This window comes from Uloborus diversus, chromosome 2 (assembly GCF_026930045.1).
Source record: "Uloborus diversus isolate 005 chromosome 2, Udiv.v.3.1, whole genome shotgun sequence".
Classification (NCBI taxonomy): Eukaryota; Metazoa; Arthropoda; class Arachnida; order Araneae; family Uloboridae; genus Uloborus; species Uloborus diversus.
In genome coordinates, this window is record NC_072732.1 from 110878689 (window position 1) to 110950777 (window position 72089).

The following is a 72089-nucleotide window of genomic DNA, read 5'->3' on the forward strand; positions in this document are numbered from 1 at the left end:
AACATGTTCGGATACCTTAATATTAATTGTTAGAGAGCTCTATAAGCTCCCGTTGTATTAGTATATATGGTATAATAATGTTCATACTAATGCCCTTGTCACAACTCCATTGTCGTCTGTTCTAACCATCTAACATCACAGAAGAAACTACGCTCTTTTCATAAATCCCAACTTTTTATTGTTACTGATAATTCATTTTAAATACAAAATATTTCTGAATGCATTAATGAGAACAAGACGAACAATCAAAATCTTGGGCTAGACTTCAACATATCTTTCGTTTCGCGCAGATAATCTCACATTATCGTTTCGTCGGACTTAATTAAAAGAGATTTTTTTGAGAATATATGTTATTGAAAATTATTACAGTACTCTATTTTGAAACATATTATGGATTTATAAACTAAACAACTAAGTGCAATTTTTATTTATTTATTTATTTATTTTCATTGTTGGTTTGATGCTTAACTTTTGTATTATTAAAAGCTTGCCATGACGGAAAAAATGATGAGAATAACTACTTCAGCAACAGTGTGTTCAATTCTAGCCCCTGAAATTTGAGAATTTTCTTGAGTTTTAAATTCATCGTGAGTTTTCTGCCTGATACTGTCTGTATTCCTTTGCTGAGACCTTTCGCTGATTTGCGCGTGCGTCAGGTTTGCTCTGATTTTATCAAAATAGGAAACCAGGGAGGAAAAAGGTACAAAACAACGTGTTCAGTAGTTCATCCAAAGTACCGTCGAAAAAGACAGAAATAGGAAGTGCGAGCGGAAAGTGCTCATACTCAACCTATCGCCTCTTTTTAAAATGGAATCTATTCCAAGTGCTCTAGCCTTTGCTTACGAGAACGGACAGTATTTTGAACTGTGTGAAATAAAAACGAATAAACACATAAAATAAAGAGAGAAGTTACTATTTGTGTAGCCCCATCAGAGACCGATATTCAAGATTTTAATAAGATTTTTCTTCTACAACTGTTAATCTCTATTTGGAGGTTTTATTGAGTTCGTGATTTTTCATTATTTCCTACTAGTGGCACCCGCACGGCTTTGCCCGTAGTTGAAAAAATTAAAGGTATTTTGGTTCCCCTGTATATTTACAAATAATCCTGATGAATTTCTCGCCAATTGGCTTGCCCACGTTACGGTTCCCCATTATGATAACTTGGTAATTTAATAGTCCATCTTACGATAATTTTGCTCCGGAAAATGTTCTTAAAATTGGAATAGAAAAGGAACAAAATCGAATTTTTCGAAAAATCGCTTAAAGGTGCACACCCCCATGCTACAAACTAATTCTTTGCCAAATTTCATGAAAATCAGTTGAACGTTCTAGGTGCTATGCTCGTCACAGAGATCCTGACAGACAGAGAGAGATTCGGAGAGAGAGACTTTCAGTTTTAGTATTAGTAAAGACTTCAACAAGCACTTACCCTGCAAAACAAGCAGCAAAACTGATTTTTGAAATTTTAATAAAATTCATTTATGAAATTGGAATACATTCCAGAACTCGTATGTTATTCCACTAAAACTGTTTCGCTCGAGGGAGGGTAGAATTTTATGAGTAGTTATTGAAGATTTACAAAGTCTTATACTTCTGTGAAACAAAGTTGTTGTCAATCCAGAGGGAAAAAAAAGTTGATTCTGTCTTCGATGTTAGCTGATTAAATGTTTTGAAATTTACAATGAGATCATTTCTCATCTATCTCTTCTAACTAACGATCACCTTTTTTTTTTCAAGTGACAACAGTTATTTTTGATTTCTACACTCAACTATGACGCATATATTAACTAGCTAAAATCTCTAATCACTTCCTCAACTTTTATTTTTGACTATATTTTGTTAAAAATAAAAAAAATTCGTTCTCAATAATGCGTAGCTCATTTATATGTTATCAATGCACATTTAACGCTGTATTTTTAATGACAAAATATTATTTTCAAGTTTTATAAATACTTTTCTTTTGTGAAATGTAAATGCGTAACAGCTTCCGGCGTAAGAATCTGCATAAGAATAAGTAAGAAATAAAGAATAAAACACTTCAAAAGCAGAGATTAAAGAAAAAAAAATATTACTTTAAAAGCCCTTATTTCCACGAGCCAGTCTGATCGCGAAAATATTTTTTTGCAGTTGATTTCTCAACTTACGGTTATGTTCATATGAAATTATCGAAATTTTCAGCTCACAAAATAAACGATATCTCGATTTTTGCGAAAATAAGTGCTTTTCCGGTAGATAAATTATGAACACAAAAACTAACTGAAGAATCTCAAATAATGTTTCTGTGATTTCTTCGTTGCTAGGGAAATAATTAGATTTGGGGGAAAAATTAGTTGGGAACGTATTTAATGGTGTGATCAGGTTTCACAATGCTTCCAAATTAGCTTTCCCGAATTATAGTATCCTCTTCTCCCTACATAGGCTATAAGAGTTGACTACATCACCAGCCTTACAGGGTGTGGACAGAGGGTAAACTGCGCAAAGTTGAAGAATGTAAAATGCCTTCTTCTAAATTTTTATGATTACTGGTTGAAAATAGTTGTCATACTTTTCGTAGTGATGCATACCGATAACAAGAAACTGTGATGTTAGGAGAGTTTTTGTTGATAATAGCCATTGAGTTCCATATTGGATGAATGCGAAACGCAAGAGGACATTTTTAGTGTACCTTTCCGTAGTGGGTTTATGTCACATTAAATGGTGGCATATATATTATTGATAGAGTGTCATAAAATTCAGATTTAAATCAGAAATTTGAAAATCAAACCGATACTTAGTAAATACCTAACTCCAGTCACGGTAAACTGTCCTCTAATGACAAAAAAATCAGTCATTTTACTAAACATTATCTCCTACATGTGGTGTTTCTATTCTTTTGCAATTTAAGACTACTTTTGCTGTTAACTCATTAAACTCACGTTCTAGAGGATGGCAACCATCCTTTCTTTTAAATTAAATGCTTTGAGGTGCTGAAAAGAGAAAAAATGCTCAGAGACGTTATTTTAAAATCATTTTCTTGAAAACCATGTAACTATTTTGTAAATGCCTCCAATGAAATTTAGTAAACTTGTGCTTAATTTTCAGGGTCTTTATAATTTAAATTCTATTTTGAAGTTGACTTAAAAAGGAAACTACAGGATCAAATGATATCGAATTAGACAATGGATTTGCAAAAAGCCATGTTATTTTTCTTAATTAAAAAAAGGAAAAGAATAGTTCAGAAACTCACTACTTGAGAAAGCTGCTTTACATGATTGCCGAATGAAATAAGACATGAAAACATGAGCAAACATCTTTTTAGTTATTTCCAGCCGTTCTTTTATAATCATTTTCAAAGTTACAGCACAATTTCGTGAAATTAAAAGATGTGATACCTTCACAACATTTCAGTAACATTCTTTTTGATATGCCAAGAAGATACAAAGATGCATTAACGTGATTGAACTTGCTTTTGGAAAATGGTGGACGCCCCGTTGATGATGCTGGTTATCTAGTTTCGGAATCACCGATGTCATCATGTCTTATTTCGGAACATACAACACTCTTCTGTTCTATTGGTGAGTTTCTGTGTTACTGTTAATGGTGTCCTACGATTTCTTCCTGTAAACTAGATTTGAAGTTTACTCGTTTGGTCAAGCGATTTTCCTTTTATGGCCATTTCAATGTATAATTTCAATTGCAAAGACCCTACATTTCCCTCAGGAACTGCGTTCGTTTCGATCTTATCTCCACCAGTTACAGTATTCTGATTGTCACTCAATTTGAGCAGCTTTAACTACAATTTCTATCGTATAAATACCATCAAAATCTAATATTGCTCTCGAGTTTTAAAATTCTGCACGGCTACATTCTTTTTATGTGCTAATATTGAACTAATACCTATATTACGGACAATTTCATACAAAAGTGGAAATTAATTTTTCTAACGAATACTATTTAGAGGCACATATTCCGGATGTGTAAGCGCCTAATTTTCTTGCGTAATTTTAATTAGTGACTTTTATATATAAAATTCAAATTCTTATTCGTTGGTGGAAAGGCTTCCCAAGATTGAAATTGACAAATTGATGTTAATGAGAATCCTTTTTCATAGAATGAAAAAGCATCAATTATCAAAGTAAGACATCCGACTATTATGTGGCGACTTGGCAAAGAAAAATAATAAAACGAAATTTCAGTTCTATTTTGTTTCGCAACTGGTCAAAATTAAAGAACTTGAATCGTACAATAGGTAGCGACACGTCCACCATCTTGGAGCAAAATACCGCTTTCTTCCCATGTCTGCTAGAACGAAGTAACGTGTTTTGCTTCTCAATTGTGGATTAGCAGTTAATAAGAAACCACAATCAAGAAGCAAAACACGTTATTTTGTTCTAGCAAACATAGGAAGAAAGCGGTATTTAGCCCCAATATGGCGGATGTGTCGCTAACTATTCTACGGTTAAAGGCTTTAATCAAAATATTCCGAACAATATCTTAGTCGCCGCAATTTGCTATGATTTGAAAAAATTGCCATTATGGCAACTTTAAGAAAAAGTGTATTATTTTAGAATATTATAAATTAAAGAACTCTGATGTTTTTCAGTTAAAGTTTTCTTTTAAGCAGTAGGATGTCTTACGCAATATGAAAATCAAGTTTAAACAGCAATACACAGATGACAATACATTGAAATGAAGTTGAAAAGTACAAAAAATGATTATACCTGTTTGAAAAGAGAATCACAGTTAAGCATTGCACTGAAATATAGATAAATCTGAGTAATACATTCACGTAAATACGATGTTTTTTACACTTTCGAAGACATTAATAACATAAGACAATTCATAAAATGGTTATGAGCAATCTCTGAATTATTTTTAAGTAAAAGTTTCAGGATGACATGCTTGACATTTTCCCACATTGTCTATGAGCATACCTTAAAAGTTTTAAAGGTGAACAGAATTAATGAAATATTTACAACACAGTAGCATTCAGTTCCTATTCTGTGCAATCTTTAAATGGATATATTATGGGTATGTAGATAACAAAAAACGAATAGAAAAAACAGTTTACTGCAGATGAATACTGAAGATATCTCCAATCAATCAATCACATCAAATGAGTCTTTAAATGGATATATTATTGAAATGTAGTCAGTAGATGACAAAACGAATAGAAAAACAGTTAATGTAGATGAATACTGAAGATATCTCCAATCAATTAGTCACTTCATATGAATCTTTAAATGGATATATTATTGAGATGTAGTCGGTAGATGACAAAACGAATAGAAAAAACAGTATACTGTAGATGAATAATGAAGATACATCGACGCAATATTTGAGCCATGAGATAAGAAAAGTAAACTTGTCCGGTTTTAAGAGCAAGTGTGTTGCTTCATTTGAAAATGATTTTTGTTTGTCTTGCATCTTTATAACTGCTATTTACAAAACAAATGAAAAGTTAAAAGATTAACTAGCTTCTGCTGGTGTGTTTATTTTTCCAACTCTGACTAGATCTGTAGATAGTTCTTTGAATCCGACAGTATCGTCAAACAAGTTTAATAACGTATATTTTCAGGTGTATCAATGATTCTTTAATTCTATTCCCAGTGGTTTATTTGAGGATATTTTGCTGAAATTAAATGCGTATATCCAATCTTTTGGCATCCAGAAGTAAAGTTTCATACTGGTTACACAACAAATTACATTAGTTTTATTTAGTTGCTTCAAAGCAATTGCTTACATTTTCCAAAACTTCATACCAATACCTTGCATGAAGCGTCAATATGACGTTAATTCTGCAATTTTATCTATTTTGTTGGTATATAGAACTTGGTGTAATTAATCAGTTATTAACATTACTTGCCTACTTGTAGATTGATATGAAACGTCTTAGATGTAGCAAGGATTTAAGGAAAGGACAGACAAAAAAGTTAACGCTCTTCTTACAGACAAATCAAATTTGCTTGTTAATATTTTAATCAATTAACGTTTTCTTAATTTTTTTTGTATTTTGACGATTACTTGAACTAATCCTTTTTAATGTTCTGGTGTCTAACGCAAACAAAACTTTTCAGATCAGGAACCGTGCTTCAAGTAAGCATTTCTTATTGTTCTGGATGCTTCTTTTTCTCTGTTTGATTCAAAATGTTTTGTTTCTGCAATGGATCTCTAACTTTATGTCCCGTGCTGTGCAATTTAAGTCAGAGGAGAATGCTGTGTTAGATATAATTTGAATCGATCAACAATTCAATTCTCAGATAGCGAGGTCTCTTCTGTACAGGCCTGAGTTTCGGGAAACGTAACAGTCCTGCAAAAAAAAAAAAGAGAGAGAGAGAGAGAGAAGTATTATTTTAAATAGAATAGTTTTGTCATTGAAATGCACTGGCGTCCAAAATTAAGACCACAAACAAGTTTTCCATTAGTACTTAAAACGGCTGTCAGTAACATTGATAAGATTCGTGTGGTATATATTTTGAAGAAAAGGTAGTACGATATTAACATCCAGCTTGGAAAATACGTTTTTACAGCTAAATTGTGTAAAACAAAACTTTAAATTTAACCTTTTAAGCATTTGGAATTTCGCTAGCAGTGCTGTGGATATTGCGTTGAAATTTAGAAAAATAGTTGATTGTAATGAGACGTATTCTTTATAACCATTTTAATAATTCGCTGAAACGTTGAAACATTGACTGGCGTGTAGCTGGAGTGTTTCAAGCGGGGATGGCTCGGTGGTTGCATGTGGCACCGAAAGTTAACCCCAGGCTGTGGAATCCATTATAAGTACAAACAAGTTATACTATCAACAGGAATTCTACAAAGTCCCAAGGAGATGACATCTCGACAGAGAAGCTAGTACCTGGCACTAAGATCCTACTACACAGACGGACAACTGCCGTGTAAAACAAGTTTCATGCAACCAGTAAACAAGTACCGAGCGGTGAAGGCCCCCAGTGTCCAATGGCGTGTGCATCTTGCTGAGTCAATCTTATACGTTTCTGTACAAGAATGATGCTTGTTATCGTCACTGATGACTTGAAATTTCACCATGCAAGTTGACCCTTGGAAAGTTTTCGCATGAAAAGAACGTAGACTTCTCCACCATTTCTAACATAACACAAATTAATTATTTTGTTTGCAAGGGAATCCTTGCCTGGGGAGGAATCTCGTTATTGTCTTTGATTCGAGTTGTGTCAGAATGCCCAAGCGCTTTTGCTTAATTCAAGTTTTACCCTGCATCTGTAGATCATTCCTTTTTTATGACAATTATGTGAGACCACGCCGAGCTCACATACCTCTTGAATTTTTGAAGAAAAGATTCGTTATGTGAATAAATCGACGAAAACTCCCTCATCTCTAAAGAATATGCTTGCATTAGTCTAGGTAGAGTCATTGAACGACGCCTCTCTCAGTCAAGACCATGATAGCGTTACAAAAAACGCGTTTTTAAAAAATGGAATTCACTGCTAATATCATTTCATTATACTTTCATAACATGTCTCGTCGTGCGGCTTGGGTCATAATGCACCATTATTCGACTGTTCTTGGTGTAACCTGTATTTTATTTAAGAAATCAATAATTTTCTTCATTACTATTTTGTTAAATGCTTTCTGCCACATCAATATCTTTCCATAACAAGTTCCGACTCAGTAAACCAAATAATTCTCCGATTATCACAGATTTTGTGTTTGTAGTCTAAATTTTGGGCACCAGTGTATATTTATGCACCTGACAACAAAGTCAAAAATTTTTACAATGAATTTAAGTTTTTCTATTTGGGAGACAAGCGTTATATAGTTAAATTTTAGATTTGTTCTTTTTAAAGTTTTTATAACGTTTTAGTATTTTTTATAGGTTTAAAGTAATTACAACTTGACAGCACTAAGCTATCAAATTGAAGGAAAAAATGCTGTTAACTGTTATTAAATATTCAATATAGGAATATATATATATTTTTTTACTGCGGTACACGCAGGGGCGTGCACAGGGGGAGAAGGAACACCTATTAACCCGGTCCCGAGTCTAAGGGGAACCAATATTTTTAAAACTAGGCATGAAATATAGGGGTAAACATTATGGAGGGGGCCCGAAAAAGTCATTTCTGACGGGCTCCAAAATTTCTGTGCACGTCCTGGGTCCACGTTTCCCAATTCAAGTTTTCTTTTCCAAATGCGTCATCTCTTAATGTTTACTTAGTTCTAAGGAACAACTCTATACGCATCCATCTTCTTCATACGTAACTCATTCCCATAAAAAAGAGATACAGCTACTTTAAAAGAAAAACAATTATTTGATTTTAGTTCATTCCCTAGAACAGGCGGGTTCTCAAACTAATTCAAGTCGAAGGTTAAATAAAGGTTGATCTAACTACCTATATTTCTCTTACTAAATTAATTTTGGATGGATATTTGGTGATTAAAATCGAAACTACGGAAACCCAGCCAAAGAAGATTTGATATCCTGGGTGCTTTACGTTATTCTTCATCTCTCCGTACGTTACCGTAGCAACACAAGCTGCCGTTCCACTCGCTTCGGAAAATCTGCAATATTTTTCACTTGAGCATTTACTGATGTTCAAGGACGTCAATATAAAATAGATTCCGCTGTAATTTTTTAATTACATATTTATTTTTAATTTTCATCAAAACTTCCTTCCAATATTTCTAACACTTAAACAAAACTCTTTTTATAAGTCAGTATATTGTGGCATTTTAGGAAATCTGGTACTTCAATTACAATTGGCAGATTCTTAGAGGATAAGAAACTACAGTCCCTAAAGATAGCTATTCGCTACGGTTATGATTTGAATTTGTTTTTAAATTTTTGATTTTTTTAATGTCCCGTGGTTGTGTAGATGAAGTTTTGTGTCCTGATTGGTAAAAAATGGTTGCTGCAGTTGTGTCTGCAAAAAACTTCCCGTACCCACTCTTCCCCTTATTCCAAAATATATTTTTACTTAAAGGAAAAAGACTACTGTCTTTACGTTTTACTAAAATATTAGTGGCAGCTTGGTTGATTTTTCCTGTTACCTAGTTTTGTTAAAGGGGAGTCAGTACCTTAAATACCTTCAAAAATTTGATTTTTCGATTTTTATATATTTTGAAACTCCATATCAAAACTTTTTAATGATACAAATTTCTTGATCGTGCTCATATTAGAAGTAAGTTAAAAAGTGCTTAAAAAAATATAAACATATGTTGATAAGGTATGATTTTTCCCTTTAAATTGCAATTTCTCAGAAACTAAATTGTGTTAGGCTTTGAAATTTTTATCACCTATTCCATATATTTAGTTGCATATACTGAAGTAAAATTTTTCTCATATTATAAAAATATTTTTATAGAGCTGATTTCGTGAGCCAAAAGGCATTTTTTGAAAAAAATACAGTGACTTACGCTTTAGAATTTTTTAAATAAAAACTAAGCTTACTTTCTGTAAAATTTTACATCAGTATAGAGAAAAGAGTCTACTTAAGGTACAGAAAAAATTTTATTATTTTGTCTTTAACAGACTTTCAAAAAAAGGTACATGAACCTGTGCAAATTAACATTGAAGGTAAAGGGGGTACTGACTCCCCTTAAATATCAGCATCATTCTGATTCTTTTACTCTAAGTTCTGTTTTGAGTAAATTTGGATCATTAGCGCATTGATTATAGGAGTGTTAGGAAAAAGCTTTAGATTTAAAACGAGCTTTAAACTTTTAACACAAGTTTTAAAAATTTTCAAGGAAAAAAAGACAAAGAAAGCTTTGAAACTGTAAACAAAAAAAAAAGGAAAGAAAGAAAAAAAAAATTTACAAAAAATTAATTTGAATTTTGACATCTTGAATTTAAATTATGTTTTTCGCAATCACGAGTGTGTGTATGTAGGCGTGCGTGTTTGTGTGTGGGGGGTATGTGTGTAAGTGTGTAGGCATGTGTGTTTGGGTCTGTGTGCTGGCATAAGTGTGTGGGTAGTTGTGTGTATGAATGTGTATGTGGAGGGGTATGTGTATGTGTGAGTAGGCATATATGTTTGTGTGTAGGTGTATGTGTGTGTATGTGTTTGTGTGTGTATGTGTTTGTGTGTGTGTATATGTGTGTGTGCGTGTATGTATGCGCGTGTGTGTAGGACATGGACGCAACCTGGAGACGGCTTTCGCTATAGGTGCAGCATCGTGAGGAACCCGTCGACGGTGATGGTGCGGAGGGTGGCGGTGGGAAAATAAAATCAGCTAACATCAAAAACAATCAAATGAGAACAATAAGCAATCGTGATTGCTCAAAAACACGCAACAGAAAGACATTCTTAACAAAAATAAACAGCTTTAGTACAAAAGATGTCACAACAATGATGTTTGAAAATATCATATTTTAAAAAGTGTGTTTTACTTCTTAAAAAGCAGTTTGCTGATGGAAGGGCGTTACCTCCTTGCTTCTGGCGATGAGAGCTCTCTGTTGCTCTGGAGTGCCCCTGCCCTCCATGTCTGGATCGGATGGAACATGGTACAAAGCTTGTTGAGCTGCTGTTGGTGCGTACTGGGTGAGAAGAGGTCGTGACGTCGACAAGAGGGTTGTCAGGGCATTGAAGCTGGGACGGCGAGTACTAGGTCGGACACATCGCAGTGGTCCATCCAAATCTGGGTCATATGGACAATCCTGAAAAAGACAGTAATAAAAATCATTTCCAGAATTCTTAACATCAATGAGATTTTCTGTTCTCGACCTTTCCTTTAGGAAATTGGTAACGGGAGACTAACTTTTTGGCCATTCGAACTATTCATAGTTGATACACTTGATAAGAAATAAAGTTGGAATATTTTTGAAGGACTTTCGAAGACTTATTTAATCAATTAATTAATTTATTTTTTATTTAGAAGCTAACCAGCTTCACATACATAGAGGACTGCGTGCCAAGCGCCTTATTTCTGAACTCACACAGGAAAGATTTACAACACAAGAGAAGGAAATGGATGCCTCACTTGCCAAATCGATTAACTCCATAAAAAAAAGGTAGAGAAAAGTATGAAGAAGATGGTGGTATCCAATATCCATATAAATAAATATGACCTCGTGGTACACTTTCTGCCATCACATAATCAGAAATGTACTGAACGAAAATTTTAATATAAATTCACATGCTAAGCATTGATAAAGCACTTTTAAAGCAGAAATAATGTTTTTTTTTTTTTTTTTTTTTTTTTTTTTTTTTTTTTTTTTTTTTTTTTTTTAGCGGAGTTAATCGATTTCGCAACTGAGGCATCCAAATAACCCCCAATGCACCGGCGGGAATCGAACCCAAAACCTCCGGCTTAGAAGACGAAGCTTCTACCACAGGGCCCCTACTTATTTAATTATTTACAAGGAATTTAGAACGATTAAAATAATTTAAGACGCTTCATCGGCACTTTTCACCTTCTGATATTTTAATACTTGATTGTATAGTTTTACAGAATTGTTCTAACTTTGTGAAAAACACCTACAGTGGCTCCCAAAAGTGTTCGTACACCTACGACTTTCAATGAAATAGGCCTCTATCCATTGGTTAGAATTAATATTTCGGAAAAGGTATTTAATTACAAGATCTATGATCAATTTTCAACAAAACTACATGATTTTTTTTTTTTAATATTAAAACTTAATTTTTAAAAAATCAAAAACCAAAAAGTGCCAGAAATTTTATCTCACAAAAGTCTTCGTACACTTAAAAAAATGTCTATATATTATTGAATAATCTAACTTTTTATTAAGTTATTATTTAGTAGAACATCATGCAGCATCAACAACACCTTTTAAACGTCTGGGAATATATTTCATTCTTTTTTCTTTCTCTTTTTTTGCGTAATTTCAGAGTAAGTGTTCAACCACACTTCGAGTATTACTGTTTCTAGCTCTATTTTCGTTTCAAAGCCGTATATTCGTAATCTAGCCTCCAGATATCTTTAAATATGTTACATTAAGTTCAAATCTGGAGATTGAAGGGGTACTTTCTAAACTTTAGGACAATTTTTGAGGCACTAGACGCAAACGTTGAAAACCGTGTGCTTCTTATCGTTATCTTGATAAAAAGACAAAATTGTTTCCGATAACCAAATTTTCGGCTAAAAGTTTAAAATTTGTTTTTTAAATATTTAAATGAACAGCATGATTCATTATTTCATCAAAAAATTTCAAACTACCAAGTCCTAGTGCTGATATGCACCCTCACACAAGAACACATTCACCGTCCTGATTTACTGCTCCAACTAAGTTCTTAAGATTAAGTTCATCATTTTTTCTACTATTTACAATTATACAACAATTTAACCAAAAACGTTAAATTCATTTCTATTTGTAAGTAAGATGTAATTCCAAAACGTTTTGAGCTTATTTATTTTGCGACGAAAAGCGAAAGCTTTGTGTTTTTCGCATGGCCAAGAAAATTTCTGCGGGAAGAGGTCCCATTTAATCCAGCTAATCAGAGAACTTGGCGAACAATTTTAGGTGAAAATTAAATGTAAAAATTTTCATTTAACTCTGCAGAAACTTTTACAGCAATCAAATGCGTATTTTTCATAAATTTTTCAACTGTAAATCTTCGATCACGCTTTGTCAACTTCGCCGGTTGACCTTTTCTTACCTTGTTTTCGGTCCGATTCTTTTCTTTAAAGCATTTTATCAAGGACTTTGCTATAGAATGGAATAAATTAACTAATTTAGAAACATTTGAAACCAATTTACCGATACTGTGAGGAAAATATTCAAATTTCGATTGGTGTTTGTGGTTTTTTACGAATACCAGCCATTTTAAAGTAATAAGCGCATAATAAAGGAATAAATAAACAGAAAATTAAAGCCAAATGACTTTTAAGGGTCAACACAATGCAAAACTAATAAAAAAATGACATATGATAAATTTTAATCATGAATTTATTCGAAAATATTTGAGTATACGAAGACTTTTATGGCGTATCATTTCTCTGTCTCTTCGTTTTTTGACCTATTTCAAAAAGAAGATCCTTCAATATTTTGAAAAAGCTACAGGGTTTTATTTAGAATGACATAGGAATGATGCGAAAAAATATTGGACTTCATATTCGAATTCAGTTTTGCGTTATTTCGATTTTACTAAAAAATTTCAAAGTGTACGAACACTTTTGGGAGCCACTGTATTTTAAGTTTAAAAAAAAAATGTTTATCATTCGAAAAGCTATTTTATTTTAAGTATGAAAGAAATTGTTGGAAAAAAAACGAATTAGGGGTCCGACTTTGATATTGCTTGCTTTCAATTCATTTATGAAAACTAAATACTGAATTCTTTCGAATTGGTTCATTCATGGAAAAGTAAAAGAGAACTATTTACATGGGGAGCATGAGAAAGAGATATATAATAACGTAGTCCATTTCCCCCCTTGTACATGGGCACCCATATGCAAAATTTTAAGGGGGAAATTTCAGATACTTTCCCTATGGTTTAGCAGGACATTTTCCCCATGGAAACTGATTTCAGTACAGATTAGAGATATTAAAATTTGACATTTTTAATATCTTATTCATTAATGGATGAAAAAGAAATGTTTTTACATTCTTGCAAAGAAAAAAGTACCAAAAGCAAGGACGTTCTTCTTTCTAAGGGGGGGGGGGGGCTTGAGCCCTCACTCATCCCCCTATATGGACGCCTTTGATATTGCATTAACTTGGCATTATTCTGAAAGCTTTTTGAAACTCTTTGCCTCAGAAACATTTCCTTTCAAGACCACGATAGCCTCGCACTTAATTCCGGGCCTACTTACTTCCATATCGAGTGCAACGCCTCCTGCGAGCGCCTTTCTTTTCCGGAGCTCCGTGATAAGCTCCACGAACTCCTCCTTAAGCTCTTCCAGCCTGTGCGCCAGCGCGCGCCGATAAGCCGGGGCTGGCGCCTGATCCGGGGCAACGTACCCTGGGAGCTGAGACAACTCCAACTGGCGCGACAGATCGTGCAGCTCCACCTGGACCGCGTGCAGCTTGCCTTGGATCTAAAAAAGCAATTAACGCGGTATTGGATCTCAACCGGGAAGAATTAACTGAACATTGCATCATAGTAATGTCAAGAAATATAAAACTGATTATTGGGCGATTCTAGGAAAAATGTCCCATGCGTAACGCTAAGTTTTTTATTTTTTCCCGCTAACCAAAGCCTTCAAAAAATAATGCTGTTGGGGAATAATACATGCTTTACTATACTATCAAAGCATAACAGTTAATCCCATATTTAATCAACAGTTACTTGAATAAAATGAAAAACTTAGCGTTACGCACGGGAGATTTTTTTGAGAATCGCCTTATTAGCAGTTCTAGACCATAATTTCCCAATGCTAAGTGGTCCGCGGTGCTGTCTAGATAAAACGCTGAAAAAAATGAGATTGAAGGACGAGTAACAATAATATAATTAAAAAAGCATATTTATGAGGAATGAAAAAGTTCTTGCTTAAGTACAAGCAGGAAGCAGCAGCTCTCCCCCCCCCCCCCCACACCCCTCGGAACACTCTCGAAAGTAACTTCCGGGGACTGGTGAGCGATAGCGAGCAGAGGCGGTGGCTCCCTATAATTGAAGCAAACTTAAGCAGGCAGCATTGTGAAGGTCACGCAGATCCTAATCACAGCATTGCAACGCTGCCAGGGTAGGTTTGCCCGAACCATAGTTAATAATTAAAATCTTAATACGCCTTAAAAATGCAACTCATATGAAAAATTAACACACTTAAACCGGGTAACAGTGTTTTGTTCACTAACTTCAAAAGTTCATTTTTATTAGTAAACTTGTTGCAGAAATTTGGTGATAACATTTTTATTCCTAATTGAATTTCAAATAGAATTTTACTTTCATAACTCAAAATAATAACATAAGAAATGGAAACCAGACAAGAGCTCTGGAAAACATACAGAACAATGAATAAATAAAATTTAAAGGAAAAATCATAAAAATATATCAGAAAAAAAAAAGATTAAACTGGGTCAAATAATTTTTTTTGCGTGCGCCGGGGGGGGGGGGGGGCGAGTCCACCAAGTTCGTCGCAATTTTTCCGGATTGGGTCCGCGGAGGTCTGAAGTTTGGGAACCTCTGTTCTACCACCACCACACTAGAGTCAATGCCTGTGGACTGGCAACGAAATATTTTATGACGTCAGCACAGCTTGGCCAGATGATCTTTAAATGTCTCGTTAGTACAACTAAAATCAAGATGGTCTATAAGTGTGTTGTACCACTTTGCAATGGAAATTATAGAAAAGGGCCAAAAGTCTCCACTTTTGCGTTTCCAAAGGAAGCAAATTTGAAGGACGCATGGATAAGAGCTATTCACAGTAAAAATTTTACACCTACAAAGCAATTTAGGGTAAGTAATTCATAATTGTTCCTCAAGTCCTAAAATTAAAGTACTTGTCTATGTTAAATTTACGCATGAAACACCATGTTAGTATAATGCTTGCAGTGATTGTGTGAAAATATTGCAGTCAAGAGCGCCCATATGGGGAAGTGGGGGGAGGGGGAAAGTGGGGGCTCAAGCCCCCATCCCTTAGAGTTTAGAACTTCCTTGCTTTTAGTACTTTTTTCTTTGAAAAAATGTAAAAACATTTCTTCTCCGGCCGAATTAATGAATAAGTTATTAAAAATGTCTAATTTTTAATACATTAAATAATTTTTAATAACTCTAGTCTGCAATAAAATCAGTTTCCAGGGGGAAAATATCCTGCTAAACCATGTGGAAAGTATCGGAGCCCCTTACAATTTTGCATATGGGCACCCTTGATTGCAGTGTAATATTTATATATGCTTTACCTGTATACACTTTCCTACTCCTATAAGTTAACTATGCTGAATATCGGAAATAGTTCTTTGAAGATCAAGGAAATTTCATGTTTTTGTTGGCGTCTCAAATCTGAAATTGCGATAACAATACAATACTAAATGAAACTTGAAAAAGCGTCAAAAATGCCATGCAAAAGGACCTTACAAAGAACAGATCATTTTAAATAATATTTACATCCTCTAGGTTGTTATAATCTATGCACAAAACACAGTTTCAATCTGATTCATGTGAGGAATTTGGTACTTTCCCATTATAGGTACCACGATTGGTGCATTTTGGCGATTATATTTAATTATATTGTTTGACGCCAATTTGGTCAAAGTTGCATAGAAACAGCTTGTTTGACGATACCGTACGTTATTTTGTTTTTTCAGTGGGCTTTTAAACAAAACAAGCTTTTAAACAAGACGAAAAGTTACGTTAAAATTAAAAATAATCCACTAAATTAAGCAGTTAATAAGTAAACTACTTTGCCAAATAGAAAAATAAATCATCAAATAACTTGAAAAGTTAAACAAAAATGATCCTTCAACTGAACAAAACATTAAAAAATTTATTAAAACATAAAATAATTCACAAAATAAAAGAATGAAATATTAAAAATGAACATGTTTTATTATATTGTAAAATTAAAACATGAGGAGCTAACATTGTGGCAACTTAAACAATATTTTTCGGTTTATTCTGATTCAAAAAGTAAACAAGTTGCCAAGCACCAGCAAAACTATTGTAATACCCAGGGACATTTTAAACTTTTCACGAATTAAAAATTGCAATTATATCACTTTCGGGCTTCGTTTTTTAATCAAAAATTAGTATTGTGGAAAATGGTTGGGAAAAGAAATTGGAATGTTTATAACATTACATATGAACGGTTTGTTACTTTTAAATATATTTTAAATTTCATTGAAAGACCTTAGATACGTCTCTGGCAGTAGTTGTAGCTGAGTAGTATCTAGAGTTTTATGGCCGTGGTAGCCTGATCGGTAAGGCATTGGACTCGGGACCGGTGGGCCTCGGGTTCGATCCTCGCTGGTCGAAGACCCACCGTCGTCATTAATGGGGACTGGGCGACGTTAAATATGCTCGTGGTCTCAATGTCCTCCAAGTGAAACGATACCTCTGGGGGTGCTAGTACTAGGTAGCTATTAGCTCCTGGGCTAGTTCAAAATTCTCACTAACTGTTCGATCCGGTGATGGTGCTGCCATCTATCGGTATATAAAATAATAGAGGCAAGGCACATAGTATGTAGTCCTCGACATAAATACAGTTGAAGTCAGTTGTGACTCTTGAATAGAATAGAATCTAGAGTTTTCGACAATGAGCACCCGTTTAACATTAACTCGCTAAATATCGCCAATTCTGATACTGAATTCGACGTTTCATTTTTGGCGCCAATTCCTCTCTCCGGTTCAATTTCAATTTCGGCGCCAATTCTCATTTGGTGGTGTATAGTCAAATTAGCAACAAAGAAGTTACCTTATGGTCGCCAATTTACGACTTCAACGTAGCTGCTTTGAAACTAATATTAATTTTGCACCATTATGATTTAACTACAATTTCTCAATCTCATTCAATTCACTTTTCTAGGTGTGTGAGCTGCATTTTAATGCCAAAGAGATAGGAAGAGAAACAAAGTATTTTAATCCATCTACTGGAGTCTTACTGTCCGCACCTTTGAGTTTTCCTCGCCTAAGGTCAGGTTCAGTACCATCAAAAATACCCGGAGCACCTTCTTATTTATGAAAAGATAAAAAGTATAGAATACGTTTCGAAGACAGAAGAGAAATTCAGGAGAACCGGCAACTTTCTCTTACTATTTCAGAAAGTTTAAAAGTGAAGGAAATTGAAGATGAAAAAGATTTTATATCAACTCTGGATGATCTTTCTATAAAAGTTCAAGTACACTTAAATGAAAATTGGTGTATCTTAAAAAACGATGGCGATATTATCGTTGCTCTTATAAAGAAAACCCCTGCGCCTTCTGTTAATCATTCAATTGTTGTAACCACTGATTTGAAAGTAACTGCATTTAATGGCTGTTCAGAAGTAAAGAAAATCGGAAGACACTTTCTGCCAATGACATGTAAAAGCGTCAAAGTAATTTCTGAATTAATGGAGGATTTAGAGAGACTGGGACTTCAACATATGGATGATGATCATCCCTTTTTGAATCATATTGTATCGTGTGTACATAAGTTGTATGCAACTGCTAATGACGAACAGAGCTACATAGTATCTTTTATAATCAATCAGTTACAAAACCTCTATTTACCTATTACAAGACGAAACTATGAACGACATATTCTTGTGTTTTTCTGTTTATTTTTTTCTGTCTCCCCTCACGCATATAGATTTATGCGGTCCCATGGTTTTTTTATTATGCCTCATCCTTCAATTTTAAACAGTCTATGCAGCACATTTAACCTAAATCCGGCAAAGGAAGTATCTGGGACCCATTTCTTAAGGTATATCAAAGCCAAATTTTCTTCTTTAAAAAAAATGATAAGGATGTATCTTTAATAGTGGATGAAATTCACTTAAAAAGTTACCTGGATTATAAAGGTGATAATGTTGTTGGCATGGCATACGATTCCGCCTGTCTCGCTTCTTCAGCACAAGTGTTTATGATTGATAGTCTTTTCTCACCTTATCAAGATGTTTCTCTTGTTTTACCAGTATCAAAATTTAATGCTGTTTCCCTCCATTTAATTTCAAGAAAGTTAATAATAGCTTTATGCACTATTGGGTTTAATGTCTTGTGTGTTGTCGCTGATAATAATAGCATAAATAGCAAAGCAATGAGCTACTTTAGCGTACCTCAACAGATTCAAATTGTGTATGCTCATCCTAGTCCTGAAAAGTACTTGATAAGTAGCATTGAAATTCAACCTCTGTTTTCTGTAATTGACTGTGTACATATCCTCAAGTGTATCCGTAACAACTGGCTAGCACAAAAGTGTAACAACCAGAGTTTTTATTTCCCCGATTTTGAATGCACAACAGATCCTCCCAAAATGTACAGTGCCTCTTTTGGATCTCTCCGAAAATTTAGAGAGCTGGAAGTGGGAAATTTACTTACATTTTGTAAAAGCCTATCAGTGAAAGCTTTATATCGCACAAGTTTCGAAAAGCAAAATGTAAAATTACCCTTGCAAATATTTAACAATTTTGTTGCTGCTGCTCTTAGGGAATCAGGAGAAAAACATAACCTTCCTAATTATGAAGTTACTGCAAAGTTCATTGATATAATCATAAATTGGTGGAACATCATAAATGTTAAAACCCCATTTAAAGGTAAGAGATTCAATGATCCTCAGAAAGAACCTTTGTATTTTACTGATGATGACGAAAAATGTAAGGTTTCTAAGAAAATTTCTGGATTGGCTAGATCGATGGGAGAAATCTGATAGTACTTATGGCAAATTGTCCAAAGAGACGCATTTTGCTCTGGCTCACTCAACTTATGCTTTGTTAGAACTGAGCTCCCACTGCATTGAAAATTTGAAAAAAAAAAAAAAACTATTTTTTTCCAGGATCTGTACAAAGTGACCCATTGGAGGCTAGATTTAGTAAATATCGCCAATTGGCTGGGGTTCAATACCATATATCAATAAGACAACTTTACGATTCAGAAACTAAACTGAGGTTGCAGAACACAATGAGTTTGTCTTATGTCTCCAATAAGTTTGGCAATATTTTAATTGATGATTTCGATGTTGAATTTCCAGATGAAATGTATATATCTAATATTTCTCATCTTATTGATAATCTTTTACCGCAAGTTTACGTATATGACGATGACATAAAAAATTCTGCCTCTATATTATCTGTTATTTTATACTTAGGTGAGTATTGTGCATTCTCCACTTTAAAAAAGCTCAAATGTGATTCGTGCTCAGACAAACTGACTATCGATGAAAATTTGCCGTTGGATACCTCCCACAATTTGATAAAAAAAGCTTGACAGGGGGGGGGGGACTGACTTATCCTCATCCAGATGTTACAAATGCAGTCTTGTACAATTACATCATAGTACAAAAGCTGGTGTCCTACCCTCTAGAAGAAATATTTCTAAAATGTTTAAATCAAAGGGAATTGGCATGCCAACTCACAATGCTGTCGCTTAGTGAATGTGATTTTGATTTTTTCCCTTGCTCTAGCCAACATTCTTTGCAAGAAGTATTTAAAACTATAGTTAGAAAGTCAACCAATGCTCTATTGAAAAATTATTGTCTTATGAAAAATGTTGTAATTGTTGTGACTAATAAAGCTAAGAAGCGAAAGTTGCAGACCCTTAAGAAATAATTTTATAGAAGCTTTAAAAGCCATTTAATGTAGTTATTTAAGTATTTTAACGGAATTGTTCGAGTTATTTATTTGGCTTGTTGCTTTGGTGGATTATTGTACTTTTTAAACGCCTTTTTTTAGTATTGCTTTACAGCAATTGAAATTCTTAAAGTATTCAAGTATTTTTTAAAATTAATTAAGAAGATATCTTTAGATAAATGACAAAATACTCACAGATCTTGGTGTTTTTCCTACTTACCTACATAAATTTTAAGTATTATACATATGTAAATGTGGGAGGTATTCATTGTGTTATATTTGTAATTGTTCTTTACAATAAATTTTCATTTCCCTTATGGAGGTACATATGTTTTGAGTTGAAAACTTTTATTGGCTAAAGATAAAAAACTTATTCAAAAAAAATTGTAGAAATGATGTCTTATAATGAGGAGCATGAAAAAATATTTTTTTCTCAATGCTATTGTATGGAAAGAAACAATGGTTATGGTTAGTTTTGTTCGATGTTTTAATTTCGAAAACGGCAAAATTTTTAGCTCAAGCAGCAATAACCGAAGATAAAAGTAAAATTCCCTATATAAAAATTCAATGTTGATTAATAATACTACTTCAGTATTGTTGTTTGAACCTATTGAAATGTAACATGCTAAAAAATTAATATTATTTAACGTAATATTTTGTCATAAATGTACAGTTATTACATTATTTTGTATGACACATTAAATGAAAGAAAAAATTAGAATAAGTTTTACACATGCAAATGTAAATGATTTTATGTGTTACATTCCATTCTGAAACAATGGAACTTCCCTTTAATATATGAAGCTTTATTATATGTCATTTTAACTTTTGCTCATATTTTATCACTTTGTAAAAAAAATAGTATAGATTTTTCGATTTTTAATAAACCGTATATTGTATTCTATTCTGTGAAATGGATTTTAATGGACAATCGTTATTTTTTCATTCAACATTATACCAATAAATTTTATCTTACAAGCTCTACAAAAGAGAATAATAATCATGTACAGTTTTAATTTATTACAGTTCTAGGATTTTTTATTACCTTCTGTGGAAGGATTTGCTGTTTAGAACTTGTTTATCAAATTTTCTTTTCGTAGTTTTTGTTTGACATGTGTAATTGAATTGACCTGGTAGTAGTAGTGGCATTTCTCTTCTCTACTTGTAGTCTTACAATATAGTTCGTAGTGAAACCTGTGTAAGATAACCACTTGAACTGTAATAACTAACAAGGGTGGTCAACTTCACAGGTTTTACTGATTTTGACATTCCATAGGGGGAAATTGATTCCCCTCCCCCCCCTCGTTACCTACCAAATGGCGAGTCTGATTGCGTCGAATAAGGTTAATAAGCGAAAGTTGCACTGAAGAAATAACTTGATTGAGTATTAACAGTATTGTTTAATTTAATTGGCGAATATAGTTTTAATCCCGTTTTTCCGTTTTGCGGATTATTTTGCTTTTTAAAGGCTTATTTTAATTACATGGGGGTAGGAAGGGGGGCTATTTTTCAAATTTCAGAAACTTTTTATTCTTATTTAACGTTTTGTTTCTTTAAAAGTGTACTAAAAAAATACAAAAATACATGATACTACCAAACACGCAGTTTCATATTTGTTAGTAACTTTTATTCAACATGGTGGCAATAAAATAAAATGAAAAATGATCGCCAAGATTAAATACGGAAAAATTACCCTCCAATTAATTTATTTGGGAAATTCTTTTATATTTTAATGTAACTTTTTAATGTTATTTAATGGCTTGGCTTCTTCTTTTGGCGAATTATTTTACACTTAAATGAAATAATTTATTTATTTGAAGGAATATTTTATATTTGATGGAGCTTTCAATCTATTTAATTTGATTTTCTTTTAATTTAGAAGTAACTTACAAAGGTAAAACAAAGTTGTATTATTCGCAAAAAGGTATATTTTCTATGTAACTTGGACTAAACATAGTGATAAATATTGCGGTTGCAATGCAGTCGTAAAATGTCGCCAGTGAGCAAATCCTTAACTTTCAATAGCGATAAATCCATTATACCGCCAATGTATCCTTATTACTCTACATTATAGCCATTTTCAAAAATTAACAAAATTGGCTTTTTATAATTCTGTGAAAAGTAGAGAAAAGAAAATTTTTAACCTTAATTTTATTTCTAAAAAATTTAACACTTCATTTTTCAGAATGTAGAGCAACTAGGTTCATAAATGAAATGAAATTTTTAAAGTGCTAGCGAGATTTCCTTAGTTTACGCAATAATATGGTTGATTATCGGCCAACCCATGATGACGTCATTTTTCAGTTCACAGGCATCGACTCTAGTGCGGTGGTGGTTCTACAGCGTTAATATGACACCATGCGGTGATTTGGGGAATTATTCAAAGAGGTAAAACATTTCAATTTCGCTCGTACAAGGCATATGTCTCATTGGACACGACAGGTTCAATCCCACGTAAATGAATCGGTGATGAGTTTACCTCTTTTAAGCATCCATTAGTCATAGACTGCAGCCCTAATATAGAAAATGAATTTGGATTGCGAACAAACAAAAAATAAATTTCTGCGACATTAGTGACGATAGTATTTCTAATAATCATGATAACTACAGACAACTATATTTAATTTCAATTAAAATTCCATATTTTAAACCACTTTCTTATAATACCAAAAAGCAGATCAACTAAAATAAATAAACTAAAACAATCAAAGAAGGTTTAATATTATGGAAAAATGTCTTCAGTTTAATGCATCTTGGAATTTTCACTCTTGAATTTGGATAAAAACTCGTTTCATAAAATGTTAGCTTAATGCAACATTTCATATTACTATTAATTTAAAATCCGTGAAATGATGATTCTAAAATTTGTATTTTAACAGGTTTTTTTAGGATTAGTTCTAAAGTATAATTCATGTATTCCTTATCACTTACGAGAAAAAGATCAAATTTGTCGCTCCAGTAAAAACAAGTTCCAAAATTCTATGTGACTGCTATAAGACAATGAACCAACTTCAGCGGCTTTCGCCACAGTCATTCATGAGAATACAAGATTCTTGTATTCAAAAGGTGCTCATTACATCCATTTGGCAGCATAACATTTCTGATGATAAGTAGGGTCTGGTGGGGTAAAGTGGTCATAAAATCAAGGTTTTTTAACTTAAGTGGATGACAAATAAAAGAAATTCCTTAAACATTTAAACTTTTTTTGTTGTTATTTTACATTGCATTATTAAAGAACACGGTACATTGAGTTTTAGGAAAACTAATATTGATTTAAGTAGTTTTATAACACTTTCATTTCCCTTTGTATTTATGACCACTTTCCCCCATGGGGTGGGGGAAAGTGGTCATAGCATGGGGTAAAGTGGTCATACTTAAAAAAAGATGCAAAACCAGTATGAATAACCATATTATTTATGTATTCTGGTTATTTATAATGATTACACTTATAAACACGAGTATATGCTTGTATACACGAGTACATACGTGCATCCATGAGTATACAAGTATATACATGAGTATATGCATCTATGCACTAGATGCGAGTTATGTACATGTCTAGTCGAGTATATACGTGTATACCCGAGCATATACGTGCGTACACGAGTCTTCACGAATATATATGTGTCATGTGGAAATGTGTTTGTTAGAGTATAAACGAGTATTTACGCGTATTGACGTATATATACCTGTATAGACGAACATCATGTGCATGAATGTATATCTCTCGAGAATATACGTATGTACACGAATATATACGAGTATACACGTACATAGACGAGTATACACGTACATATAAGTGTACATACGTACATATAAGTGTACATACGTACATATAAGTGTACATACGTACATATACGGGTATACATGAGTATGCATGAATATACGTTTACATGTCTAATGCGTATATGTACTTGTATACACCAGTATGGATGTATATAAGTACATATAGTTGTATATACGTAAATTAGGTGTATACACTAGTATATGCGCATCATCAAATGCTTGTATGTAGGTGTCAACTAGTGCATGTATTCACGATTATATATTTATGGATATATCAGATGCTTTTATGCGCGTGTATACTTGAGTATATAGGTATGTGTCCAAGTATTTACGTGTTACGCATTTCAGGAGGCTCCACCCCCTGCTCGCTCTGCTCGACAACCCCGTTCCCCACCAGCGGAGGGTCACAATTGATGCCTTTAATGTTTTTGATGATTTAATAACGGGCCCCTTATCTCCGGTTACTTGAGTATAAGGGGGGTGAGACAGGGCGAAATGGTTTCCCCTGAATCTCCTACATCCAACAGAACCAGTATTGACCTGGTTGACGTTGCCAGTCCGGAGGAAATTGGGTTACAGTCACAGACAGAAGCGCTTAGAAATTAATGCTATAGAGTAGGCAGCTCTGCCCCTGCTCGCTTCGCTCGCCAACCCCGTTCGTCCCCTGCGGTGACTCGAAACCGACTGCGCTTGAAAATTATTAATTTCTTCAAGTTTCTTCACCCGGATATCCGTCCCCTTAAGGTTTAGAGGTGTGAAACAGAGTGGAATGGCTTAATCTGGACGTCCTGCATCCAACGGTACTAGCATTGACATGGAAGACATAACCAGTGCGGAGAAAATAGGTTTAGAGACGCACAAACAGACAGAAGCGCAAAGAAAATAATTGTAAGGATAAGCGAGTATATACGTGTATAGACGAATATATACCTATATAGAAATATTCTTGTAGACATCCATGTAGGTATTTATTGGTACAATTATGTAAATGCCTTTTTTTAGTATACTTGTAACTCTAAATACCGATGTATAATCGTTTATATACAGGCAAAAGCATGTGTTTACACTCGTGTTTACAAGTTCATACTCGTGTACACACGCATATACGAGTATATACTCGGGTCGACATGTATACCCACATATAGACTCATGTATGCATGTAGTTTCATTTATGCTTCTCCATGCCCGTATATACTTTTGCATACAAATGTATAGGATACGTATATACAAGTATATACACGTGTCGGCGCGCTCATATACGTATTTACGTAAAGCAACGTATTTATTCGGACATGTGCATCTATATACTATTATACGTGTTTACGTACAGATATAGTAGTATCACACGCATGTGTTCGTAAATTAAACTTTATTTCAAAAAAGAAACAATACATGTTTAGTGAAATGAATATTTAATTAATATCTGCTTTGTACATTAAGATTGAGTGACAGTAGAGCAACGATTTACGTTAAGCCTAATTATGACCACTTTACCCCATCTTACTTGAATTGCTCTAAAATATTATGTAAAATAAATACAGATAGCTGCTAAAGAGTTAGTGTTCTTAAGACATGTAGGAAGCTTCCCGTGCCGTCAGTTTGTTCGAAATTCACTTAAACAAAATTTCCCTGAGAAGTTAAAAGAGCTGTTTAGATTTTCAAGTTTTTCATATGCACGCAAAATATTTTTTTTTACTAAATAAAACATTGGCATTTGTAAAATTTTGTATTCAAAATGTAATTTCTAACTTCCCTAGTCTAAAATAAAAATTTTATACTTATTCGAGCATTTATTTCCAAGTTACAGCCATTTATTTCATGTATGACCACTTTACCCCATTGACCACTTTCCTCCACCAGACCCTACCACAGATCTTCAAAATTTTAAGCCAGCTAGACATTCAAGAGAACTATTTCAAAATGTTTACAGCAGCAAATACAGGTATGACAGTACGAATCGTATTGTTTCTTTGTTGAAAACTTCCTGGATGAGTCCTTTTCTTTGCGTTAACTAAAAAATTGTTGCGTACATAGTGTAGAATACACCAAAAATGTGCTTATAAAAACTGTAAATTTGAAATACGATAGAATTATTGCGTTTGAAAGGTCGCAAAGAAAAAAAGCCTTTCAAGAAAAAAAAAAGCTTAGAACTTTAATTTTAGTACAGAACGAGGCTTCATGAATTGAAAAAACATCTTTTAAAATGATTAGTAGCTAATATATGAAGATGAATTAAAATGTTTACTCTATGCTTACATTAGAAAGATATTGTTCTTAAAAATTACTAGTTAGACGACTAAAACGCTTGCCAAATAACAGGGAGATATAGACATGTAAAAATATGCTCCAAGAAGGTTTTTTTTTTTTTTTTTTTTTTGAGAGAGAGAGAGAGAGAGAGAAAGAGAATCGACTTCAATTCTAGGGGAGGGGGGTGGAATAACTTCCTTTTCTCAATTGTTTCAATACTGCTACAACCCAGGGCCTGATTTACCAATAGAATCATTTGACCCGGCATAGTGCCTCCCTTGGGGGCACAAAAATATAGAATGTATAGAAAACTATTACAAAATATGATTCCAATTTGTTTATTACAATGCTTAAGACAAGAGTTATGCATTCAGCGATATGGTCTTTCCTATCTAACCAACCACTTTTTGCTTTCTATAATATTTTGTTCAGTTATTCTGAACCTCAGTGCACCTTAGCCAGCAGCATATGCAATGATATAAGAATGCGCAGTTGCACCTGTACAGCATTTTCTTCAATTATTCAAGGAGGTCCCAGCAGATTTGTCTGGCCTACTGTCCTAAATCGGGCTCTGATACTATTGCTATGTTTTTAAATGGAGTCGGTTGTGGACATCTGTAGGGTCTGTATTGATGCATATGTACTTTTATTATGAAATATACCTACTTAGATGAAGTAGGCTAATTGTAAACTTTCAGTCAATATTCTCCGCATAGTCTAACGCTTACATTAACCAGACGATTTGAGCCTCAGTCGGACAGCCAAACCGACAGTCGAAGCTTTTTCAACCAATGAGGAGACTTAAATCACGTGTCTGAGCGGAAGTCAGATAATCTTTTCCCTGGCTCACCCCACCTCTTAGTGCGTAGTCGTAGGTTGGAGTCCATCTGGAATAAGAGTTCCAAACCACAATGTTTATATGGATTTCAAGTCTACCGGTATAGCTATCAATTTTCTGAATGTGTATAAAATAACAAATACTGGAAATGGAAAAAAAAATGTATAAAAAATAGTGGTTATGAAGACAACTTCTTTTACATGAAATATTCTTAAATGAATAAATACGTTCGCAGGAGGATTTTATTTACCTGTCCCCAAACTTGTTTTAAAACTTCTATGAGCCAAATCAGCCCTTGTAGTTCTCACTGTCATAAAGATATGCCACATTGCAAATACAATTGCATATGAAGTCTTCTTCATTTTTGAGAGAAATATTCAAAAATGAATATAAGTAAATATGTTCACAGGCGAAATCCCTATTATAAAAAAACTCTCTATTTATTACTGGTTTTTTTAATCTTTTACTTGGAAGGAATTCCTTTTGCTCTCCTACACTCTTCACCGGAATCTTTAAACTAATTTCAGAGTTTATGCTCCTAATTGCATTCTTTCGGAATGCGAGATTAGAAAATTCTTACCTCTTTAACCGACGGCTTGAAGATTTCTTCTCTTCTTCGCTCTGCTGTGAATGAACTTCTTCGTCTTTCTTGTCCTGGAATCTTTCGCTTGGCAATGATGCTGTACAAGCGCTCCAGCTGCAAAGAGAAGATAAATAGAATAATTTAATAATGAATGTTGAAGTAGAAGTTTATATTACGCAGCGAACTCTTTTGATTGTAACTGAGCGTTGATCCGACTCTTTCCCAGCGTATTTTATTTTAATATAATTTTCAATCAGCAGCAACAATGTACAAATTGTATGACAGTCTCATAGTAGTTCTGCATTGAGGGAGGGGTAACTCGTTCCCAGCTTCTTTAAATATTTTCAAAGTTTGCTACTGTTATAGAAGTACAGGGTTACTTATCATTCCCTCCAGGGATTCGATGCGCCTAATAAAATACTAAAAAAAAAAAACGTGACGAGAAACAAAAACGTTTGAAAGACTGCAAACACATTTCAAATTTTATTTACCTTCAGCGGTGGCCGTGACTGCGCAGCCTATGAAGGCTAGTGCAACCCGCCTACGGTAGGTTGATGTACACCGTCTTCAACGGTGTACTTCGTAGGCGGGTTAGGCTTCGGCCTATTCTTGCTATCATGTGTACTTCGGGGGCTTTACCCCTTTTCGCCTGCTGCGGCACATTACTTAATGAGCAGTACATTAATATTCTGCTCGCTCCTAGAACCATTCCAAGTTCCATAGCGCTCCACTAGCTTAACCATTAAAACTCAAACCATTCTCAGATCAGTATTTTCCTTTTTCCTCCAAGACACCCCTTTTCTACCAGAAAACATGAGCCGTTTGCCAAGCTAAAAATGCAGAACCGCCAGGTAAATTTTTTTGACTTGATTGAAACGTCCTTGAGAATTTACGTTTCAATTACTATCTCCGCTAATTGAAGTCTTAGTGACACGAAATATTCCTAAACATTATGTCCGAAAAGTTACGAACATATCGATTCCTGGTTCGTTCCTTAATTATCTGATGTTCCTGAGGAGTTACGATGACATATAGGCACAGATAGATAGATAAATAGACAGATACATAGATAGATACTCTCGGATTATAATATAATAGACTAGCCACTAGGTCTGCTAGATTAGCCGTCTACGGTAGCCGCCTCAACTCGCCATCTACGGCTGCTCGTGCAACCCGCCTGCCGAGGATTAGTGGAAGCGGATTGCCAGTTTGTTTAGAGTGTATTTACCACACTAACCTAACAAAATATTGTCCGTTTTTCACGAGAAGGCACTTCGCCACGCCCCCTTGAACGCAGAGTTCCATTTTACGCGGGGTTGATCGGTACGCAATCCACGCGCTTCTAAAGGAGACAACCAGACAACCTTAACTTGGGCGTGCATTTTAATGAGCAAAAAAGCTTTAGTGTCCTTTACATCACTTGCCTGTTGTTCTTTTAGTTATTCTTGCATCTTAAAAACCGCTGCTTTTTCAACAAACTGCTGTGATCCGAATATGCTTTCTGCCGAAAACAGCGAAATAGAATATCGGATACCACGTGACGAGGGAGGAGTCAAGTGCCTTCTTGTGAAAAACGGTCTATATCGTTACGTACGAAACACAACTTACGTGAGAAGTGAATCCCTTCACCAGCACTTTGGGCGAAGCAATGGTTCCACTGTCTGCGGACACCCCGACGTAGAAGCTGCCGGCATAAGAGAAAACACAGAAGGCGACGGGCACCTCTGGATGGGCGTCCATCCAGAACGTGGCGGACTTGAGTCTACGCGACGCCAGCGTCAGTCGCCGCTCGGGCCCTTGGAGGCTGCAGAAGCGCAGGCTAGCGCAGCGCAGCGCAGCCCGGAGCAGCCACCTGCAGAGGGACGCGGGCAGCAGGGCGGACAGGTAGTGCAGGGCGCCATACATGACTACGGGATCGCAAGACGCCTTCAGGCGCTCCATGCGGTGTCTCACGTCCCAGAGTCCAGGAATGGCGCCTTCTGTTCGGACGGGAAGGCGGGCATTGACAAGGGCAAAACCTGTCCCTAACTCAGGGAAGGATTCCATGTGAGCAGGCTCATAACGGAGGTCCAGTGGCAAATTTACCTATTTTGAAGACAAAAAATGAAAAATGTTCAGTCATTAAATATTGCTACTTCGGTTGATCTAATTTAAAAGCTATTTTGAACAAATACACAGTGAAAAAAACAAAAATAGAATGCTTTTAAAATGATGGCATGAATAAAAGAAAGTTCGAAAACCCGTTTTCCCAACGCTTAATTTTTAATTATTTTTTTTAAAAATCCGATTTTGAAAATAAGGCCTGGTCTTGATGACGTCACAAATGATGTACTTTGGCGCATCTCTCTACCACGTTTCCACGTTATGATAATCAAGAAAATTAAATATTGCGCTCTACGCTTGCTATCAACCATATCGTTGACAGTTCATGTGAGTAAGGATGCAATTTAAATATTGCTCTGCAGTGAATGGTATTCAGTGAATGGTATTTCATTTGTGATATCATATGCAGAAGCGTAAACAATGAAATTGCACTGTTTAAAGTAATTTTTAACAAATATTAAACTTTGTAAAATTATTTAAGAAATGGTTAAAGCCTATGTTTTTAAGCAGGGGCGGCAAATAGGGGGCGGTCGCACCCCCAAATTTTTTGAGCAGAATGATAGAAAATGGGTGAATTCAATTTAGGTAAGTCGGTAATCAATGTTCATTAAAAAAACGCACTGGTTCTCAGTAACTATTTGTTGAAACTCCACACATTCCCAGACTAGAAAAATAATTTTTTGTTATTTGGATGATTACTTAGAAATTCATGAAGTATTTTTCGGCCTTTTTAAAACATAAAAAACTGATAGAGAACCATGGTTAATTTTGGCTAAAAAAGACATTTCCTCATATAGGCTAAATATTTCATGCTTGTGTGCCCAATGCATCGATGGTATGTCCAATATGAGAGGCCCATGCAAAGTGGTGTTGCTGCACGGTTTTCACAAGAAAATTTCTTGATATTTTACATTCACTTTTACGCTCATTTTTAAAGTGTATATTTATTTAATGAGTGTTCATCGCTTTCAGAAACACGTTTCAACTGCTCATGCATCATATGCTTTCATAGAAACTTCTTAAAAATGCACGTGGTTATTGAATTTAAAAAAAAAAAAATGTCCACATATACCTTTCATGGAGCTCTATAATTGTGCAATCTCGGAGTGACACAAGATGGTCTTCAAGAGTTAAAACCATAAAAACATATCTCCGTAACTTCAAAGCAGTGATTTGACGACTGGAAGAATTATTGCAAAACGATTCCTTCAATGGTGGAAAAGCTCATGCCCTTTAGCATGTATGACTTCGTTTGAATTTTTGTTCAATTTTTTTGTATTGAGGAAAGTTTTTAAAAAAGTTCACTCTATCAAAACATCTCCAATCCGCTACCCTTAATTTTCTGACTATTCAAACCACAATGCAATCAAAAAAAAGTGACAAAAATCCACCAGATGTGAACTCAAACATTGATTTTTTAATATTTGTATGAAGTAATAGATTCAGTTTCGAATGAAATTAATGAAAGATTTGATGATAATTATTTTTCTGTATGGTTGGCTCTATATTATCTGGATTGGATTTTGAAAACAAAAAATAAAATGTTTCAAATATGAGTAAAATTTTTAGCATGAGAAAGAAAAATTACAAGCGATATACCGACAGAATAGTTTTCACATCCAGAGATTGCAGTTTTGTCCTTGTTATGTACTCATCATCAGTCTGGAATCGTGAATAACAGAGCTGGAGGCAGATGACATCTCATTGAAGCTGAGAGCGCCGACGAGACTAGATTATTCAATGATGAAAAATTAAGCCCCTCACAATTTTTGAAGTTGCCTGGGTGATTTTGAAGAGCAAGATATAAAAAATGTTTTCATACATAACTTTATTACTTCAGTTATTTTTTAACTATTCCAATCAGCTCAGCTAGTAGAGAAAGTTTTTTTTTTATGTCTCAGGAGGTTAGAGAATTATTTCTGAAGCACAATGGGCAAAAAAAAAAAAACTTTTCTATTTAGTTGTACTGGCAAAACAGCACGACACTGGGCACTGATAGATTAGTAACACGATTCTTTGCTCGTCTGAATTCCAAAAATCATGCGATAAAACTTTTACAAAAGGAATAAAAACTTTCGAGATGTTTTGTATGATAACTTATTAAAAAGTGAATCAAAACTTTATCTGTTTCTAAACACTAGTTTTTATTCATATTAAACCGATTTCAGACCACTTCCTTTTAGCTAATGTGTGTTTGGGACCGCACTGTTGCAATACATATTTAAGAAACTCGACCCCCCCCCCAAATGAAATGCTGAAATGCCGCCCCTGTTTTTAAGCATGCTCTTTCAGAAAAAAAAAAATACTTTTAAAATTTAGGAAACGACCCCATTGGCCTGATATATTGTTCAATTCAAATGAAAAGCAAGAGAATCAACGTTTTTGGTGAAGTACTTTGCAGCAAAAAAAAAAGAAGTTCTGTTTGAAATAGACGATTCTTTCAAAGGTTTTTTTTAGCGGGAAACACATATACACTTATTGATACAAAGTTCCCTCAATCATAAGTGTACTTAAAAATACTTGAACTGTTACTTTTGCAAAGTAACAGTTCAAGTATTTTTCTGATGAAATATTTTCTTTTTCACTGTTCAGAATGTTTGTATTCAAATGAATGTACAAATAAATGAGTGAACGAGACTAAATGAATGAGCAAGTGAATTAACAAACGTAAATAAACGAATAAATATATTAATTAATTAGTTGACTGATGCTTAAATAAAGGAGTGAATAAAATAGTAAACAAATAAATAAATTAGTAACTGAATAAATGAATTTATACAATTAAACTAATTTGTGAATGAATGCGTAAATGATTTGATAAATGAAAGTATAAATAAATGAAATAAGCTGCTTCACTTTGCTCCATTCTCTTTGCCGCTCATAAATTGTATTAAGCATTTAATTCAATACAGATCGAATCCTCATATAAATAACAGCCGATGATCGTGTAACGCGTGTTTGAACAATGAAACTCGCGCCAAGGCAGGATAATTTGATAATATGTTTTGATAATGTTTAACATGCAGGGAAAGGCTTCATTGTACAACGCTGTACGCGATCCGGTATCTTAACTGTTTTACTGTGTCATTTCAGGGGAATGAAGAAACGAAAAAATGGCCAACAATGAACGCTACCTACTGGAGTTAAGGGTTAATCCACTGGAGTTGGGGTTTCCATTTCAACTATTAAAATATCACCAAATAGGCAATGGCTTCGTTCAAATGTAGAAGCAATTTTCACCCGTCATACCACGACGGGCGATTTTCTAGTATTAAATAAATAAGTTTTGCACTCAACATCGACAGGTTTTAATTAATATTTGAAATGCTGATAACAAAAGCTTTAATAATAACAAGAGTTATTTTTGATATACCAGAAAATATTACAATATGAGTACTGAATTTTGCGGACATTATCATATTCCTTGATATTTACAGGTATCCTTTTTTTCTTTTTTTTTTTGACTTGTATCAACTACATGTTTAATAACATAGTTAAGTTATTGTCAGATAGATTGTGCTACAAACTGAAAAATATTTTACCATTTCATTTTTTCCCAAACTCTCTAACTTAATAATTATCCTTCAAAGAACGGTCAACTTTTCTTTTGTTTTCTGAATTTATCTTTTCGGAGACGGGTAAGTTTTATGTTGTTTGCACGAAAAAATATCATTTCCATTGAATATTTATTTAACTGTCACAAGGACCATTAAAAATTAAATGAAAAACGCATTTTTTGAAGTAAATAATGAAACACATTTACTTATTTCTCGGTCGGTACATTCATCAAATGAATTAATAATATTTTTAATAGATTTTTATAAAATATGCACAGCGTAATTAATTCGTTTATTTGTTTGTAATTGCTCCTTCTCAAAGAGGAAAATTATTCAAACTGAAATAAGAGCATTTTACGGTGTTAAAATTCATTGCGTTAATGAACGTTTCCGACGCCTTTTGAAATAACGAACCTGCAACAAAAAGATTTTTCTCAGAAACCCATTTATTCGCACTGGCGGTCTTATATTGGGGTTTGATGGAAAAGTTAAGTCCGATCGATTCTTGTAAAGGAATGAAAATAAATTCTTCGCATTGAGGCGATCTTTCGCGAAACGTGATTCTCTCTCTTGATCCTCAGAAGAATTTCATCTTTTTTCCACTCATAGGCTGTTTAAGAAAAATATTGGTTAAACGGTTTTCTGAAATTGAGGGAAAGTTATTGGTTTTAATGTATTATGTCTTGAGCAGAAATGAATATTCATTGAGGCAAATGGGGCAGTGAGAAGCGAAGGAATGTAAGTGGACATTTTCAAGTTTTGAGTAAAACGCGTTTTAAAGATAGAGTCCTAGGCAGGCTTTCATTGATTTTTTTTTCTAAATCATACTATACGGAAGTACCTACCAGGGCTACTAGTACTATCTCCTGCCCCAATACAGAGGCGAGGTCCCCTACTATTTGTTCTAGTTATCTCTATATCTTTAATTTGGCCACTTACATCCCTTAGCTTCTCACTGCCTCAAACTTTTTTTTTACTCTTTTTTTTTTGTTTCCACAAACTGAAGGATAAGTTTTTGTTGCTGCATTCGACTCTTATTTTCACCTCTTATACATTAATGAAATTAGTGCGCAAACAAGCTTATTCTACTCATTTTTCCCAAGGACTGTCCTCAAATCTATTTTTCTCGTGATTGGTAGATAGCAAGTCACGTGATTTAATGTCATGTGGCCAGAGAAATTGAAGAAACTCAGAAAATAAGTACTATCACCTGCTTTTTTACGGAGTATAATTATTTAGTTTTATTAACTATTATTTCTTTTTATTTTCATTTATTTATTTATTTCATCATTTCATTATTTACATTGATTTTCAATTATTCAATTATTGATTTCAGTTTTTAGAAATTCAATCCTATTTGGATAGTTTTACACTATATTATTTTATTAGTTAACTGTAAACGCTTAGATATGGTGGTTATGAATGATTACGTTTCAAACCACCTATATTAATTTATTACTATCAACTATACTATTAAAACCTATGTATGTGTATGTCTGTAACCTTATCTCATCCGGACTGGCAATGTCTATCAGGCCAATACTGGTACCGTTGGATAGAGGAGCTCCGGGGAAAGCTATTCCGTCCGATCTCACCCCTCAAAACCTTTAGGCCCCGGAGATAAGGAACCGGATACCCAGTCCTGAGGAGTCCTGATGACATGAAAGCTTTCAAATCCGTTCATGGATTAAGATTCCTTTGTTTTAAGGGGTGGGAATTCTTCCTCAAACTATTTTTACAAAATGTCACACGTTCTCATTCCTGTATCCTGATGGCTGCATTCTTGCAGTAAAATGAGCCAAAAATTTTCTTGGTGTATGTTTTGCTAGTACTATTGTTGGATGAAAAAAGTGAGTTTAAAAAATGAGAAAATATAGTTTAGCATTTTTATTTTTTCACTTTTTTTTTCTCTCAAAATATACCTTGAAACAGAGGAAAAAATATTTTCAGACGTTTCAAACATAAAAAACTGATATGATACTTTCAGTTAAAAAAATATTTTTTTTTTTTTTTTTTTTGAATATACAATTTTGTCGAGAAAATATCGTTACGGTCAAAGGAAGATTAAAGTTCTAAAAGAATCATGAAATTTAACACTTAATTCCACCACATAATATAATGGAATGCGGGGCAAAATGAAATAGTTAAGATGAATAAATCGGAAATTTGTTTTAAAAATTACACTACATAAAGAAAGAACAGTGTATTTTATTACAAAAAACTTGTATTGAAACGTCATTCTTTATTTTCATTTTTATTTTTTTTTTTTTTGGCAGTAAATTTAGGCCTTTAACACAAGGCCGTAGCCAGGAAATTTTTTCGGGGAGGGACATGATCGGAGGCAAAAATGGTTCCAGATATGTAATAGGAAAAAAAGCGTTCAAAAATTATGTTTATTATGTTGTTTGCAAAAATTAAACTGAAATGTAATTAAAAAATTAGTTTCTAATAATTATTTTGATTAACTACTTCAAAAATTTCGTAATATATTCAGACACGACAAAATAAGAAAACTAACTGCCTACACTTTTACGGTCTATAATACATGATAGTGTTTTATTACATGTCTACAATTACAAATGCACGCAACAGAGGCTTTTAGAAAAACTTTCGAGCAAGTTAGTCAAAATAGTAACAATTGAAAAGCAATCTACAATTGCCACCTGAAAAAAAAAAAAAAAAAAAAAAACCACCCTTAAAGGTTGGTCTAAAAAATTACGCATTTAATCAAAAGTATGATTAGATTAAAAATGGTAGTTTTGATCATGTAAATCTGTTGAGTATTGTTGAAGTACACTGCTTGACAATTGCTAAGGAACAATTACGTTTCTTGGAATAGTTAAGAATAGATAATGATTAAAGAAAAAGAACGAAATATATAGTTAGTAGGGAGGATGTGCCTTTATTATAAGTACAAAATAATACAGATATTACTGCATCAATGAAGTAAAAACTTAAAAATAAAAAAATAATCCTACTTAAATGATTTTCATACAACCACAAAAAAAATGATCTAGGTCAGAATGATGGAGACATGAGTACCTTAATATGATGTATGATTACCAGGGACACTAATGCACAATTTACATCTGTTTTCCATACTCCCCACTAATTATTGAGGAGTGCTTGGGGGATGTTTTCCCATTCCTCTCTCAATGCGGATTTGAGTTCTTGTACTGTTCTGGGAGGGATGGTTCTTCGCGCAATACGTCTGCTAAGAGCCTCCCAGGCAAGTTCAATTGGATTTAAGTCGGGAAAATAAGCAGGCCACTGCATACGGAGAATGTTTTCACTTTGCGGTGTGTCTGACACTTCAATGCTCCAGTGTGGCCGTGTATTGTCGTCCGTTAAGAAAAATTCTGAACCTACAGCCCCCCTAAAAAGACGAGCATGGTTCCGCATAACATCTCTGCAATACATTTGCGACGTATCGCTTTCTTATTCAAAAATGTGAAGCGGTGTTCTGCCATTGTGCATGATGCCTGCCCATACCATGACGCCTGGGCCGTACCGATCACGTTCACAAACAAATTTTTGTGCATAACGTGTTCCACGCTCTCTCCACAGTAGTTGGTGACCAGAATCACTTGTCACACTGAAACGAGATTCGCCAGAGAACATCACTCTAGACTAATTTTGACAATCCCACCAACATGTTCCTTACACTACCGTAATCTCTCTCGGCGTGGTTGAACTTGGATGCAACGTACGGGCTTCCGTGCATAAAAACCGACATTATTTACTCGCCGTGAGATGGTTCTTGCAGAAACATGCGTACCGGTAGCGGTTGAGATTTGCAGCTATCTGTCCAGAAGTGAAATTTCTGTTCCTTTTTGCCACGTGTGCTATACATAGCGATCCTCTGAAGGTGTGATGCTCCTACCACGACCCCCGGCATGCTTTTGCAAATCATTTCCACCTTTAGTGACCTTCTTTAATCGGGAGATGGCACTTTTTGATACACCCATTGCAGCAGTCTTAGTGGTAACACTTCGACCTGCTTCCAGTCGTCCAACCGCTCGTCCACGATCGTAGATACTCAAATACTGTCTTGCTGACATTTTACTCTTAAGTATTTCAAGAATCAAACAGAATTTCAGAGAAAAACCTTTTTTAACATCCACAGGGTGGCGACAGGAACTGTGAAAAAAAGCTCCCTGACTTTTCCCTGATTTCCCTGATTAAGTTCACCAAATTTCCCTAATTTACGTTACCAATGATAATGGTTTTCTTTCTTTGCTCTACTTGAAATCCATTATATGTTTGTATAAAATGCAGTATTTTAAACGTTTTAAGTTGTATAAAGTTGTTGAACTAAAGATATATTTTAAAAAGATGCTACTTTTTTAATAAAATGGTTAAAAAAACATATCAAGTCAATTTTTTTTCGGGGGGGGGGGAGGGGGGAACCCTACAAAACAGTATATTAAATTTTTCTACATGGAAATATTATAGAAAATTTAAAAAAAAAAAAAAAACTTACTTCCAGGTACCACTTAGCATAAGAATTTTAAGAAACTATTAAAATTACTCTTAAAAACACGTGTATTTATGATGAAACTAAAAAGTAATTGAAGTTATTTTGAACTAAGTTTTCAAACAGTATAATCATTGTTGCAAGAATAATAAGTAATAGTGAAAGAATAGAAGTAATGTAGTTATTCTTATATAACTAATTGACATATTTATGCAGAACAGATGAAACCATTTGACATCCATTCATAGGGAGCTTTTCTCTAATCAAACACATAGGTTTCAATGAATGAATACAGCATTTTTTAACAATAAAAAAAATAAAGTACACTAACTTAAGTAAGTTACTTAAGTACACAAGTTAACTCTATTTCAAATGTTTTCAGTATGTAACGAAAAAAAAATCTTAGATTGCTTTTGTAACAAACAACTTTGAAATGAAAGAAAGAAAAAGAAAAGAAAGAAAAAAAAAGCAATTAGTTAATTTCAAAATATATAAAAGAAGAATACAACTTGGTTATAAAATTAAAGAATCACTTACGTCTGATGAAAAGAAAACCTTTATAATCTGCGGTAAGTTTTTTTTAATTGACGGTTCAATTTTAGCAATTAAATTAAAAACGCGAAGAAGTAATAACTTTTAAGCTTTTATAGTATTAATTCAAAAACCAAAGATTTCTTCTTGAAATCGTGATTACAGTACGCTAAGTAGTTCGAGACAACGGAATAAAGGCAAAGGAGCTAAGGCATTAATGAAGGCTTCCTCTTTGCCTGTATGGCTGTTTATTTTACGTAGCATTGAAAGTGTAAAAGGAAATTTCAAGCTAGGTAAAATAAACAACCTAGCAGACACAGAAGCAATCTTAGGAAGTCATCCTGTGGTTAATAAGTAAGATTCAATACTTTGACGTTGAGGAAAAAATATGCACAAATATGCGACAGTGTATAATCGCACCTCAATAATTTTACTTTTTTTGAACAGATAATTGGCGGAAAATGCGTAGGGAATTAGAGTAATTAATTTTGTAAAGCAAAAAAAAAATTTTTTTTTCTTTATAAAATCAATTTTCCCTGATTTTTTGTTATTTTTTCCAAATTCCCTGATATTTCCTTGACTTTTCCCTGATTAATAAAGTTCCCTGACTTTTCCCTGATCTCCCTGATTTCCCTGATCTGTCGCCACCCTGATCCAGCTCTATTTTTGTTAAAAACCAAACAGCGTATATTTTAGTACGAATCTTAAGCATGTATGCACTGTCTTTTATACGGATAACGAGTCTTTGTCTACCACTCCATCTGAACTTGAATTTATTTCCATTGGCCAGGTGGTTGAGGTACAAATTTGCATAAATCACTTGCTCCTTAGCAATTGTCAAGCAGTGTATGTATAACAAAGAATGTTTTTAAAATGTTATTTTGTCATAAAAATCATTAACATTCTGCGAAAGAACCAAGGTGTAAAAAAGTAAGACCGTTTTGATTTTTTTTTAATGTGTATATGGGTGTGGAGGGGGTGAGAAAGAGAAGGGGTCTGATTGGAAAGGAGATTTGTATAAAAAGGTCAAGTGAAGGAGGAGTAGAGGGAAGAATTTTGATCAGATAGTCTTCGTTTCTTTATTTTTTAGAGAAAGGTTAAAATTTCGGGGGAGGATTTATCCCGACGGTCCCACCTTGTCTACGGCCCTGCTTTAACAAGAAGTTCCGTCTGGAGCTAAATGAGCCGTATACTAATATCGACGATCTTTAATCTGATCAATATTCTCAAAATTAACTAAAATCGCAAATTATTTCAAACATATTTTTTAAACATTTTAAGCAAATTTCTAGAAATAAAATAGGGCTCGCTCATCTAAAGAATTTGATGCACAAAAATAAATAAACGAACAAATAAAGTAGCAGCACCTTTTAAATGAAGCAGTTGGACTTTTTTTTTTATATAAGAGTCGGGGTCGAATTCCAATAGTCGAAGTGAGTCATTTTACCTTCGTGTTTAAATTTTTGTCAAAGCTACGAAGTCAGAGTCGAAGTCGGCAAATCGGAGTCTAATTTTCGGGCACAGGAGTTGAAGTCAGAGTCAAGTTTCCCGAAATTCTCGGAGTCGGAACCGGGAGTAGGTCGTCAAGAGCTATTTCCAACAAAATTTGTTTGATGCAAATCCGCCTTTAAGTTCGGAATCTATATTGACTTTCAGTTTCTCCGTAGGTGCTAATGTTAAGAGATATGAACAGTTCAAAACTGAAGGGAAAATTGTTCAAATCAAAAAGATATTTTCGATACATGGGTTCTTCATCGAAAGCTTTTTCCTACGAAGTTTGTTTGAAGCCACTTTGCCTCTAAGTTCACACACACAAGATTTTTTTTTTTTTTTTGCTTTGAATTTCCCCATAGGCGCTAATATTAAGTTTTATTGAACTGTTCAAAATTGAACGTAAAATTGTTCAAAGCAAAAAATGAAATATTCAAATGAGGTGCCCTTGCTGAGATCTTTCGAACAAAAAAAAATTGTTCGAATCGGATTATTCACTCAAAAGTTATTAGGAGGGGACCAACAGACAGACATTTCCCCCCATATCAATACCCTCAATTTTTTATTTTGCGATATTTTTTTACTTATTTTATGTATTTCCAACTTTTTTTTTTTGTTTTTCGCGATACTTTTGAGATGCATTAAGCCTTCTTTCATGATTTTTTCTTCTTTCTCTGACTTTTACTGAGAAAGTAGGCTAAAAAAGAAGTGGAAAATTTTCACTTTTATCTGGCAAATTGAAAAATAAAATATTTTCTTTTCGATTATTAAAAAAATATTTTTGATCAAATGAGTTAGTTGAATAAAAGGCTGAATGGAGAAATGAAAAGATAATGAAAAAATCAACGAACAAGTAAATAAATAAATACAGTCCAATCACGGATTGTATGGAATTCGCAAACGTCCAGTTAAGACGAGTCTATCTGAATGAGGGGGAAAAGTAAAAATTTGATGCGCGTGTTCCGCTCATTCGAATGAGAATCGGCTTAATTTAGAGGCCAACATGCATCTTCAAAAGCTGACATTCCCAAAACTTATGGATGCGTCCATTTCCGCCTGTAAACCCAATGTTTCCATTTCCATACAGTCCGTGGTCAGACAGTAAATTAATATATAACGCTAAATAAATGAGCGAATGAATAAGAAAATATGTGAATGAATGAATAAGTAAGTGGATTACTAAATGAAGGAATGTAAATCAATTAATTAATAAATGAATACGTAAGTGGTTTAGTAAAAAATCGAATGAGTAAACGCAATGAATTATTTTACTTTGCTCCATCCACTTTGCCCGCATGCACTTCACTAATTCTGCAGTATATTTTATTTAAAATATATATAAGCCTAATATCAACCAACTAAATACAGCACCAAGTATTAGCAGGCTTTAATTCATACTTAAAATGTTAATAACAAGAACGTTGTAATTTTTTAGTAACAAAAATGATTTTTGAATTACGACAAAATATTTTTAATACGAGTATCAATTTTTGAAAATTGCTTGTATTATCATATTTTTTAATCTTTAGAGGTAGATTTTTTCTGACTGGAATAGACTGCATGTGTTACTACATAGTTAAAATATAACCAAATAGGTGGCGCTAAAAGCAGGGTAAATGCAGGGTGTCTGAATCAAATGCATCGAATTGGAGCAGTCGATTGGAAAAAAAAGTTTAAGCGCTACGAAGGCAATATTGACCAAATTCAGCAGCTGAATTGTTGGAGTTAGACGGCAAATTCTTTTCCTCACGTCTGACGCACCTACGCTTTTTACAATACAACAAAGAAAAAAAAAGGTGCCACCGCAAGAGGAGGCACAAATTGTTCTCTGGCATACAAAATACAAATCCGTAACAACTGAAAAGAACGTTTCGAACAGTTTATAAAGGAAACCTGCCCAGAATAAGAGCATTAAAATGTGGCACACATCTTTTCTCGATACGGAAAGTGTCAGGAAAAAGCTACTAAGGGAAGCACACTACGCTACTAATTGAGCTAAGAGCAACTTAGGAAGCACATGCGGAAGGGTGCAGGAGTGTTTCGAAAATTGTCACTTCAGTAGTTGAGGAAAACCTAACCTGACAGCGTTAAAATGGCTACGCAGATTCTAATCACAGCATTACGACGCTACCAAGTTAGGTTTGCCCCATCTATGGAGATTTCTTCTCCGTTCTTAATTTTAAACAGATAAGATGAATGGGTATGAAATTTTCCAACACTGAAATTGTCATTATTTAGTAAAACTTTCCGAGGATAACGTTCCACTTATTGTTATTAGTATTAAGTTATTATTTTTTAGGCTGCTTCTTCGAAAACGTTTAGAACTTATTATCCATTAAAACATTTTATAGAAATTGCTACTATTAGTAACAATATTAGCAACTTATAGCTTCTGCTTCCCCTGCTGTTTAAAAATGTATCGGTTAAAATAACTGCAAAAACATCTCTGTTTCTATGGAATGGTAAACTCATACGTTCATCCAAGCATAGAAAGTTCATCAAAATTTCGTCAAAAATGACGAAGTTAATAACGGTACAGTTTCAGTTTAAAAGAATGATATCTGAGAATAACTCAATCCAAATTATAAAACACAAAAAGAAAGGAAAAATAAAAGGAATATTGAGCTACCGGGTGATTGATTTCAGAAATTTCTTTTACTCGGCGGGTTCTTCTTTAATCGGTTTATTTATTCCTAAACTGTCGGATATTTTTTCCAAAGAACTAAATATCTTCATCAGTAAAAATTATTTCCTGTATGAGATGAAGATTTTGAAATGGTTATCAAATTGAAAGGAATGAATTTAAAAAAAAAAAATTAAATTCTAGTTCACGTTAGAATCAAACTTAAAAACTTAAAAAATGATTATTTACAATTTAATACATATGTCTGTCTAAAATACGCAAGCAGGACATTCGCCAGAATTAAACGAATTTAGTATTAGAATCGATATTGTGACATTAATCATCACAAGTTCATGACATCAGATTATTTCGTACTGTACTTATAATTTTGTCTAAAAAAAAAAAAACTTTAAAGAGAACTGAACTTTAAATTATAGAAAGAAAACTGCGTTTGAGAGTATTTTCCGATTCAATCATTTAAGGCTATTTGTAATTGTACAAAAATACTCTCTGTCAGCATCCATTGGTGAATATGTCAGCATCCTCATATAAATAGTAGCCGATGATAGAGTAACCCGCGTGTTTCAACAATGAAACTCGCGCCACGGCATGATAATTTGAAATGTGTTTTGGTAATGATTTAACATTCATGGAAAGGCTTTATTGTGACAAGAATGAACTCGACCCAGTGAGTTAACTGTTTTACTGGTAAGACTGTCATTTAAGGGAAATGAAGAAACGAAAAAGCAGTCAACTATGAACGCTATCTAATGCAGTTTAGGGCTAATCCACTCGAGTTAGGGTTACAATTTCAATTATCAAACTATGACCAGATAGACAATTTCTTCATTACAATGTAGAAGAGAAGCAATTTTTACCCGTCATACCTCTTGACGGACGACTTTCTAGTGTTTAAAAATAAAACCTATACTGCAGTGTGCAGGTAAAGGGCAGTAACTGCAAATTTTTCATTTTTCATTTTTTTGCATTTTTGTCATCTGTTGTACGTTATCTTTATTTTACAAGATCGCTTGTTTGGTTTCCGCTGAAAAAAAAAAGGCGCGAAAAAGACGTCTAATTCCAACATTTCCCTCTTGTTAGTATTGAATCCAAAGCGCATTTCTTCGAATATCTCGAAAATTCATTTTTGTAGATACTGCCGTTTACCTGCATACGGCAGTATAACGCAAAACGTGATTTTTTGGGGCAATAAATAAAAAAAAATTAATTTAATTTGGATCCCATACTTTTTCCATGTACACCTATTAAGGGATGGCAGTTTTTTATAACTCGAAAAAAAAGGACGCATATATTCATGTACGCACACTAGAAGTAATACTTCTCAAATGCAAGACTTTTTAGACCTTTGTTACGCATAAAAAAGTATAATTAAACTAGAGGACTAATTTAAACGCAAAGAAAGGCAATATTTCTGTTAGTGTCTGAGATGTAAAAAGAACTGTATGGAACATTATAAAGAACAAACATTAATTATAATAGTGCTTTAGACGGTAACTGCTCTCCTACCTTATCCGAACCTAGGCGGAAAAGACTACAGAGATTCATTTTTCAATTATCGACAATTTAACGTTGATTCAATAGATATCTCACCAAATCCTTATATATTATTTCCGTAGCCTGTTTTTGGTTTCTACGCCAGATTTTCCTCAATTCTTGATCGATTTCTTTGATTTACACCTTATTTTAAAGCTTGTGGTACTGGCTACTGACGAAAAATAGACCCACGGTCAAAAAATTGTTTTTTTCGGCCGAAAAACCTGTTTTTAAGAACCAGAATGAGATTTTCGGTTAAACTTATAACTTTAACTTGCACTATGACCGACAGAGCTGAATAGCTTGATCGGCAGAGCGTTCCCCTCGTAACTAGGAGAATGCGTGTTCTGGCCCACGTCCGGACAAGCTGCATCAAATAAAATAGAGAATTATCGTGTATTACATGCACACTTAATTAAGTGAATAACAAATCTGAGGGAATAGAATAAATGAGTAGGAAACGCACTTTGCTGTTAAGAAAACTTGATGTGGTTTTGTGATAAAGTACTTCTGAATTGTGCGGTGTTTTTTTTAAAGCTTTGGCTCTAGTAAGAAAATTAAAGCATAATGTAAGTGAAAATATAAGTAACAGGTTTCAGATTTCGGACTACAATAGAATTGTTTTTTGTTCAGAAAAAAATAATAAATCGTATATTGAAATATATATTCGTCTAATGACTTTTTGACTCTTTGTACAAATAAAAAAATCACTACCTCAATTTGAAGGATAAAATATATATTTTTTTCTTTTTTTTTTTTTTTTTGCAAAAAAAAAAAAGCTTATCACATTTTTACTACATTCGAAAAGCTACGCTTAAAAAAGAGCATAGTTCAATTTTTTTTGTATTTTAACCCTGCTTTTAAATGATGAACACGTGCTGCCATCTAAGTTATAACGGTTCAAGCAGCCTGCGGTAACAAATTGTAAAAAATTTCAAAAATAAAAACATTTCTCTTCAATATCTTATTTTATATATTATTCCCCTCTCATTTTAAAACTTATCAGGCGGGCTAACGACAAAAAATAGACTTACGTCGAAAAATCAAGTTTTCGAAAACGCTCCTTGCTGTTTCAAATCCTTGATGCAGTCTGTAGTTCTTATGCATTTTTTTAAAGCAAAGTTCTAATGCAGTTTTCCAATTTTTTACGTCGCTTTCGGCAAAAAAATAAAATAAAATAAAATAAAATAAATAAATAAATAAATAAAAATAAAATAGCCTGTGTGTGTGTGTTTATATTTTAATAAAGCTTAAAAGCACTGGACTTAGTTGTTCGGTTAAATTGATAAGATTTTTTCGGTAGAGCGTTCGGCTATAAACTATCTGAACTTCGGGCAAGCTTGGGCTGTCCGACATAATATCAAATTTATATTAGTATTACGCATTACATGTACTCATAACATCCTTATATATTATTTCTGTAGCCTGTTTTTGGTTTCTACGCCAGATTTTCCTCAATTCTTGATCGATTTCTTTGATTTACACCTTATTTTAAAGCTTGTGGTGCTGGCTACTGACGAAAAATAGACCCACGGTCAAAAAATTGTTTTTTTCAGCCGAAAAACCTGTTTTAAAGAACCAGAATGAGATTTTCGGTTAAACTTATAACTTTAACTTGCACTATGACCGACAGAGCTGAGTAGCTTGATCGGCAGAGCGTTCCCCTCGTAACTAGGAAAATGCGTGTTCGGGCCCACGTCCGGACAATCTGCATCAAATAAATTAGAGAAATTACATGCACACATATTTAAGTGAATAACAAATCTGAGGGAGCAGAAAAAATGAGTAGGAAATGCACTTTGCTGTTAAGAAAACTTGTTGTGGTTTTGTGCTAAAGTACTTCTGAATTGAACGGGTTTTTTTTTAAAGCTTTGGCTCTTTTAAGAAAATTAAAGCATAATGTAAGTGAAAATATAAGTAACAGGTTTAAGATTTCAGACTACAATAGAATTGTTTTTTGTTCAGAAAAAAATAATAAATCGTATATTGAAATATATATTCGTCTAATGACTTTTTGACTCTTTGTACAAATAAAAAAATCACTACCTCAATTTAAAGGATAAAATATATATTTTTTCTTTTTTTTTTGCAAAAAAAAAAAAAAAAGCTTATCACATTTTTACTACATTCGAAAAGCTACGCTTAAAAAAGAGCATAGTTCAATTTTTTTTTGTATTTTAAACGTGCTGTTAAATGATGAACACGTGCTGCCATCTAAGTTATAACGGTTCAAGCAGCCTGCGGTAACAAATTGTAAAAATTTTCAAAAATAAAAACATTTCTCTTCAATATCTTATCTTATATATTATTCCCCTCTCATTTTAAAACTTATCAGGCTGGCTAACGACAAAAAATAGACTTACGGTCGAAAAATCAAGTTTTCGAAAACGCTCCTTGCTGTTTCAAATCCTGGATGCAGTCTGTAGTTCTTATGCATTTTTTTAAAGCAAAGTTCTAATGCAGTTTTCCAATTTTTTACGTCGCTTTCGGCAAAAAAAAAAAAAAAGCCTGTGTGTGTGTGTTTATATTTTAATAAAGCTTAAAAGCACTGGACTTAGTTGTTCGGTTAAATTGATAAGATTTTTTCGGTAGAGCGTTCGGCTATAAACTATCTGAACTTCATGCAAGCTTGGGCTGTCCGACATAATATCAAATTTATATTAGTATTACGCATTACATGTACTCATAACATACACACGTAATAAAATAAATGCAGTGGGAATGCTACTTGGTGTTTCGACTCCTTTATGCAGGCTACAGTTATCATTCGGATCAGTTGACTGTTAATCGAAGGGTGTTCTTCCTTTTTTTAAGCTTTGACTACATCCAGATCGCTCAGCATAATGTAAGCATAAAAAAATATTATATATACCTAAAGGAAATCCTTTTTGTGCAGAAAAACATTTTCATTGTATGCTGAAATGTAGATGTTTCTAATAGCAGTTTTCAACCTTTTGTACAAATGAAAAAAAAAAAAAAAAAAATACTACGCCAAATTAAAACTACGAGTTTCACCCAGTAAACCTTTAATTTTTTATTCGCGCGAATACGATATAAAGCATTAAAATTATTATCAACTTCACTAGCAAGAAATCATTTTCTACTCCTCTGCTATCTGCTGAAAAAAAATCTGCGTTCAAAAAATTACACTTAAAAAACGGACTCAGTTCAACCGGTTTTGGTTTTGAATTTTAAGTGTTCGAATAAAGGAGAAACATGTGCGGGCATTTAAGTCGTAACGGTTAAAGCAACCTTCTGTGTGAAATAGTTCAATATTCAAAGATAAAAACACTTATTTTCAATCTAATTTATTACTTCTCTAGAATGTTTATTTCAATCGATACGTGAGATATTCGTCATTCTTTAATCAAATTCCATGCATTACGAATAATTTTAAATCGTATATGCTGGTTAATGACAAAATATAGAAGCATGATCTTAGTATTATTTGTTTTTTTTTTTGGCAAAAAGCTTTTTTGTTTTTTTACTACGCATTCCTTCAATGAATAGCTTTCGAAAAGGAATTCGCAATTGCTAGGTTTGTTGGGGTGTCGGGCTGTTAATCAGAATGGCGCCAATTTGAATCCGTGCCAATAAATATCTCTTTAATGTTTCTTTTTTTCCTGTCAGATGCTCACATGGGCAGCACTGTATTTGCCACAACCTGTTTTTTTTCACATTCACAATTATTGCTTTTTCACGAGTCACTACTCAGCCACTTTTAATGATATTTATGTTTGCATTGAAAATATGTACTACCAAAAGGTGAGCGATGATCAAATTATCACAACGTTGTATTTAACGAGGTTTTGTCACTGATGTCTTTAAATTACATGTCTTCTCTTCTGCGCTTACTTTTTTTCGGTTCTTCTTCATAATGTTCTTTCTTTGAAATTTTTAAAGAGCGAAATGCCTTATGAAACGATTCGAAGCACAGTGCGGAGTTCCGCACGGGTCGACTAGTATCATTAATTGTGTCAAACTGATAATGAATTCGAAAAAATTTTGTCACCGAATTTCTCGACAAGTTGGAAATAAATAGTTAAATTGGCGACGAAAAGTTTGGCGGCCAAAACCTTGCGATATATCGCCAATTTGTCACTAATTTATATCATTATTATAGTCAGCGTTGAAATCAACGACGATTTGCCACCCAAAAAAGGGAAAACAACAATTTGGAGCATCCGAATGTAATCAAAAGCGGAGGTGCGCTACTAGATTCCACTCAGAGTCTACGTACAAAATTTAAACCTTCTATGTGATTCTCTTGGTTGTACGCCGGACCAGCACGGTTCAAAGAAACATTTGACCGGTTCTCAGAGTTTTGCTCGTCCACATAAAGAAAATTTTCTCACTCCAAAAATAAAAATAAGTAAATAAATAAATAAATAAATAAAAATGATATCCTTTATGACAAGGACACCTAAACTGGTTTCCTTACTTTCAGCACCTCAGTGAAATGTTCTCTTACTTTCCTGTAAGAGTTTCGACTTCACATGAGATAAAATTCAAATAAATTTGTGAAACTTTATATGAAACAAAGCTAACGAGTGTTAAATAGTAAATGCTGTGATATTTAGTGAAACGAAGAATAAGTGCTATTTCAAATGCAATTAAGAGTGAGAAAATTGTTTTAGGTCCTCATCAGCTTTTCATTTCTGTGTGCGGAATAAACTTCCGATTACGAAGTAAAACGTTCACCTTTTGGCGGAAACATCGGATGTGAAAAATTAACGTTTCGAAACACAAAATTGGAAAAACATCTCGTAAACGCGCTTTGAGGTTTTCGCAGTCACTGCATAGCGCTCAGAAGCTAAACTCTTCTTCTTATTTAAAAAGGTTCCTTATAACCTCGGTACATGAAATCGTAATCATCTTGCAATTAGTGTTTTAATGACTTTCAGGGGTGAAAACAGGTTGAAGTTGGGGTTGTCTCCCCTCCTCTACCCCTGTTTTGAATCCTTGGTTTCAAGCCTTACTGCCAATCCTAGAGTGCTATTGTCGTGGGGTTACAACACAACAAGTTTAAATTACTACCGGTTTTCAGATTTTCAACTATTCTTTACAAATTACTATATTACAATACTACTTACTATTACTATTACTATATTTACAATATTACTATATTTACCAAATTACTATATTACACTATTCTTACAATAATACTGAAACGTTAAGTCTAATTGCCAACCATAGTATGCTATTATCGTTGGGCACTGAGGCACACTAAGTCAAAAGGGATAATTTTCAGATTTTCAGTTTTTCCTGGCAACAAGTCTGAGATGTTCCTACTGGTGAAACCCACTGAGTTATATCTTAGTTTATTTCAATTGTATTTAATGTTTCATTTCCATACTTAGTATTCTAGCCTAATAGTCTTCACTGGTGAAACACAAGAACAAAAAACATGTTTTTTGACACATCTAGTTTCACTTGTAACTCCAAACATCAGCGACAACACTTTTTGGGGCAACCTTGGATTTCCGGGTGGTTTAATTGGACGAATTCTGGAGTTACCAACCTCAAAAATTTGCAATGATTTGTTAACGGATAGACAGAATAGCCATTATTATTAGACTAGAAATTGCTGCTCTTCTTCTATACATTTTAATGAAGCAATTGCCTTTTTGATGATATTCCGATGATTGAAATTTTAACCCGAACCCCAGAGGATTAACCCTAAACTCTAGTAGATAGCGTTCATAGTTGACCGTTTCTTCGTTTCTTCATTCCCCTGAAATGACAGAGTCTTACCAGTAAAACAGTTAAGTTACCGGATCGAGTTCAGCCTTGTCACAATAAAGCCTTTCCCTGCATGTTAAACATTACCAAAATATATTACCAAATTATCATGCCCGTGACGCGAGTTTCATTGTTGAAACACCCGCGTTACTCGATCATCGGCTATTATATATATATGAGGTTATAGTTCAATGCTTCAAATTATGCAGCAAAAAATGAAGTATCGATTCCTATTCTCCTCCAGTAGCTATTTAAAATCTTTCATTTTCAGGAAAAGGGCTGATTTTTTTTTTTTTTTTCATTAAAGATTCTGAGTAAGAATAACCTGCTAAACCTCAGAATTAAGCAGTAAAACTAAGGTAGAACTACATGCGGTGTACCGGCAGCTCGTCTATCACATCCACAGACTGCAGTTTCGTCCTCGTTACGTACTCATCACTCTGACGTAGATAGTAACCGAGCTGGAGGCAGATGTCGCCTCACTCAGGCTGAGAGGGCCAACAAACCGGTACGTAAAGTAAATTCAGCTCATCAGAGAGAGTCCGCAGTCATGATGCAGTTCAACTCGTAAATTGAAGGTAAAGCTTAGGTATAAAGCAATAAGTTACCATTCTTAAGCCACGGCTAAGGCAAAACTGCATGTAATATCCGACAAACCGGTTATCACATCCAAAAACACACAGCTTATCGTAGCATTACACGTAGTTCTGCCTTAGCCCTGGTTTAAGGCGTTACCGTCGCAACAGTGTTGCAACGGTAGCCACTTAATGGTGTGATTTTGACCCAGTGGCCATCCATTAAGGCGTTGCTACAGCGATGGGTCCAAAATGCAAATAAATTTTGTTAATTAGTTAACGTCTAAGTTAAATTTAGAAATTAATCTTCTCAACTTCCACTTGATTCTATCAGGCAACCATTTCAACTGACAGTCGGAAGCTCAGAAACACGCCGAAAATCAATTCAGCAAAAGGGGTACCTAATAAAATTTCAAACAACTGGAGCAAAAATCAGCCGTAATTTTTGCAGCAATGCCTCACTTCCTATTGAAGAGGAAGAAGAAGGATTCCTCATTTCCTAGGAAGAAGAAGAAACTGAGTATAGGGCTTGATTTTGCCTTTGTTTTAAAATATCGCAGAAAAATTTCAATGAAACGGCCCTTTCTCAAGAACATTGCTTTTAAATAAAATTTTGTCCTCCATGTCGACGAAACGTCTTTCCCAACGAGTTCAAGAGCTTGCCATCCCAAAGGGCACAAAAACAGCTACTTGTGAGATATGTAGCCAGAAAGCTACAACAAAATGTGAAACTTGTAAAGTGACTCATTACTGCAGTGAATACCATAAGATCATGGACTTGAAATCACTGCACAAATCTGTATGCTCTCAGTTGCTATTTTTACGAAAAGAGCATTTTTTACCGTTTACTAAAGCAGAGAGACTAAAAGATGAAGAAATATTTTCCAAATGCAAAGAAAGAGTTCAATTTTTAGCTGAATTGAGCACAAGAAAGTGGTTGCTCCAAGAAAATGCCGAGTATGCTTTCCCATCTGCAATGACAGCCATGAATATAGCAAAAGACTTGCACGGAGAGCATGCAATCAATGTCATATACCCCGTTTGTTTGGTATCAGAAACTTGTCTTGGCCTACAAGAACTAAATGCTGCTAAAGATCATATGATACTGGGTTGCTTTATATCTTTAAAATATGATAGAATACCTGCCGCAGTGATGGCAAAATTACAACGTCTCAAGGGATTGGTCTGCATGAAAACATCCAAATGGACTTCAGCCAAGGAAGCTTTTGCAGAGTGTATTTATGCAATTGCTATGGAATACGGTATGAGTAGTTTGAGAATGGGAGTTGGATTTGGCCATTTGGGACTTGTTTTACTACATTTTGATAACATAGATGGAGCCATGACATGCTTTCACAAAATGGCTGACATGTGGTTGGAGTATCTTTTAAATCAGTATCAAAACAAGACTATAAGAAGCGCAACCGATTTGGAAATGGAAACAAATGAAGAAATAAGAGAACTTGAGTTCCAGTATCTAGAATCTCAGATCATTTTCAAGTGGATGTACGAAGCTATTAGAAAATTAGGAATGAACAAATTGACGGATATCATAAATTTCAAAATTTTGTGCATACAAACATTAGCTCGCATTAGAGCTGGAATGCCAGATGAGGCTGTTGTTTATAGAGAGGAAGCATTGGCTACTGCTACACGTACTAAGCAAGATCGAGCTGTACCTAAGTTCAGAGTCGATGTGTTAATTGATGTTTTACAGGATGACTATTTGCTCTTATGGGAAAGGAAGCATAATCGGCCAAGAACCATTGCCACACAGTACTTAGAAAGAATTAAAGCAATAAATATTTAAAATGCTTTCAAACTCAACATCATAGGTGTAGACTCCAAGGATATGGAAAAAAAAAATCATATTAATTTTTTCTCTAAAACGCAATTAAACAGATTAAATCACTAAAAACATTAAACTGGACCAAAAACTCTTTCTTCGTCTTGAAGGAGTCAAAAAAGTCATGAAAGTAACCAAAACTTGATCGGCCAGCAAAACAAGAAACGTTAATTCAACAAGTTGCTATTCTTGGTGACTGAATCAATAAATAAAAAATATTCACCAGAAGAATAAGTAATTGGGGCTATTTCGATAATTGGGAATCTGGCGATCTTTCTTCATTGGCATCAATTTTTGGCTCCAGCGCCTGCGCGAGAAGTATTTTTCTATGCAAATCAAAACAAAGAGATCAGAAACATCTATTCACATAGGATTACTATAAATCAGCAGGGTTACCAAAATAAAATTATTTACGCCAAAAATGAAGCGACCGCGCCAGATTCCCAATTATCGAAATATCCCCAAGTAATTTTACAAGTACGTATCAAAATAAATTTTAGCGCACCTAAAATTATCTTTTTGCCAAAGAAAAGGTTACGGGGAATTATCATAACTTGGAAGATGCCAAATTGCCAAAAAAAAATCCAGTGCTAAAATATCTGTTGCGGTTTTCAACCCTCATGTTTAATTTTGCTTTGTTGAAACTGTTTTAAAGCTAATTAACGGCTTTGTTCTGTTATCTGGTGGATTATTTTATATTTTAATTGTTTAATTTAATCATTCGACGGATTATTTTTAATCTCAACGTAAATTTTATTTAATGGCTTGTTTTGCTTAAAAATTAATTAAATATTAAATTTTACATTTCAGAAACATTGAATTTGGCAACGTTTAGCAATTAAATTACGTACTTGCTTCGAAAATGACTGCGATATGTTCCTTGGTAAGTGGGGAAAAAATCATTTTCATCCACCAAAATATTTTAAAAACAAATTAATGAAATGACAATTTTAAATGGCCAAGGCTTTGAAAAGGTAATTACACATTAAAAAGTTTTATGTAAATGAGTGAAAATACACGCGCAACATTGCGACGTACGTCATAACACACAGACTGGAAAACTGGTGAATAATAAGGAAATTCAAGCTAACTACTCAGGCAAAGTTTTTGAAAATAAAAATGGATACTTCTTAAAATTCTACACTTTTATTAAAAGTTCGGAAATAATTTAAATGCGGCTGTAAAATTTGATATTTAACTTATTATTTTTAAAAACTTTTTCTCAATTCGCAACTCCAATGAACTATAGGGGGCGCTGCAGCCACTGTCTAATGGCGGATGAAAAAGGCAAAAGAAACAGATGCCGTAACTTATAACTTGCTTTGAAGCTAAATGAATGACAATAATTTTTCATTGTATTTGTGGGAAACTTTCTTTTCTATTCCTTTCCAAAGAAAACACGTGGAACGAAATGTTTTACCCTTTTCTTTAGTATTGTTAATCTCCGCAAGGGTAGCGTATTCGAGCTCTGGAGTTGCGAATACCGTTATGTCCTGTTTTTAAGTTTTAAGTGCAGCCTTTACAACATTGATTAAAGGAAACAATTTAAAATAATGCACTACTTTTAGTGAAAATTTCAGCTGCATGAAGATATGACACTATTAAATGCGGGGAAAGTGCAGGGAAAACAAAATTTATTAGGATATTAGAAAGTCGCTCGTCATGGTATGACGGATGAAAATTTGCTTCTACATTTGAACGTAGCCATTGCCTGTTGGGTGATATTTTGATAGTTGAAATTTTAACCCTAATACCAGTGGATTTACCCTAAACTCCAGTAGGTAGCGTTAATACTGTTGGCCATTTTTTCGTGTCTTCATTCCCCTGAAATGACGCAGTCTTACCAGTAAAACAGTTAAGTTACCCGATCGAGTTCAGCCTTGTCTCAATAAAAACCTTTCATTGCATGTTAAACATTACCAAAACACATTGTCAAATTATCATGGCGTGGCGCGAGTTTCATTGTTGAAATACGCGGGTTACTCGATCATTGGCTATTATTTATATGAGGATGCAAACGATCCGAAGAGCAATGCAATCGTGAATGCATGTTGCATTATTTAAATCCATTACAAGATCCATATGGTGGTAAGAATATCTAAACGCCCCCATTCAACGTTTACTATTTACTAGCTGCGTCGCCCAGCTTTACACGGTCAATCTCCAAAATAAAAGTTATGTCAAGTGACGCGTGTTCAACAATAAGACTTGAACAAAAAAAATCGGTAAAATTTTTCGGTAGATTGCGGAAAAATAACCAAGAAGGAAAAATTTTGAATTCCCCGATTTTAGGAAAAGCCTCAAAACAAAAGTCAAAATTTTATTATTTCATATTCGAAATAAAAATGGCAACACATATTTTTCTCAATGATTTTCTTCGCGCTACAAAGTTTAATAAACGCATTGTTACGGAAAGTTGAGATGAAACACTAAATAATAATTTGAATGGAGGAAAGTCTTCGAAAAACATGGATTTTATGTCGAAACCTAAGTGTCATAATTAATATAGTTTTCAATTGATATCTCCGCTAATTATTATCGGAGGATTATGTTAAATAGCCAAACATAAAGACGGGAAAATTAGAAATCTGTTGATACCTTGTTCGATGGTCTGCTCATTGGTGTTCAGGAGAAGTAACTTGGACATACATACATTGGTGCATACATAGAAACATATGCTCAGTTTTTAATTATATAAGATTTTTATGCGCATATGAGGCAGTAAAAAGCAAAAGGATATCAGAGTGAAATGAAAAATTTGGAGATAACCAGTACAAACTATAGAATAAGCTTTCATCTCTTTGGGGCAAGGGGTGGTTATGGTAGTCCTAGTAGGTATTACTATACAGCATGGCTTAGAATTTTATTTTTTACTGTAAACCTTTATAGGATCTGAACGGTTGTTGTTGTTACTAATTCCAGATTGTATAGCTTAGCTACACCATCTCCATAAAACCAAAAATCTCCAAAAAGTCCATCAAAAAAATTTTGGTCGCTTAAAATCTTGGGCATTGTGAAATCTAAGCACTTGAGTACATTGATAGGAGAGGCCTGATAGGCCCTGCACCAATGACACTCCGGAAACTGTTTCTCCTCCTTCTGGGAAAACAAAAGAGATTTGATGCGTCCACTGAGAAAGATTGAGAGTGGCGTCTATCGTCTCCAATGGATGGAAAGAATATCGAGGTCTTTGGTCAAAATACCAAGGGTGATCAAGAGGAGTCTGCCACATTGCGTTTAGCTCCATTCTGGTATTTGAGGAGACTTTGGAGAAAGTTAAAGTACTGTTATTGTGCAAACTTTCGTTAGAGGCAGTCTTGGCCAGATAATCGGCTCTCTCACTTCCCCATTGAAAGTAAATGGAGTGTCTGTTGGAAAGCCGAACCGTGAAATCTAGAATATTCAGGCTTCTCAAATCTCCAATAGCACTAGTCAACATCAAAAATGCATCCGGCTAAAAACAGCTATTTTCGAAGTATTTTACGCCGCCACCACACATTAAGAATAAAATAACCATCGAAAATTAAAAGAACATATCCAAAAAACATTTTTTTCTGCTACAATACTAATTATTGTAGTAATTATAAACAAAGAAATTGAACTTAAAAATAATATAAGCATCGAAAATTAAAGGCTCATATTAAAAAAACATTTTTCTACAATACTAATTATTGCAGTAATTATTATTACAAACTAAGAAGTTAAACTAAAAGAAGTCAACATCCAAAATTTAGGAGCATATTAAAAAAAAAAAATCTGCTACAATACTAATCATTGCAGTTATCACAAACAAAATCATTACCATTTTCGAATGCTGAAAGCTTTTTATGACAACACTGAGTGAAAATACAACATTGTATCCAGTTTTCCTTTGGCTGATCATCTTCTTCAATGAACATTTCATCACAGAAAATGCACCTTACAGCATCAAATTTCTTTACTTAATTCTTCTTATCATTCTCTTATGCAGTCCTATGTTTTGTAGATTTTTGATTTAGTCTTTTTGGTAGTAGTTTTTTTAACAGTCTTTTAAGAAGCTTTAGTAGAAACATCACCTAGTTACTTCATGACAGTCTTTTTTGATTTTTCAAATTTTTGTTTCTGATTGTCCGTTACTGGAGTACTTGTCAGGAGTGCTGAGCTCTAACTTTCATTTACGTGTTATTATTGGTTTAATTGGTTGGAATAGGTCGTAAAACTGAAGGACTTTAGTAGTTCTCAGAATATTCAGGTTTGGATGAAGCGGCAGGAACATCATTGCCTTGGACTTATTCTCTTGTTTCAGATCCCATGGGAGTATAAGGACGGTCTTCAATGGTAGCATAATCTTGAGATTTTAAAATTGAAGGACTTCGAGGTTCTGATGAAGTGATTTGTCATGACCGAGCATAGTGAATGTAATATCCACTTTGCCCTTCAGGTACATTTTTGAGGTTACTAAAAATTACTAAAAAACCAGAGCATCTAAACTCATCGTCTACGGATAGTTGAAAGCTACATAATCGTACATCAAATCCTACTCATAACAAAGAACATGTCACAAACAGTATTAAAGTTATAAATGAAACGCTAACCTCTGTAAACTAATATTGTTTTCCCCAAAACATACTTTGTTCGGTCACTGACGTCGCGTGACGCAAACTCGTCCCGACGTGTTTGCCGCACACGGAGCGGCAACAGGCAATCGTTGCTATGACAACGCGGCAGCCAGCCAACTACTTATTTGGGAGTTATAGGTAAAATGCGCTTTGCCCAGGGTATCCACTTTATCCGGGTTTCCCCTGCTAGAAAGTAGATATGGGTATACGGGAAAGTAGGCTCGTTTATTTCTAGACGGAATTTCTTGTTATTTAAAAAGAAAAAAAAATCTCTATACATGGTGAATAGTTGCATATTTAAGTTCACTCTACTCGTTCTGAATGTTTTCTGATCAAAAAGTAAAAAAGTGCAGCGAAGAAAAACAAAAATTGCGATACAATTGTGTTAAAGGGTATGAATAAAAATACATTGATATTTCAAATGAAATTTAGAATTACCCTATAGTTAGCGCAAACCTAACCTAGCAGCATTGTGAAGGCTAAGCGTATCCTAATCTCAATATTACGACGCAACGCTGCCAGGTTAGATTTGTCCCAACAATTGAAATGAAATTAATTTTAAAATCTCTTACTGTTACATCAGGTGGGCAGCGGACACCGCAATGTTTGAAGTAATCCCTCAGAGCTCCTCGAGCGGCCGCAAGGAGAACATCATTGACACTGCAACGGGCAACTTGTCGAATCCGGTCCACTGTAGCGGCCCGGATTCCAGCCGACCAACCAACGGTCCGGCGCGAAGTGAAAGGCTGACGGTGAGAAACTGGGTTATAGTCCCTGCGCCTGAACAGCAACCATCCCAGCAGACTGAGAGGAGCAACAGCAGCAGCTCGAAACACGTTCAGAGGGAAGTTGAGTCCTCCATGGCGTGGTTTGAGTCTCAGCATCTGCGGATGATCGGCCAAGAAATTGCCAAGCACTTTCACCAGAGCGACGCCATCGCTGAGCGCATGGTGGACACGGACGATGAGGACAGTGTCACGTGCCATTCCGTAGTCCCGCACCATTCGCACTTCCCACAGAGGTCTGTTTGGAGCCAAGGGAGCATGGCTCATAAGTTGCGAAATGAGGTTCCGAAGCTGATGCCTGGTTCGCACACGACGTGCTTCTTCGAACACATGTTGCTCGATGTCGAAATCCGTGTCGTCCACCCAGCAGTAACCCGCTGATACGGACACCACTTTCTGCGTGAAACGGGCGAAAGCTCGTTCTCCGTTCTCCGTTGTCTTGTCGAGGACGCGGCTCTGAAGGATCTGGCGAGTTGTCCGTACATCTAAACCTCGCTCGACAAAAAAGAGACAGTGGGCTACGTATGCATTCAAGTCGTGCAACCAGAAAGCATCAGATGCTGATAGGTAACGTGAGCAACCAGGCAAGCCATATCCTAAACGGCTAGCGCAGCAGGAGGCAATAGCAACTCGAAGTACGGATGCTACAACAACTGCTACGGTAAGGATGGCTACAACAGGTAAACCAAAAGCTAATCCCCCTACTGCAAAGCAAGTGGAGATGAGAACTACTGGTACGATTCTTCTGTCTGTCGGATGCCGAATTTTCTTCACGGGGGCACTTTTTAGGTATTGAGGAACCACAACTGGTGCCTCTAATGCTGTTCTTTCTGTAGGAGAATCTCTCTCCTCTTCGGCATCACTTACTTCCATTTTATGAAATCTTCTATACACACTTTAAGCAAAATCTGCTTAAAGCAGCTAGATATTCCTGTCACAAGTGCTTGAGGAAAGATTTTAACTGACCAAGTCTTCCCTACATTGCACAATTAATAGAGCAAAATGAGTAGGAAAACTAATACTTGTAAGATGCTTACCAAATGATACCTAATTTATGAGTGTCGGTCAATGTGATCAAATTTCAAAATGATTTGGTTGACTAAGTTCACAAAAGGAAATTTTTAATTACTAGTTGACAGTTAATGAAAACATTTCTTTTCTTCTAATTTTCTCTTAAAATGGAGCAAAAAGGAAATTACTGATATAAACTGTTGACATATTTTACCGATAGTTATATTTTATACGAAAATAGAGTTTATCAGTTTAAAATCGTAAAATATAGTAATTTAATATGACAGTAATAATACGTCATTTACTTTATACTTTTAAGTTAAAATTCGTTGATTTTTCAATGCATTGCCTACGATTTGCAACATTTATATACCTTTAATGCACTTGTAAATAAAATGTTTTTTATCTGAAAATTTAATAAATATGTATTAAATAACTCTTTAGTAATTAACTTCCTTGAGTTACGAAACACAGTTCAACATTTATTCTCCTCCAGAGAGTCAGTTTGTGCTAACATCCTCTTGACGTGAGCGTGCTAAAAAATCTCACTGTTTTTAAAACAAACTTTTGTCATTTAGTTATTATTAAAAATGAGGTAAACGTGGCATCATAAAATGTGAAACAATTCCCGGCGCTTATTTAAAGTGTTTTTTAGTCTGCAGTAATTATACTTTCTTTTTCTGGATTTCTGCAGAAGCTGATTCTTCAGGTAGAGAAACGGTCTCTCTCTTTTCTCCGGTGAATCTGAGTTGCTTTCCTCCGGACATATACGTCGCATCCTTGTTCCTAGGGGCTTCTTAATCTCTTCTGCTATGTTTGACAAGTTCTAGAATTGCGCCTTTCTGACACTTGGAAAAAGAAATTCGTGGCGGATTCTCTGCTCCTCCCAGCAGCAGGAGGTCTTCTAAACACAACATCTGGTTACCATGGTGACGTGTTTTCTGTAGAGGTCCGGTATCATCGATTACCGGGAACCTGGGGAAAAGAGAACAGAGCGTTATGGGTTGTTTTTACCCTACTTTTTTGTGACAAATGAGTATCCACGTGGGGTCAGTAAACAAAATAAAAAATAAAGCGGAAAGGAGATGAAATAAACATTGTTGGTTAGATAAAATTCTGAAACCTTTTGAGAATTAATTTCTCTTACTTACTGAAACACGACACCGATTTATGTTTTAATAACTGAAGAAAAAATTGTTTCTTAAGCAAGAAAAATACATTTTATTGTTTTCGTAAAAAAAAAATGAAAACTTTTCAGAAGAACTCTAATTTAGAATTTTAGAGAAATATGTGAAGAAATGAGGGTAAATGCTATATTAATGCAAATATTCAAAACTTTTTAAAGAACAGGATGTTTACAAAGTCATGAACTAATAAAGAAAATTAATTCAAAAAAAAATCGAGATTCATTCATGTTTTTTTTTAATTTATTTATTTATGCAGTCAACTCCCGATGACTCGAAGTCCCAAAAGACCGGCTAAAACGTTCGAATTATGGGAAGTTTCCAACCCAGTCTCAAGAGTTTGGGTCCCAATGAAAACTTCGAGATAAAAGAATATTCGAGTTAAAAGCTTTGAGTTATTGAGGTCCGACTGTAATTGCTATCTAGAAAAGTTTTTTCCACAACATTAATACAACTCATGTGTACTTTCCGCAGTTCACTCTAAGATTTTTGCGAGTTTCAACTTCACGCAAGGAAATTAAATGATTATTTTTTTCAGGAAAAAAATCTTTGAACTGTAAGTAATACGAACAGTTATTTTTTGTTTATTTATTTATTTATTTTTTGGTGCAAAACAATTTTTTTTGCTTGTAATAACAGTCATCTGATTCTCATAAGCAAGTTCTCTAATCATATTTTATTCTTAGAATTCTTGCAATGTAATTTTTTTTTATTGCGGAAGGGATAAATCCCTATTTATTTATTTTAATGTATCTATTCACTATTTGAGGTATTTAAAAGCGAATGCGTGTAAATGTTAAAAAAAAAAAAAAACACTACACCAAATATTAGTAGGTCTCAATTAATATTTAAAATGTTATTAACAAGAACTTTATCATTTAATAATAACAAAAATATTTTTTGACTTAGAACAAAATATTACAATATGAGTATCAATTTTTGAAAATGCTTGTATTATCATATTCTTTGATTTTCCGGGATAATTTACTCTTGACTGGAATAGACTATAAGTACTGTTTGACCACGGATTGTATGGAAAGGCAAACATCCGGTTTGCAGGCGGAAATGGACGCATCTATTAGTTTTTCAGGGATGTCAGATTTTGCAGATGTATGTTAGCCTCCAAATTAAGCAGTCTCATTCATATGAGTGGAACAAGCGCATCAGGTTTTTATTTTTCTCCCTCATTCAGATAGACTCGCCTTAAGTGGACATTTGCCAATTCCATACAATCCGTGGTTGAACAGTACATAGTTAAAATATTACTAGATAGGTGGCGCTAAAAGCATAGCAAATATTTCGTCATTTCCCTTTGCCCTGCTATTTCACTTTGCCCCACATTTCCTTATTATGTCAGAGCTTTTTAGTACTCTAAACACAGCTTTTAAATCAAATGTGATTTACGTTATGTCTTCATTTGAAATATAAATTTTATTTCTTTGAGTTTCCAAAGTCAAGATTTTCTTAACACTTCATGTAAAACGCTTTGAAACGTTCTTTCAATCATTTTTTAACCTCTCCCCATCTGTTAAAATGCTTTCGACAAAACTAAACAATTTAAAACACTCCAGTTTAAAAGCCATCTTGTGCAATCAGAATCACCCCAATGTCAGTTTTGAAAAGAAGAAATGACAAAAATAATAATAAAATCTTAGACATCCTCCCCTACCTCCCCCTCCTTTCTTTAACAAAAAACGCTTATCTTTTCAAATCCCACTTCAGACATTTTTTTGCCCCTTTTTTCAGTCCCATATATCGTTTTGACAGGCAAATGAATGAGCCGAGAGTTTCAAACGAGAGAAAAAGTGTTAACAAATAAAAACAGACGAGCTTTTTAGCGCATTCGAAAAGCGCTGAGCCGAGGCATTGTGTTTGCTCTTAAAACGCGGACGAATGCAAATGAGAGAACTTTAGCTTTTAAGGAAATTACTATCGACCAGTACCACCGACAGTGTCAAATAATGAAGATTTTTACAAAATGACTCCATGCGGCGGGGAAGCAGAGAGGAAATATGCTTCTGAAACCGCATGGGGCGTATGATATTTCATGAGCTTTGCTTTCAGATATCCTACTGCGTACTTGTGAGGGATAGATGAATTGGAAGATACGTTTACGAGCTTCAAACCTTTTGGAGCTAAGATATTTATTCGAAATGCATGAAATTAATAACTTTAACTTCATCTCATAAGATTTTCTTTTTCAATGGGGTTGTTTCTTTTCAATGGGGTTCTTTCCGTCAGTCAAAAGTACTACTTTTAGTCACTGAAATTGATGGAATAAACAAAACATAATAATAATAATAAGAAGAAGAAGAATAACAATAATAATAATAATAATAATAATAATAATAATAATAATAATAATAATAATAATAATAACGTGAAGCGAGGAAAATCTTTCATTTTCCCAACGCTTAATTTTTAATTAATTTTTTTAAGTGGCCTATTTTGAAAATAAGACGTGGTCTTTATGACGTCATAAAAGATGTACTTTGGCGCATCTGTCTACCGCGTTACCACGTTATGATAATCAAGAAGTGAATCAAATATTCCCCTCTGCGCTTGCTATCAACCAGCCAGTACACGTAAGTAAAGATCCGAATGAAATATTTTGTTCTGTGAATGGCAACACTGAATGGCATTTCATCATTTGGGATGTCATCGGCAGACGCGTAAACAATGAAAGCGCACCGATTAAAGTATTTTTTTTAATATTAAACTTATTCAAATTATTTAAAAACTGGTCAGATCCTATGTTTTTAAGCTTGTTCTTTCAGAAAAAAATACTTTGAAAATTTTGGAAATGACCCCATTGGAAGATACGCTTACGATCTTTAAACCATTTGGAGCTAAGATATTTATTCGAAATGCATGAAATTAAATAATTTAAACTTCATCTGATAAAATTTTCTTTTTCAATTCCTACTAATAGTTCACACTCTCCCTAAGTATATGTTTCAGGGCTGTAAAAAGGCTTTTTTCTTTCTGGAGATTTGACCAAAAAGATTTTTCGTGAAATCGATATGATCAAACAAATTTCATTTCATTCATGTATTGTATTGATTTTTTTCTTACAATGGGTTATTTAAATAACGGGGTGCTACTTTAAGTGCATGTGAGCAAATGTAAAATACGAAGCATCTATTAAATGAAGAAAAAAAATTTGATGTGTAGATTACATAACTTCATCCGTGATAATTATTCAATGTATTTTTAACAACTCAAAAGAATAGCTGCGTTTATTCATGTACTTGCATTCTGTTCTTCTTAAATTTATATTTTTTTCACTTTTAAAATGCATTTGTTAACGTCAAGTATTAAGAATCCAAAGGATATATATATATATATATATATATATAACACTATAATAAAAATAAATACTGCAGATAAAGCACTGATTTCGAATAATTCTTAAAGAATAGTTTTATTTTTTTTAATTGAAAAATAGATCAATAAATAAATTTAAAAAACCTAAAACCCTAAAAACCCACCCCTTGAATACGGCCCAGATAGTTTTTTAGATCTTGTTCACATTTTCAATCGCTAGTAAAATACTTTTTACTCATCCACCTAAAGTTCAAATATGCCTTTTTATACTTGTAGTGGATGACATTTGATGTTAATACAGTTTTTTCAAATATTAATTCATCAGTTAAATTGAATTTCTCTTTTGCCACTTAGTATTGTGATTCTGCCATATGTAAACGCTTAGTATTGTGATTCTGCCACATGTAAATACATATTTACATTAATTGGAATTACTTAATAAAAAGTAACTTTCAGTTACTTTCAACTTTTTCTTTGTTCACCTAATGTAAGAAATGACTTTACTATATTGCTTGTTAATATTTATGCTGATAAAAAATATATTTAGCTTCGGATTCTTCAAATCTTATTGAGAACAAATTTTCATAAACACATTCATTTCTTCAAATTAAAAGTGAATAGTTTATTTTAGCTGTGAAGATAAAAAGTTTTAGCCGGTTTTAATTTCTACCAAAAGAAGTGCAATGACCCTATTGTCCCCACAACTTATTTTTACTCGTAAGTAGCCTGAATTTTGCCTGAAATACTAAAATTTGCATAAAACTAAAACACAGTGCAGGAGCTCGGCTACAATGAGCTCCAATGTTAAGACCTGGTTTTATCAAATGCACATTCGTTTAACATGAAGGCAGAATTTGATACAAACAAGTGTAAGGGGAAATAACTTTCAAAATAATGACTGTAATTGAAGAAAGTCACAAAAACCTAAATTATTTTCCAAAACTGAAGTTTCGAAAGCCCTTAATCGACAAGTGCTTGCTTAAGTTCAGATATGAAATGAATTTGCTAACTTTCTTCTAACAATTAACTTCATAATTGCTGCAATTCGTTTTTTGATTTTGGCAACGATGAAAAAACTTGTCCCACTGACCAACGACAGAGCAAGTATGGTAAAAGCTAATGCAAGCAAATATTGACTAATCCATAAAATAAAATCATTTTATGCAAATGAGTGTATTTGGAAAACTTTATATGAAAAGGAAAAACTTGGCATTAAACTCATTTGAGATCAATGTTTGGATTTTGGTTCAAATCTCCTTCTCTTGCTTTTATAATTTCTTTAATCCATATTTAAGCATTGAAATTTTAAATTGTTTTTAAATCTTGTGTAAGTTTTTTGTGTTGTGACGAAATGGATACAGATATTCTAAGATTAATGTCAAGCAATTTTTGAAGCCTTTTTGTTTTGACTAAATTTTAGCTAGTATTTTATACAGATTTTTTTGCGCGACCTTGTATAGCTGGTTTTTGTTTGTTGTAAATGTATACATACAAAATTTCTTTCTTTTCTTTGCAGCTTTCTACTGTCAGTGAAGGGCCTCCGCAACAGAGGCACTTGCTTCGTATGCCTAAAGTTGTGGGTTCGATTCCCACCGGTGCCCTTGGTGTTGGTCCCTTCTCTTTGTGTTGTGCCATTTTTAACACACTTTTATTAGCTTCACTTGTATGTATGTATGCATGTATGTATGTATTTTGTAACGGAATCTTGCAGCTCAAATTTCGCCCACTTCCTGCGATCGGATTCTTTTGAAATTTGGCACACGACCTCAGACCCGATGGCAATGCAATATTCTATAATCAAATTAATTAATTAATTTTAATTGTTAGTTTCCTCCAATTTTAATCAACATTTGGGCATAAATTCAACAATGTGAAAAAGGAAAAATTTAATAAAATACATTAAAAAATGCTCGCAAAAATTATTTAAAAATATCTACAAAAACCTTTAATTTTTCTGCATCAGAAAAAATTTGTTATAATGTTCCAAGGTAATTAGAACATGAAATATAATTGTTTTTAACTAATTTTATGCCAAAATTTAGGTGAGCTTTCAATTGGAAATTCATTGCTGATCAGACCATTGTTGAACAAAACTTTTATTCAAATGCATCTCAAATTTTCAAATTAATGAAGATATGATTTCCGCACACATACATCGATGACTGAGATGGATTAGCTTTTTTTGGGCAAATTTTATGAATATAAAAGATTTTGAATAATGTTGAAATGAATATTTTTTCGTAAAACAAGTTAAACTAAAAAGAAGAAAATAAAATAATAGTTTAAAAAACAAAAACAAAAAAAAAAAACAAAAAAAAAAACACGCTTTCGTAGCAAAATGAACTAAAAAGTGAAAAATAATCTTTGAATGATAGTAGTTGACCAATCACTTAATTTCAATGTAATACAAAAAAGCGTGGGGGGGGGGGGGGCTTCTTATCAGTTGTCATGAATTTCTTCCATTTGTTGTCCAAGCAAAAATGTAAATAGACAGCCCCCCACGCTTTTTTGTATTACATTGAAATTAAGTGATTGGTCAAATACTATCATCCAAAGATTATTTTTCACTTTTTAGTTCATTTTGCTACGAAAGCGTGTTTTTTTAGTTTTTTAAACTATTATTTTATTACTTTTTCTATCTATGCGGTATAGTACTCCCTGTGAAGCACGAGAAAATGCTGCTAATAATAATAATTTTAAAAAATATATCCCTGAGTAAATTATAACGAGTTTCTTCTTTTTTTGAAATGTCCGTACGGATGCACGAACGTGTGTGCATATTTAGTTTAACTTAAAATCTACTGAATCCAAAGGGGGTTTGGCTTACTTGGTAATATTTAGCAATGTTTTTATGGAACCCATGTTAAACGCATTCGACATTTTTACTACGAATATCGGTACAAGTGTCGTTGCTAATTGCTACATTGGTTCCCAGGAACCTAAGAGATGGTTTCTTTCTAGAGTTAAGAGCCGCGTTTTCGCCAGATGGGGAAAAATATTTTTGGAAAGAACCATATATTAGCACGTGCATCATTAACATTTGAAAAAACAATATAATGGTTTTCAGCTGTAAAATACTATGTATTTAATGAGAAACCGAAGAATTTGTTTTACAATACGTACTAGCAGAACATACTTAATTCATGGTTTTAAAGAAAACGGATAAACTGTTGTTTTTTTTAACTATTGAAATAAACCTATAGTTGTAACAACCCAGTATCGGTATGTAAAAATACAAATCAAACGTGAAAAATAATAGAAACTTTAGTCTGTAATGTTTGCGAACGTTATGGCAATTTGTAACTTTATGCACTTTTTGACTTGTGGCTCTTGATAATCTCATTTGTCAAAGCATTCGTCGTTTAGCGTATTTCTTTTTTACTTCCTTTTACAAAAAACTTATAACAGTCTTTGCATGTGTTTGACTTTCATGCACTAAACTCATCGTAAATGTAGAATGAGAGTGGGGAAAGACATCTAAAGTTACTGATGAAAAAGATATCAACAACTTTTGATTAAAAACATCTGAGTCGTAAAGTCATTCGATAGAAGTATAACTTTTATCTTATCTTTTTACTTCCTTTTACAAAAAAAGAAGTATTGTATTCGCGAAAAAAATTTCACTCAAAAATCGGCCTTAATTTTCATTTTGCTCATCCCCGAATCAATGTTGAGTTTTTTTTCGACCCGACCACACGTGGATATATGTCTAGAAACGAACAGACACCCGAAATATCCATTTTGACGATTCCCGAGTTAACTACAACGAGTTTTCTCGTGACGTCCGTATGTATGTGCGTAAGTGTGTATGAGTGTATGTGTGTATGTATCTCGCATAACTCAAAAGCGGTATGGCCTAGAAAGATGAAATTTGGTACGTAGACTCCTAGTGAGATCTATTTGTGCACCTTCCCTTTTGTTTGCATTCGGATGTTCTTAAGGGGGTCTTTACACCTTTGGGGACGGGGGGGGGGATCATTGTTAATTTCGATGCAAACTCAAGTGGTGTTATAATGTGTCGGACACTTGGCGATATATCGCCAGTCTTTTGGTCGCCAAGATTTGTCGCCAACTTGGCGACAAAACTTGACCCTTTTTCTTTTGGCCTTTTTTTTTTTTTTTTTTTTTTTTGAATATGGTTTCAACTTGGCCACTGTTGGTGATATTTAGAAAGTAAACTATTGAATCACATTAAAATTAGCAATAATGGGAAAATGACATCAAATTGGAGTAAAAAGAAGTCATGTGAGGCACACATTAGCTCGCTTTTTTTTAATTTAAATAATTGTTATATCTCAAAATAATTGTTGATAACGTTTTATCACCAGTTATGCTTTCTGATGACGATAAAATCACGATCTGGCAAAATTTTGCCATCCTAGTTGGAAATTGGGGAGGGAGGTTGGCATTGTTGGTCCACGTGGTCTTATTTGACCCACACACCTTAAAATTTTTGGACTTTGAAGATGCTTGAAACTCAAAACATGTTGAAAAGCGATGATGATGACATTCGTTTTAGGGCAATATTAATGCTTCATAAGGGACATATAATATTTGCCTATAAAAATACGACATCTAGGCTGTCAGCTAAAAGCGAATAATAGCCTCAATTAATAAACAAACATGCACTTTTTCTCAAAAATGTTAAATTTTCAGCTTATCTTTGGAGGCAAAAGGTATTCTTCGAACAGCCTTACATTGCACGCTTTTCTAGTCGGTACAGTTGCACAACCGTTTAGCACAAAGGCAAGGGTAGGCATTTTTGCACATTGAATTTTATCTCATGAAGACTTTGAAAAGCGTCTGTTTGTTTGAACGCGCAAAACTCGAGAACTACCTGGCCGATTTCGCTGAAATTTTCACAGTGTCTATCTTTTGGCACCGGAAAGGTTTGCAGACCGGTTTGAAAAAAAATCGTTGAGTAGTTCTTTTTTCATTCCAAATTTATGCCTAATTTTCACATAAATTCCCAAATATGAAGGTGAAAAATTATTTCCACATATTAATATTACATTTCTTTAAAAAGGATGGAATTTTCCGCGTTCTACGCAATTTGTTCTAATGCTTAATTACGGCGGGAGTCATTTGCGTTTTTAGCTCGAATTTTTTCAGGCTTAGCTGAAATTTAGGCACTACTTTCTTCATTAAATCTATCAATAAAGAGGGAAGGAATTGTCCCTCAGTTTTATTTTTGACACCATTGGAAAAAGCGATTTTTCTTCTCTAGATGCATCTTGACTTATGGTTGAAAAACTAAGCTTCTATCTCGAAAGGAATAAAAGTTACAATCCTTTTTAAATTAAATTCAAAAAATCTCATTTTTATTCAAATTGTTAACCATTTTCTTTCGCAATTTAATTCTTTGAACTTATTTTATTTTGTGTTTCCATTGTTACGCTTTTTAAATCCATCTTCTCCATTTAATTTCTTAAAAGTATTTCAGTATCTGCCGTCATTGTTTGGGAGGGAAATTTCTCATGATGTTTTTTTTTTATTTATTAAGGCCTGATTGTTGAATATGCGTCACTTGACACAATTTTTTTTTTACACGGTGGACCGGGAAAAAGCCGGGCAACGCAGCTAGTGTTTTATAAGAATTATTACCTAGAAATTTTTTCCCCAAATACTTGAATTTTCATCTAATCATTGGAGGCAAAATATATGACCTGATCGCGCTAAAATTTCAGACTTAGTTGTATGGGAACATAACTACTTCGGACCCAGCTGTAGTTACCTTTTTCATTTTGTTTTACACTGCACTGTAGTGTCCACATCAGATTTTCTCCTGTCTGATGAAAAACACATATTAAACAAAATAAAATATTCTCCGATCAACCGAAAGATATTTTTTTTTTATTTACGCGTCCCCAAAATATCTAGAAAATCACGATTTGTTAATCTTTTTAATTGAATATTATATGTGTACCTCAGAGCCCCCCCCCCCCCCCCCCCCCCCCCCCAGATGGACGTAAGTCACATTATGGTAATTTTACAGGAGAGAGGGAAAAAAATTTCTGGCACATGCAAAGGATGGGACGAGCTCACTTTTAACCCTGGTAAAAAAATTGATTTTTTTTTTTCGTTAAAGAATTACGCTAAGGCTTCAACATACAATGCAAAATAATTCCTAATAAGCGGATAATCGCAATTTTCGGACTTACTTCAGTCTGGTTCTGAGGAACAGATATTTTTTTTAATTTATTTATTTATTCAAAAGCTTATACATCTCTGTAGTTTTAATTCGAAAAAAAAATACTTATTGATACTCCATAACTTATCAATAAGGCATTTTAAACTTTAATGCATATGTGTCAACTTTTTCTTGCTTTAGATAAAGTTTAATATTTTTTATAGCATAACTGAATGGGCACTGTAAATGAATTTCGTTTCTTTAAATCATAAATTTTGACTATACATTCATTGTTTGACAAAAAAAAAAAAAAACTTTCTTAGGATTCAAAATTAAAAGCAAATGAAAAAGTAAAATCTTTTCTGTACTTTTTTGCGGATTTGTCTTTGTTTCTAATACTTGGGTCATGTCCAACATTCCCTTTCAGGAAGTTTTAATTGTGTTTTGTCAATGGACCACGCGTAGCATTAAGCATTACTTAAAAATTGTTTTGTCAAGCAATTTAAAAGAATTGAATGAAATATGATTATCCACGGAGGATACTTTGAAAAACAGTTGTCGAAGATTATCGGATGGATTACAAGAAATTTATATGTTTATCTCATTCTGATACTTTACATTGCAATGTTGTTGTTTTGTATTAATTAGAATTAGGGATTGCAATACCGGACCAAAAATACAATACCGGTGTTCGGTATTTTTTAAAGTGATACCGGAATTCCGGTACTAATACCGGTATTAGAAATTTCCCAAAAAATATTGAGAAACATAATGTTTCGTTGCCATATTTTATTACTTTATGCAAAAAGGGCATTATTTACTTATTGTGAACGAATATGAAATGAAGGGACAAATATCATAATGAAAAATTAATAACAACAAAAAATATAATGCATCTATTTATTTGTCACTAAGCGTGGAACTCGATTTAATGAAAAGAGTTACAGCAGTTGAAAATATTGTTTCTGAATTCACGCAGGTCAATGGTACTGTTAATAACGCTCAATACACCTCCTGTAATTTCTTGGAAGTAAATTAAACTATTCAGTCTTTAAATTATTCAGTCTTTAACTTGTAGATTTTGAAAAAAATCATTTTTTTTTTAAATCATTATTATTTATAGTTGAACAGTTACTATTTTATATATAAAATAACTGTTCTTCGAGCGACAATTCTTTTCCAGTATTAACATCATCTTCAGCGATTTCCTCTGGGTCAGGAGAGGTTTGTGTTTGCTTTTTATTAATCCTTTGGTTTGAAATTTACGATAAATTTAAGCTTATTAGTTTTTTTTTTACTTCATTTTACAAAAAAGGAAGTATTGTTTTCGCAAAAACATATTCACTCAAAAATCAACCTTAATTTCCATTTTACTCACCCCCGAATGAATGTTGAGTTTTTTTTTTCAACCCGACCACACATACATATGTACCTAAGAACTTAAGACGCCCGAAATATCCATTTTGACGATACCCGGGTAATTACAACGAGTTTTCTCGTGACGTCTGTACGTACGTATGTGCATATGTATGTCGCATAACTCAAGAACGGTATGCCCTAGAAAGTTGAAATTTGGTACGTAGACTTCTAGTGGGGTCCAGTTGTGCACCTCTCCTTTTGGTTGCATTCGGGTGTCTCTTAACGGGTCTTTTGCCCCATTTTTTAGGGAAAATCACTGTTAATTTTGATGTAAACTCAAGTGGTGTTATAATTTGGCGGACACTTGGCGGTATACCGCCAGTATTTTGGTCTCCAAGTTTTGTCGCCAACTTGGCGACTAATTTGGCGACCCGTTTTTAAAATTTAAATCTGATTTCAATTTGGCCACTGTTAGTGATATTTAGAGAGCAAACTATTGAATCACATTAAAATTGCCAGTAATGGGGAAATTACATTAAATTGGAGTAAAAGGAAGTCATGTGATGCACACATTAGCTCGTTTTTTTTTTCGTTTTCTTTTTGAAATTCTATACATTTAAGTAAATTTCTGAAAATATGTTCCAACTGATTATTCCTTACCTCTTCGCGAATGTTCAAGATATTATAAATATTATCTCGCTTGGTATAAAGCTCAATAGCGAGACAAAACAGCACGCTATTATCAGTGAAAACAAATTACTGTGTTTTATACGAACAAGAAAAAAAAAACCACTACTGTGTGATTCCTTAAGCAAAAGAGTTCGCCATTACTTTTTTATATACTTACTTTTTTAGTGAAATATATGAACCATCACGCGCGGGACAAAGTAACTACTTTATCGAGGAATGGACCAATACATTTTTTTTAATGGTTTAAAGTATTGTTTCTCAACAAATGAGATATGTTTTCTTCACATTTGAACCTTTGCTCTCAAAATTTACAATTTATTTTAAAATTGAAATATTAATAAAGCGAAAACATTAACTATTTCATAAGCAAGTTACAAGAGGTTGACGTTTAGGTGTCCCGCACGCGACGCATGCAAATAAATTAAATTTTAAATAACAAAATTATTTAATAAAAATATGATTGCGTCAGGAGTACCTTTGTATCAAATGTAAAGATTGAAAACATTTCTTACCCCTTTGTAATTAAAACATTTAGAGAAATGACAAAATGTTAATGAAATTTAAGCATCATTTTTGTCCCCCACGTGACGGTAAAATGGGCCAATTCCGCAATATTGCACTTTATAAAGATTATAAGCTTAAAAGGTTCATTAAATGCCGAAATCACAAATAGCAGCCCCGTAACAACGATATTATGTTCGGGTGTCATTGAGAGTGTAAAAGATCCTGAAAGACCTAAAAAGTAATTTCTGTTGTAAAAGTTTTATTACGCTTTGTCATAGCTCGTGAATCACACTGAATGTGCCGCTGGCAAAACTGAAGAATGATATTGATGGAAACAAAGCGTTTTCAAATAAAAGAATGAGCAACATTTGATCTCGTAAAAAGAACAGAAAACTTACTTTAAAACTGGAGAAAAATTATGGTTCGT

General features: G+C 33.8%; 1 protein-coding gene across 1 annotated transcript; it reads right to left on the reverse strand.

The window, feature by feature from the left end:
* Positions 1-6238: 6238 nt before the first annotated feature.
* Positions 6239-58330, reverse strand: LOC129216483 (uncharacterized). Its single transcript, XM_054850698.1, has 6 exons — positions 57245-58330; positions 29184-29660; positions 27573-27689; positions 13735-13959; positions 10391-10621; positions 6239-6292 (listed from the first exon to the last, which is right to left on the reverse strand). The coding sequence occupies exons 1-6, from the start codon at positions 58328-58330 to the stop codon at positions 6239-6241; spliced, it is 2190 nt and encodes a 729-aa protein (XP_054706673.1).
* Positions 58331-72089: the final 13759 nt, after the last annotated feature.

Coding starts and splice junctions, on each gene's coding strand:
- LOC129216483 (XM_054850698.1), bottom strand. CDS start 58,330: ATGGAAGTAAGTGATGCCGAAGAGGAGAGAGATTCTCCTACAGAAAGA. Junction 13,960..27,572: donor TCAAGCCGTCGGTTAAAGAG/GTAAGAATTTTC, acceptor TTGCTTTTTTAG/ATCCAAGGCAAGCTGCACGC. Junction 6,293..10,390: donor TCATCGCCAGAAGCAAGGAG/GTAACGCCCTTC, acceptor TTTTTTTTGCAG/GACTGTTACGTTTCCCGAAA.